The sequence below is a fragment of the Gorilla gorilla genome, chromosome 15 (genome assembly GCF_029281585.2).
Source record: "Gorilla gorilla gorilla isolate KB3781 chromosome 15, NHGRI_mGorGor1-v2.1_pri, whole genome shotgun sequence".
NCBI classification, from domain to species: Eukaryota; Metazoa; Chordata; class Mammalia; order Primates; family Hominidae; genus Gorilla; species Gorilla gorilla.
Genome location: NC_073239.2, coordinates 38,350,145 through 38,422,233, shown reverse-complemented (window position 1 = coordinate 38,422,233; position 72,089 = coordinate 38,350,145).

The following is a 72,089-nucleotide window of genomic DNA, read 5'->3' as shown; positions in this document are numbered from 1 at the left end:
CTCTGTTAGTTGAGGACACACATCACAAAGAAGTTTCTGAGAATGATTCTGTCTAGATTTTATATGAAGATATTCCCGTTTCCAATGAAATCTTTAGAGGTATTCAAATATCCATTTACAGATTCTACAAAAAGCATGTTCTCAAACTACTGTATCAAAAGAAAGGTTTTACGCTGTTAGTTGAGGACACACATCACGAAGAAGTTTCTGATAATGCTTCTCTCTAGATTTTATATGAAGATATTCCCGTTTCCAGTGAAATCTTCACAGTTATCCAAATATCCAGTTGCAGATTCTACAAAAAAGTGTGTTTCCAAACTACTGAATCAATAGAAACATTCAACTCTGTTAGTTGAAGACACACATCACAATTAAGTTTCTGAGAATCCTTTTGTCTCCTTTTTATGGGAAGATGTTTCCATTTTCACAATAGCCCCGAAATGGCTCGGAATGTCCACTTCCAGATACTGAAGAAAGATTGTTTCAAACCTGGTCTATGAAAGGGAATCTTCAGCTCTGTTTCTTGATGCACATATCACAAAGCAGTTCCTGACAGTGCTTCTGTCTAGATATTCGATGAACATATTCCCGTTTCCAATGAAATCGATTGAGCTATCCAAATGTCCACTTACAGATTCTACAAAAAGAGTGTTTCCAAGCTGTTCTATCAAAAGAAAGGTAGAACTCTGTTAGTTGAGGACACACATCACAAAGAGGGTTCTGAGAATGCTTCTGTCTAGTTTTTTTATGTAGATATTCCCATTTCCAACGAAATCTTCACAGTTATCCTAATATCCACTTGCAGATTCTACAAAAACAGTGTTTCCAATCTGCTCTATCAAAAGAAAGGTTGAAATCCGTTAGTTGAGGACACACATCAGAAAGAAGTTTCTGAGAATGCTTCTATCTAGATTTTATATGAAGATATTCCCATTTCCAAAGAAATCTTCACATTTATCCAAATATCCACTTGCAGATTCTACAAAAAGAGTGTTTCCAAACTGCTGTATCAGAAGAAATGTTCAACCCTGTTAGTTGAGGACACACATCCCAAATATGTTTCTGAGAATCCTTCAGTCTCGTTTTTATGGGAAGGTATTTCCGTTTTCACCATAGGCGTGAATGCGCTCAAAATGTCCACATCCAGATGCTACCGAAAAACTGTATCAAACCTGGTTTATGAAAAGGAATGTTCAGTTCTGTGACTTGAATGCAGATATCACAAAGTAGTTTCTGACAGTGCTTCTGTCCAGAATTTTTGATGAAGATATTCCCGTTTCCAACGAAATCGTCAGAGTTATCCAAATATCCTCTTACAGATTCTAAAAAAAGAGTGTTTCCAAACTGCTCTATCAAAAGAAAGGTTGAACTCTGTTAGTTAAGGACACACATCAGAAAGAAGTTTCTGAGAATGCTTCTGTCTAGATTTCATATGAAGATATTCCCGTTTCCAATGAAATCTTCCCAGTTATCAAAATATCCTCCTTCAGATTCTACAAGAAGAGTGTTTCCAAACTGCTGTATCAAAGGAAAGGTTGAACTCTGTTAGTTGAGGACACACATCACAAAGAAGTTTCTGAGAATGATTCTGTCTAGATTTTATATGAAGATATTCCCGTTTCCAATGAAATCTTTAGAGGTATTCAAATATCCATTTACAGATTCTACAAAAAGCGTGTTCTCAAACTACTGTATCAAAAGAAAGGTTTTACGCTGTTAGTTGAGGACACACATCACGAAGAAGTTTCTGATAATGCTTCTCTCTAGATTTTATATGAAGATATTCCCGTTTCCAGTGAAATCTTCACAGTTATCCAAATATCCAGTTGCAGATTCTACAAAAAAGTGTGTTTCCAAACTACTGAATCAATAGAAACATTCAACTCTGTTAGTTGAAGACACACATCACAATTAAGTTTCTGAGAATCCTTTTGTCTCCTTTTTGTGGGAAGATGTTTCCATTTTCACAATAGCCCCGAAATGGCTCGGAATGTCCACTTCCAGATACTGAAGAAAGATTGTTTCAAACCTGGTCTATGAAAGGGAATGTTCAGCTCTGTTTCTTGAATGCACATATCACAAAGCAGTTCCTGACAGTGCTTCTGTCTAGATATTCGATGAACATATTCCCGTTTCCAATGAAATCGATTGAGCTATCCAAATGTCCACTTACAGATTCTACAAAAAGAGTGTTTCCAAGCTGTTCTATCAAAAGAAAGGTAGAACTCTGTTAGTTGAGGACACACATCACAAAGAGGGTTCTGAGAATGCTTCTGTCTAGTTTTTTTATGTAGATATTCCCATTTCCAACGAAATCTTCACAGTTATCCTAATATCCACTTGCAGATTCTACAAAAACAGTGTTTCCAATCTGCTCTATCAAAAGAAAGGTTGAAATCCGTTAGTTGAGGACACACATCAGAAAGAAGTTTCTGAGAATGCTTCTATCTAGATTTTATATGAAGATATTCCCATTTCCAAAGAAATCTTCACAGTTATCCAAATATCCACTTGCAGATTCTACAAAAAGAGTGTTTCCAAACTGCTGTATCAGAAGAAATGTTCAACCCTGTTAGTTGAGGACACACATCCCAAATATGTTTCTGAGAATCCTTCAGTCTCGTTTTTATGGGAAGGTATTTCCGTTTTCACCATAGGCGTGAATGCGCTCAAAATGTCCACATCCAGATGCTACCGAAAAACTGTATCAAACCTGGTTTATGAAAAGGAATGTTCAGTTCTGTGACTTGAATGCAGATATCACAAAGTAGTTTCTGACAGTGCTTCTGTCCAGAATTTTTGATGAAGATATTCCCGTTTCCAACGAAATCGCCAGAGTTATCCAAATATCCTCTTACAGATTCTAAAAAAAGAGTGTTTCCAAACTGCTCTATCAAAAGAAAGGTTGAACTCTGTTAGTTAAGGACACACATCAGAAAGAAGTTTCTGAGAATGCTTCTGTCTAGATTTCATATGAAGATATTCCCGTTTCCAATGAAATCTTCCCAGTTATCAAAATATCCTCCTTCAGATTCTACAAGAAGAGTGTTTCCAAACTGCTGTATCAAAGGAAAGGTTGAACTCTGTTAGTTGAGGACACACATCACAAAGAAGTTTCTGAGAATGATTCTGTCTAGATTTTATATGAAGATATTCCCGTTTCCAATGAAATCTTTAGAGGTATTCAAATATCCATTTACAGATTCTACAAAAAGCGTGTTCTCAAACTACTGTATCAAAAGAAAGGTTTTACGCTGTTAGTTGAGGACACACATCACGAAGAAGTTTCTGATAATGCTTCTCTCTAGATTTTATATGAAGATATTCCCGTTTCCAGTGAAATCTTCACAGTTATCCAAATATCCAGTTGCAGATTCTACAAAAAAGTGTGTTTCCAAACTACTGAATAAATAGAAACATTCAACTCTGTTAGTTGAAGACACACATCACAATTAAGTTTCTGAGAATCCTTTTGTCTCCTTTTTATGGGAAGATGTTTCCATTTTCACAATAGCCCCGAAATGGCTCGGAATGTCCACTTCCAGATACTGAAGAAAGATTGTTTCAAACCTGGTCTATGAAAGGGAATGTTCAGCTCTGTTTCTTGAATGCACATATCACAAAGCAGTTCCTGACAGTGCTTCTGTCTAGATATTCGATGAACATATTCCCGTTTCCAATGAAATCGATTGAGCTATCCAAATGTCCACTTACAGATTCTACAAAAAGAGTGTTTCCAAGCTGTTCTATCAAAAGAAAGGTAGAACTCTGTTAGTTGAGGACACACATCACAAAGAGGGTTCTGAGAATGCTTCTGTCTAGTTTTTTTATGTAGACATTCCCATTTCCAACGAAATCTTCACAGTTATCCTAATATCCACTTGCAGATTCTACAAAAACAGTGTTTCCAATCTGCTCTATCAAAAGAAAGGTTGAAATCCGTTAGTTGAGGACACACATCAGAAAGAAGTTTCTGAGAATGCTTCTATCTAGATTTTATATGAAGATATTCCCATTTCCAAAGAAATCTTCACAGTTATCCAAATATCCACTTGCAGATTCTACAAAAAGAGTGTTTCCAAACTGCTGTATCAGAAGAAATGTTCAACCCTGTTAGTTGAGGACACACATCCCAAATATGTTTCTGAGAATCCTTCAGTCTCGTTTTTATGGGAAGGTATTTCCGTTTTCACCATAGGCGTGAATGCGCTCAAAATGTCCACATCCAGATGCTACCGAAAAACTGTATCAAACATGGTTTATGAAAAGGAATGTTCAGCTCTGTGACTTGAATGCAGATATCACAAAGTAGTTTCCGACAGTGCTTCTGTCCAGAATTTTTGATGAAGATATTCCCGTTTCCAACGAAATCGTCAGAGTTATCCAAATATCCTCTTACAGATTCTAAAAAAAGAGTGTTTCCAAACTGCTCTATCAAAAGAAAGGTTGAACTCTGTTAGTTAAGGACACACATCAGAAAGAAGTTTCTGAGAATGCTTCTGTCTAGATTTCATATGAAGATATTCCCGTTTCCAATGAAATCTTTCCAGGTATCAAAATATCCTCCTTCAGATTCTACAAGAAGAGTGTTTCCAAACTGCTGTATCAAAGGAAAGGTTGAATTCTGTTAGTTGAGGACACACATCACAAAGAAGTTTCTGAGAATGATTCTGTCTAGATTTTATATGAAGATATTCCCGTTTCGAATGAAATCTTTAGAGGTATTCAAATATCCATTTACAGATTCTACAAAAAGCGTGTTCTCAAACTACTGTATCCAAAGAAAGGTTTTACGCTGTTAGTTGAGGACACACATCACGAAGAAGTTTCTGATAATGCTTCTCTCTAGATTTTATAAGAAGATATTCCCGTTTCCTGTGAAATCTTCACAGTTATCCAAATATCCAGTTGCAGATTCTACAAAAAAGTGTGTTTCCAAACTACTGTATCAATAGAAACATTCTACTCTGTTTGTTGAAGACACACATCACAATTAAGTTTCTGAGAATCCTTTTGTCTCCTTTTTATGGGAAGATGTTTCCATTTTCACAATAGCCCCGAAATGGCTCGGAATGTCCACTTCCAGATACTGAAGAAAGATTGTTTCAAACCTGGTCTATGAAAGGGAATCTTCAGCTCTGTTTCTTGAATGCACATATCACAAAGCAGTTCCTGACAGTGCTTCTGTCTAGATATTCGATGAACATATTCCCGTTTCCAATGAAATCGATTGAGCTATCCAAATGTCCACTTACAGATTCTACAAAAAGAGTGTTTCCAAGCTGTTCTATCAAAAGAAAGGTAGAACTCTGTTAGTTGAGGACACACATCACAAAGAGGGTTCTGAGAATGCTTCTGTCTAGTTTTTTTATGTAGACATTCCCATTTCCAACGAAATCTTCACAGTTATCCTAATATCCACTTGCAGATTCTACAAAAACAGTGTTTCCAATCTGCTCTATCAAAAGAAAGGTTGAAATCCGTTAGTTGAGGACACACATCAGAAAGAAGTTTCTGAGAATGCTTCTATCTAGATTTTATATGAAGATATTCCCATTTCCAAAGAAATCTTCACAGTTATCCAAATATCCACTTGCAGATTCTACAAAAAGAGTGTTTCCAAACTGCTGTATCAGAAGAAATGTTCAACCCTGTTAGTTGAGGACACACATCCCAAATATGTTTCTGAGAATCCTTCAGTCTCGTTTTTATGGGAAGGTATTTCCGTTTTCACCATAGGCGTGAATGCGCTCAAAATGTCCACATCCAGATGCTACCGAAAAACTGTATCAAACATGGTTTATGAAAAGGAATGTTCAGCTCTGTGACTTGAATGCAGATATCACAAAGTAGTTTCCGACAGTGCTTCTGTCCAGAATTTTTGATGAAGATATTCCCGTTTCCAACGAAATCGTCAGAGTTATCCAAATATCCTCTTACAGATTCTAAAAAAAGAGTGTTTCCAAACTGCTCTATCAAAAGAAAGGTTGAACTCTGTTAGTTAAGGACACACATCAGAAAGAAGTTTCTGAGAATGCTTCTGTCTAGATTTCATATGAAGATATTCCCGTTTCCAATGAAATCTTTCCAGGTATCAAAATATCCTCCTTCAGATTCTACAAGAAGAGTGTTTCCAAACTGCTGTATCAAAGGAAAGGTTGAATTCTGTTAGTTGAGGACACACATCACAAAGAAGTTTCTGAGAATGATTCTGTCTAGATTTTATATGAAGATATTCCCGTTTCGAATGAAATCTTTAGAGGTATTCAAATATCCATTTACAGATTCTACAAAAAGCGTGTTCTCAAACTACTGTATCCAAAGAAAGGTTTTACGCTGTTAGTTGAGGACACACATCACGAAGAAGTTTCTGATAATGCTTCTCTCTAGATTTTATAAGAAGATATTCCCGTTTCCTGTGAAATCTTCACAGTTATCCAAATATCCAGTTGCAGATTCTACAAAAAAGTGTGTTTCCAAACTACTGTATCAATAGAAACATTCTACTCTGTTTGTTGAAGACACACATCACAATTAAGTTTCTGAGAATCCTTTTGTCTCCTTTTTATGGGAAGATGTTTCCATTTTCACAATAGCCCCGAAATGGCTCGGAATGTCCACTTCCAGATACTGAAGAAAGATTGTTTCAAACCTGGTCTATGAAAGGGAATCTTCAGCTCTGTTTCTTGAATGCACATATCACAAAGCAGTTCCTGACAGTGCTTCTGTCTAGATATTCGATGAACATATTCCCGTTTCCAATGAAATCGATTGAGCTATCCAAATGTCCACTTACAGATTCTACAAAAAGAGTGTTTCCAAGCTGTTCTATCAAAAGAAAGGTAGAACTCTGTTAGTTGAGGACACACATCACAAAGAGGGTTCTGAGAATGCTTCTGTCTAGTTTTTTTATGTAGATATTCCCATTTCCAACGAAATCTTCACAGTTATCCAAATATCCACTTGCAGATTCTACAAACACAGTGTTTCCAATCTGCTCTATCAAAAGAAAAGTTGAAATCCGTTAGTTGAGGACACACATCAGAAAGAAGTTTCTGAGAATGCTTCTATCTAGATTTTATATGAAGATATTCCCATTTCCAAAGAAATCTTCACAGTTATCCAAATATCCACTTGCAGATTCTACAAAAAGAGTGTTTCCAAACTGCTGTATCAGAAGAAATGTTCAACCCTGTTAGTTGAGGACACACATCCCAAATATGTTTCTGAGAATCCTTCAGTCTCGTTTTTATGGGAAGGTATTTCCGTTTTCACCATAGGCGTGAATGCGCTCAAAATGTCCACATCCAGATGCTACCGAAAAACTGTATCAAACCTGGTTTATGAAAAGGAATGTTCAGCTCTGTGACTTGAATGCAGATATCACAAAGTAGTTTCTGACAGTGCTTCTGTCCAGAATTTTTGATGAAGATATTCCCGTTTCCAACGAAATCGTCAGAGTTATCCAAATATCCTCTTACAGATTCTAAAAAAAGAGTGTTTCCAAACTGCTCGATCAAAAGAAAGGTTGAACTCTGTTAGTTAAGGACACACATCAGAAAGAAGTTTCTGAGAATGCTTCTGTCTAGATTTCATATGAAGATATTCCCGTTTCCAATGAAATCTTCCCAGTTATCAAAATATCCTCCTTCAGATTCTACAAGAAGAGTGTTTCCAAACTGCTGTATCAAAGGAAAGGTTGAACTCTGTTAGTTGAGGACACACATCACAAAGAAGTTTCTGAGAATGATTCTGTCTAGATTTTATATGAAGATATTCCCGTTTCCAATGAAATCTTTAGAGGTATTCAAATATCCATTTACAGATTCTACAAAAAGCGTGTTCTCAAACTACTGTATCAAAAGAAAGGTTTTACGCTGTTAGTTGAGGACACACATCACGAAGAAGTTTCTGATAATGCTTCTCTCTAGATTTTATATGAAGATATTCCCGTTTCCAGTGAAATCTTCACAGTTATCCAAATATCCAGTTGCAGATTCTACAAAAAAGTGTGTTTCCAAACTACTGTATCAATAGAAACATTCAACTCTGTTAGTTGAAGACACACATCACAATTAAGTTTCTGAGAATCCTTTTGTCTCCTTTTTATGGGAAGATGTTTCCATTTTCACAATAGCCCCGAAATGGCTCGGAATGTCCACTTCCAGATACTGAAGAAAGATTGTTTCAAACCTGGTCTATGAAAGGGAATGTTCAGCTCTGTTTCCTGAATGCACATATCACAAAGCAGGTCCTGACAGTGCTTCTGTCTAGATATTCGATGAACATATTCCCGTTTCCAGTGAAATCGATTGAGCTATCCAAATGTCCACTTACAGATTCTACAAAAAGAGTGTTTCCAAGCTGTTCTATCAAAAGAAATGTTGAACTCTGTTAGTTGAGGACACACATCACAAAGAGGGTTCTGAGAATGCTTCTGTCTAGTTTTTTTATGTAGATATTCCCATTTCCAACGAAATCTTCACAGTTATCCAAATATCCACTTGCAGATTCTACAAAAACAGTGTTTCCAATCTGCTCTATCAAAAGAAAGGTTGAAATCCGTTAGTTGAGGACACACATCAGAAAGAAGTTTCTGAGAATGCTTCTATCTAGATTTTATATGAAGATATTCCCATTTCCAAAGAAATCTTCACAGTTATCCAAATATCCACTTGCAGATTCTACAAAAAGAGTGTTTCCAAACTGCTGTATCAGAAGAAATGTTCAACCCTGTTAGTTGAGGACACACATCCCAAATATGTTTCTGAGAATCCTTCAGTCTCGTTTTTATGGGAAGGTATTTCCGTTTTCACCATAGGCGTGAATGCGCTCAAAATGTCCACGTCCAGATGCTACCGAAAAACTGTATCAAACCTGGTTTATGAAAAGGAATGTTCAGCTCTGTGACTTGAATGCAGATATCACAAAGTAGTTTCTGACAGTGCTTCTGTCCAGAATTTTTGACGAAGATATTCCCGTTTCCAACGAAATCGTCAGAGTTATCCAAATATCCTCTTACAGATTCTAAAAAAAGAGTGTTTCCAAACTGCTCTATCAAAAGAAAGGTTGAACTCTGTTAGTTAAGGACACACATCAGAAAGAAGTTTCTGAGAATGCTTCTGTCTAGATTTCATATGAAGATATTCCCGTTTCCAATGAAATCTTCCCAGTTATCAAAATATCCTCCTTCAGATTCTACAAGAAGAGTGTTTTCAAACTGCTGTATCAAAGGAAAGGTTGAACTCTGTTAGTTGAGGACACACATCACAAAGAAGTTTCTGAGAATGATTCTGTCTAGATTTTATATGAAGATATTCCCGTTTCCAATGAAATCTTTAGAGGTATTCAAATATCCATTTACAGATTCTACAAAAAGCGTGTTCTCAAACTACTGTATCAAAAGAAAGGTTTTACGCTGTTAGTTGAGGACACACATCACGAAGAAGTTTCTGATAATGCTTCTCTCTAGATTTTATATGAAGATATTCCCGTTTCCAGTGAAATCTTCACAGTTATCCAAATATCCAGTTGCAGATTCTACAAAAAAGTGTGTTTCCAAACTACTGTATCAATAGAAACATTCAACTCTGTTAGTTGAAGACACACATCACAATTAAGTTTCTGAGAATCCTTTTGTCTCCTTTTTATGGGAAGATGTTTCCATTTTCAAAATAGCCCCGAAATGGCTCGGAATGTCCACTTCCAGATACTGAAGAAAGATTGTTTCAAACCTGGTCTATGAAAGGGAATGTTCAGCTCTGTTTCCTGAATGCACATATCACAAAGCAGTTCCTGACAGTGCTTCTGTCAAGATATTCGATGAACATATTCCCGTTTCCAATGAAATCGATTGAGCTATCCAAATGTCCACTTACAGATTCTACAAAAAGAGTGTTTCCAAGCTGTTCTATCAAAAGAAAGGTAGAACTCTGTTAGTTGAGGACACACATCACAAAGAGGGTTCTGAGAATGCTTCTGTCTAGTTTTTTTATGTAGATATTCCCATTTCCAACGAAATCTTCACAGTTATCCAAATATCCACTTGCAGATTCTACAAAAACAGTGTTTCCAATCTGCTCTATCAAAAGAAAGGTTGAAATCCGTTAGTTGAGGACACACATCAGAAAGAAGTTTCTGAGAATGCTTCTATCTAGATTTTATATGAAGATATTCCCATTTCCAAAGAAATCTTCACAGTTATCCAAATATCCACTTGCAGATTCTACAAAAAGAGTGTTTCCAAACTGCTGTATCAGAAGAAATGTTCAACCCTGTCAGTTGAGGACACACATCCCAAATATGTTTCTGAGAATCCTTCAGTCTCGTTTTTATGGGAAGGTATTTCCGTTTTCACCATAGGCGTGAATGCGCTCGAAATGTCCACATCCAGATGCTACCGAAAAACTGTATCAAACCTGGTTTATGAAAAGGAATGTTCAGCTCTGTGACTTGAATGCAGATATCACAAAGTAGTTTCTGACAGTGCTTCTGTCCAGAATTTTTGATGAAGATATTCCCGTTTCCAACGAAATCGTCAGAGTTATCCAAATATCCTCTTACAGATTCTAAAAAAAGAGTGTTTCCAAACCGCTCTATCAAAAGAAAGGTTGAACTCTGTTAGTTAAGGACACACATCAGAAAGAAGTTTCTGAGAATGCTTCTGTCTAGATTTCATATGAAGATATTCCCGTTTCCAATGAAATCTTCCCAGTTATCAAAATATCCTCCTTCAGATTCTACAAGAAGAGTGTTTCCAAACTGCTGTATCAAAGGAAAGGTTGAACTCTGTTAGTTGAGGACACACATCACAAAGAAGTTTCTGAGAATGATTCTGTCTAGATTTTATATGAAGATATTCCCGTTTCCAATGAAATCTTTAGAGGTATTCAAATATCCATTTACAGATTCTACAAAAAGCGTGTTCTCAAACTACTGTATCAAAAGAAAGGTTTTACGCTGTTAGTTGAGGACACACATCACGAAGAAGTTTCTGATAATGCTTCTCTCTAGATTTTATATGAAGATATTCCCGTTTCCAGTGAAATCTTCACAGTTATCCAAATATCCAGTTGCAGATTCTACAAAAAAGTGTGTTTCCAAACTACTGTATCAATAGAAACATTCAACTCTGTTAGTTGAAGACACACATCACAATTAAGTTTCTGAGAATCCTTTTGTCTCCTTTTTATGGGAAGATGTTTCCATTTTCACAATAGCCCCGAAATGGCTCGGAATGTCCACTTCCAGATACTGAAGAAAGATTGTTTCAAACCTGGTCTATGAAAGGGAATGTTCAGCTCTGTTTCCTGAATGCACATATCACAAAGCAGTTCCTGACAGTGCTTCTGTCTAGATATTCGATGAACATATTCCCGTTTCCAATGAAATCGATTGAGCTATCCAAATGTCCACTTACAGATTCTACAAAAAGAGTGTTTCCAAGCTGTTCTATCAAAAGAAAGGTAGAACTCTGTTAGTTGAGGACACACATCACAAAGAGTGTTCTGAGAATGCTTCTGTCTAGTTTTTTTATGTAGATATTCCCATTTCCAACGAAATCTTCACAGTTATCCAAATATCCACTTGCAGATTCTACAAAAACAGTGTTTCCAATCTGCTCTATCAAAAGAAAGGTTGAAATCCGTTAGTTGAGGACACACATCAGAAAGAAGTTTCTGAGAATGCTTCTATCTAGATTTTATATGAAGATATTCCCATTTCCAAAGAAATCTTCACAGTTATCCAAATATCCACTTGCAGATTCTACAAAAAGAGTGTTTCCAAACTGCTGTATCAGAAGAAATGTTCAACCCTGTCAGTTGAGGACACACATCCCAAATATGTTTCTGAGAATCCTTCAGTCTCGTTTTTATGGGAAGGTATTTCCGTTTTCACCATAGGCGTGAATGCGCTCAAAATGTCCACATCCAGATGCTACCGAAAAACTGTATCAAACCTGGTTTATGAAAAGGAATGTTCAGCTCTGTGACTTGAATGCAGATATCACAAAGTAGTTTCTGACAGTGCTTCTGTCCAGAATTTTTGATGAAGATATTCCCGTTTCCAACGAAATCGTCAGAGTTATCCAAATATCCTCTTACAGATTCTAAAAAAAGAGTGTTTCCAAACCGCTCTATCAAAAGAAAGGATGAACTCTGTTAGTTAAGGACACACATCAGAAAGAAGTTTCTGAGAATGCTTCTGTCTAGATTTCATATGAAGATATTCCCGTTTCCAATGAAATCTTCCCAGTTATCAAAATATCCTCCTTCAGATTCTACAAGAAGAGTGTTTCCAAACTTCTGTATCAAAGGAAAGGTTGAACTCTGTTAGTTGAGGACACACATCACAAAGAAGTTTCTGAGAATGATTCTGTCTAGATTTTATATGAAGATATTCCCGTTTCCAATGAAATCTTTAGAGGTATTCAAATATCCATTTACAGATTCTACAAAAAGCGTGTTCTCAAACTACTGTATCAAAAGAAAGGTTTTACGCTGTTAGTTGAGGACACACATCACGAAGAAGTTTCTGATAATGCTTCTCTCTAGATTTTATATGAAGATATTCCCGTTTCCAGTGAAATCTTCACAGTTATCCAAATATCCAGTTGCAGATTCTACAAAAAAGTGTGTTTCCAAACTACTGTATCAATAGAAACATTCAACTCTGTTAGTTGAAGACACACATCACAATTAAGTTTCTGAGAATCCTTTTGTCTCCTTTTTATGGGAAGATGTTTCCATTTTCACAATAGCCCCGAAATGGCTCGGAATGTCCACTTCCAGATACTGAAGAAAGATTGTTTCAAACCTGGTCTATGAAAGGGAATGTTCAGCTCTGTTTCCTGAATGCACATATCACAAAGCAGTTCCTGACAGTGCTACTGTCTAGATTTTCGATGAACATATTCCCGTTTCCAGTGAAATCGATTGAGCTATCCAAATGTCCACTTTCAGATTCTACAAAAAGAGTGTTTCCAAGCTGTTCTATCAAAAGAAAGGTTGAACTCTGTTAGTTGAGGACACACATCACAAAGAGGGTTCTGAGAATGCTTCTGTCTAGTTTTTTTATGTAGATATTCCCATTTCCAACGAAATCTTCACAGTTATCCAAATATCCACTTGCAGATTCTACAAAAACAGTGTTTCCAATCTGCTCTATCAAAAGAAAGGTTGAAATCCGTTAGTTGAGGACACACATCAGAAAGAAGTTTCTGAGAATGCTTCTATCTAGATTTTATATGAAGATATTCCCATTTCCAAAGAAATCTTCACAGTTATCCAAATATCCACTTGCAGATTCTACAAAAAGAGTGTTTCCAAACTGCTGTATCAGAAGAAATGTTCAACCCTGTCAGTTGAGGACACACATCCCAAATATGTTTCTGAGAATCCTTCAGTCTCGTTTTTATGGGAAGGTATTTCCGTTTTCACCATAGGCGTGAATGCGCTCAAAATGTCCACATCCAGATGCTACCGAAAAACTGTATCAAACCTGGTTTATGAAAAGGAATGTTCAGCTCTGTGACTTGAATGCAGATATCACAAAGTAGTTTCTGACAGTGCTTCTGTCCAGAATTTTTGATGAAGATATTCCCGTTTCCAACGAAATCGTCAGAGTTATCCAAATATCCTCTTACAGATTCTAAAAAAAGAGTGTTTCCAAACTGCTCGATCAAAAGAAAGGTTGAACTCTGTTAGTTAAGGACACACATCAGAAAGAAGTTTCTGAGAATGCTTCTGTCTAGATTTCATATGAAGATATTCCCGTTTCCAATGAAATCTTCCCAGTTATCAAAATATCCTCCTTCAGATTCTACAAGAAGTGTGTTTCCAAACTGCTGTATCAAAGGAAAGGTTGAACTCTGTTAGTTGAGGACTCACATCACAAAGAAGTTTCTGAGAATGATTCTGTCTAGATTTCATATGAAGATATTCCCGTTTCCAATGAAATCTTTAGAGGTATTCAAATATCCATTTACAGATTCTACAAAAAGCGTGTTCTCAAACTACTGTATCAAAAGAAAGGTTTTACGCTGTTAGTTGAGGACACACATCACGAAGAAGTTTCTGATAATGCTTCTCTCTAGATTTTATATGAAGATATTCCCGTTTCCAGTGAAATCTTCACAGTTATCCAAATATCCAGTTGCAGATTCTACAAAAAAGTGTGTTTCCAAACTACTGTATCAATAGAAACATTCAACTCTGTTAGTTGAAGACACACATCACAATTAAGTTTCTGAGAATCCTTTTGTCTCCTTTTTATGGGAAGATGTTTCCATTTTCACAATAGCCCCGAAATGGCTCGGAATGTCCACTTCCAGATACTGAAGAAAGATTGTTTCAAACCTGGTCTATGAAAGGGAATGTTCAGCTCTGTTTCTTGAATGCACATATCACAAAGCAGTTCCTGACAGTGCTACTGTCTAGATTTTCGATGAACATATTCCCGTTTCCAGTGAAATCGATTGAGCTATCCAAATGTCCACTTTCAGATTCTACAAAAAGAGTGTTTCCAAGCTGTTCTATCAAAAGAAAGGTTGAACTCTGTTAGTTGAGGACACACATCACAAAGAGGGTTCTGAGAATGCTTCTGTCTAGTTTTTTTATGTAGATATTCCCATTTCCAACGAAATCTTCACAGTTATCCAAATATCCACTTGCAGATTCTACAAAAACAGTGTTTCCAATCTGCTCTATCAAAAGAAAGGTTGAAATCCGTTAGTTGAGGACACACATCAGAAAGAAGTTTCTGAGAATGCTTCTATCTAGATTTTATATGAAGATATTCCCATTTCCAAAGAAATCTTCACAGTTATCCAAATATCCACTTGCAGATTCTACAAAAAGAGTGTTTCCAAACTGCTGTATCAGAAGAAATGTTCAACCCTGTTAGTTGAGGACACACATCCCAAATATGTTTCTGAGAATCCTTCAGTCTCGTTTTTATGGGAAGGTATTTCCGTTTTCACCATAGGCGTGAATGCGCTCAAAATGTCCACATCCAGATGCTACCGAAAAACTGTATCAAACCTGGTTTATGAAAAGGAATGTTCAGCTCTGTGACTTGAATGCAGATATCACAAAGTAGTTTCTGACAGTGCTTCTGTCCAGAATTTTTGATGAAGATATTCCCGTTTCCAACGAAATCGTCAGAGTTATCCAAATATCCTCTTACAGATTCTAAAAAAAGAGTGTTTCCAAACTGCTCGATCAAAAGAAAGGTTGAACTCTGTTAGTTAAGGACACACATCAGAAAGAAGTTTCTGAGAATGCTTCTGTCTAGATTTCATATGAAGATATTCCCGTTTCCAATGAAATCTTCGCAGTTATCAAAATATCCTCCTTCAGATTCTACAAGAAGTGTGTTTCCAAACTGCTGTATCAAAGGAAAGGTTGAACTCTGTTAGTTGAGGACTCACATCACAAAGAAGTTTCTGAGAATGATTCTGTCTAGATTTCATATGAAGATATTCCCGTTTCCAATGAAATCTTTAGAGGTATTCAAATATCCATTTACAGATTCTACAAAAAGCGTGTTCTCAAACTACTGTATCAAAAGAAAGGTTTTACGCTGTTAGTTGAGGACACACATCACGAAGAAGTTTCTGATAATGCTTCTCTCTAGATTTTATATGAAGATATTCCCGTTTCCAGTGAAATCTTCACAGTTATCCAAATATCCAGTTGCAGATTCTACAAAAAAGTGTGTTTCCAAACTACTGTATCAATAGAAACATTCAACTCTGTTAGTTGAAGACACACATCACAATTAAGTTGCTGAGAATCCTTTTGTCTCCTTTTTATGGGAAGATGTTTCCATTTTCACAATAGCCCCGAAATGGCTCGGAATGTCCACTTCCAGATACTGAAGAAAGATTGTTTCAAACCTGGTCTATGAAAGGGAATGTTCAGCTCTGTTTCTTGAATGCACATATCACAAAGCAGTTCCTGACAGTGCTACTGTCTAGATTTTCGATGAACATATTCCCGTTTCCAGTGAAATCGATTGAGCTATCCAAATGTCCACTTTCAGATTCTACAAAAAGAGTGTTTCCAAGCTGTTCTATCAAAAGAAAGGTTGAACTCTGTTAGTTGAGGACACAGATCACAAAGAGGGTTCTGAGAATGCTTCTGTCTAGTTTTTTTATGTAGATATTCCCATTTCCAACGAAATCTTCACAGTTATCCAAATATCCACTTGCAGATTCTACAAAAACAGTGTTTCCAATCTGCTCTATCAAAAGAAAGGTTGAAATCCGTTAGTTGAGGACACACATCAGAAAGAAGTTTCTGAGAATGCTTCTATCTAGATTTTATATGAAGATATTCCCATTTCCAAAGAAATCTTCACAGTTATCCAAATATCCACTTGCAGATGCTACAAAAAGGGTGTTTCCAAACTGCTGTATCAGAAGAAATGTTCAACCCTGTCAGTTGAGGACACACATCCCAAATATGTTTCTGAGAATCCTTCAGTCTCGTTTTTATGGGAAGGTATTTCCGTTTTCACCATAGGCGTGAATGCGCTCAAAATGTCCACATCCAGATGCTACCGAAAAACTGTATCAAACCTGGTTTAAGAAAAGGAATGTTCAGCTCTGTGACTTGAATGCAGATATCACAAAGTAGTTTCTGACAGTGCTTCTGTCCAGAATTTTTGATGAAGATATTCCCGTTTCCAACGAAATCGTCAGAGTTATCCAAATATCCTCTTACAGATTCTAAAAAAAGAGTGTTTCCAAACTGCTCTATCAAAAGAAAGGTTGAACTCTGTTAGTTAAGGACACACATCAGAAAGAAGTTTCTGAGAATGCTTCTGTCTAGATTTCATATGAAGATATTCCCGTTTCCAATGAAATCTTCCCAGTTATCAAAATATCCTCCTTCAGATTCTACAAGAAGTGTGTTTCCAAACTGCTGTATCAAAGGAAAGGTTGAACTCTGTTAGTTGAGGACTCACATCACAAAGAAGTTTCTGAGAATGATTCTGTCTAGATTTTATATGAAGATATTCCCGTTTCCAATGAAATCTTTAGAGGTATTCAAATATCCATTTACAGATTCTACAAAAAGCGTGTTCTCAAACTACTGTATCAAAAGAAAGGTTTTACGCTGTTAGTTGAGGACACACATCACGAAGAAGTTTCTGATAATGCTTCTCTCTAGATTTTATATGAAGATATTCCCGTTTCCAGTGAAATCTTCACAGTTATCCAAATATCCAGTTGCAGATTCTACAAAAAAGTGTGTTTCCAAACTACTGTATCAATAGAAACATTCAACTCTGTTAGTTGAAGACACACATCACAATTAAGTTTCTGAGAATCCTTTTGTCTCCTTTTTATGGGAAGATGTTTCCATTTTCACAATAGCCCCGAAATGGCTCGGAATGTCCACTTCCAGATACTGAAGAAAGATTGTTTCAAACCTGGTCTATGAAAGGGAATGTTCAGCTCTGTTTCTTGAATGCACATATCACAAAGCAGTTCCTGACAGTGCTACTGTCTAGATTTTCGATGAACATATTCCCGTTTCCAGTGAAATCGATTGAGCTATCCAAATGTCCACTTACAGATTCTACAAAAAGAGTGTTTCCAAGCTGTTCTATCAAAAGAAAGGTTGAACTCTGTTAGTTGAGGACACACATCACAAAGAGGGTTCTGAGAATGCTTCTGTCTAGTTTTTTTTATGTAGATATTCCCATTTCCAACGAAATCTTCACAGTTATCCAAATATCCACTTGCAGATTCTACAAAAACAGTGTTTCCAATCTGCTCTATCAAAAGAAAGGTTGAAATCCGTTAGTTGAGGACACACATCAGAAAGAAGTTTCTGAGAATGCTTCTATCTAGATTTTATATGAAGATATTCCCATTTCCAAAGAAATCTTCACAGTTATCCAAATATCCACTTGCAGATTCTACAAAAAGAGTGTTTCCAAACTGCTGTATCAGAAGAAATGTTCAACCCTATTAGTTGAGGACACACATCCCAAATATGTTTCTGAGAATCCTTCAGTCTCGTTTTTATGGGAAGGTATTTCCGTTTTCACCATAGGCGTGAATGCGCTCAAAATGTCCACATCCAGATGCTACCGAAAACTGTATCAAACCTGGTTTATGAAAAGGAATGTTCAGCTCTGTGACTTGAATGCAGATATCACAAAGTAGTTTCTGATAGTGCTTCTGTCCAGAATTTTTGATGAAGATATTCCCGTTTCCAACAAAATCGTCAGAGTTATCCAAATATCCTCTTACAGATTCTAAAAAAAGAGTGTTTCCAAACTGCTCTATCAAAAGAAAGGTTGAACTCTGTTAGTTAAGGACACACATCAGAAAGAAGTTTCTGAGAATGCTTCTGTCTAGATTTCATATGAAGATATTCCCGTTTCCAATGAAATCTTCCCAGTTATCAAAATATCCTCCTTCAGATTCTACAAGAAGAGTGTTTCCAAACTGCTGTATCAAAGGAAAGGTTGAACTCTGTTAGTTGAGGACACACATCACAAAGAAGTTTCTGAGAATGATTCTGTCTAGATTTTATATGAAGATATTCCCGTTTCCAATGAAATCTTTAGAGGTATTCAAATATCCATTTACAGATTCTACAAAAAGCGTGTTCTCAAACTACTGTATCAAAAGAAAGGTTTTACGCTGTTAGTTGAGGACACACATCACGAAGAAGTTTCTGATAATGCTTCTCTCTAGATTTTATATGAAGATATTCCCGTTTCCAGTGAAATCTTCACAGTTATCCAAATATCCAGTTGCAGATTCTACAAAAAAGTGTGTTTCCAAACTACTGTATCAATAGAAACATTCAACTCTGTTAGTTGAAGACACACATCACAATTAAGTTTCTGAGAATCCTTTTGTCTCCTTTTTATGGGAAGATGTTTCCATTTTCACAATAGCCCCGAAATGGCTCGGAATGTCCACTTCCAGATACTGAAGAAAGATTGTTTCAAACCTGGTCTATGAAAGGGAATGTTCAGCTCTGTTTCTTGAATGCACATATCACAAAGCAGTTCCTGACAGTGCTACTGTCTAGATTTTCGATGAACATATTCCCGTTTCCAGTGAAATCGATTGAGCTATCCAAATGTCCACTTTCAGATTCTAGAAAAAGAGTGTTTCCAAGCTGTTCTATCAAAAGAAAGGTTGAACTCTGTTAGTTGAGGACACACATCACAAAGAGGGTTCTGAGAATGCTTCTGTCTAGTTTTTTTATGTAGATATTCCCATTTCCAACGAAATCTTCACAGTTATCCAAATATCCACTTGCAGATTCTACAAAAACAGTGTTTCCAATCTGCTCTATCAAAAGAAAGGTTGAAATCCGTTAGTTGAGGACACACATCAGAAAGAAGTTTCTGAGAATGCTTCTATCTAGATTTTATATGAAGATATTCCCATTTCCAAAGAAATCTTCACAGTTATCCAAATATCCACTTGCAGATGATACAAAAAGAGTGTTTCCAAACTGCTGTATCAGAAGAAATGTTCAACCCTGTCAGTTGAGGACACACATCCCAAATATGTTTCTGAGAATCCTTCAGTCTCGTTTTTATGGGAAGGTATTTCCGTTTTCACCATAGGCGTGAATGCGCTCAAAATGTCCACGTCCAGATGCTACCGAAAAACTGTATCAAATCTGGTTTATGAAAAGGAATGTTCAGCTCTGTGACTTGAATGCAGATATCACAAAGTAGTTTCTGACAGTGCTTCTGTCCAGAATTTTTGATGAAGATATTCCCGTTTCCAACGAAATCGTCAGAGTTATCCAAATATCCTCTTACAGATTCTAAAAAAAGAGTGTTTCCAAACTGCTCTATCAAAAGAAAGGTTGAACTCTGTTAGTTAAGGACACACATCAGAAAGAAGTTTCTGAGAATGCTTCTGTCTAGATTTCATATGAAGATATTCCCGTTTCCAATGAAATCTTCCCAGTTATCAAAATATCCTCCTTCAGATTCTACAAGAAGTGTGTTTCCAAACTGCTGTATCAAAGGAAAGGTTGAACTCTGTTAGTTGAGGACTCACATCACAAAGAAGTTTCTGAGAATGATTCTGTCTAGATTTTATATGAAGATATTCCCGTTTCCAATGAAATCTTTAGAGGTATTCAAATATCCATTTACAGATTCTACAAAAAGCGTGTTCTCAAACTACTGTATCAAAAGAAAGGTTTTACGCTGTTAGTTGAGGACACACATCACGAAGAAGTTTCTGATAATGCTTCTCTCTAGATTTTATATGAAGATATTCCCGTTTCCAGTGAAATCTTCACAGTTATCCAAATATCCAGTTGCAGATTCTACAAAAAAGTGTGTTTCCAAACTACTGTATCAATAGAAACATTCAACTCTGTTAGTTGAAGACACACATCACAATTAAGTTTCTGAGAATCCTTTTGTCTCCTTTTTGTGGGAAGATGTTTCCATTTTCACAATAGCCCCGAAATGGCTCGGAATGTCCACTTCCAGATACTGAAGAAAGATTGTTTCAAACCTGGTCTATGAAAGGGAATGTTCAGCTCTGTTTCTTGAATGCACATATCACAAAGCAGTTCCTGACAGTGCTTCTGTCTAGATTTTCGATGAACATATTCCCGTTTCCAGTGAAATCGACAGAGCTATCCAAATGTCCACTTACAGATTCTACAAAAAGAGTGTTTCCAAGCTGTTCTATCAAAAGAAAGGTTGAACTCTGTTAGTTGAGGACACACATCACAAAGAGGGTTCTGAGAATGCTTCTGTCTAGTTTTTTTATGTAGATATTCCCATTTCCAACGAAATCTTCACAGTTATCCAAATATCCACTTGCAGATTCTACAAAAACAGTGTTTCCAATCTGCTCTATCAAAAGAAAGGTTGAAATCCGTTAGTTGAGGACACACATCAGAAAGAAGTTTCTGAGAATGCTTCTATCTAGATTTTATATGAAGATATTCCCATTTCCAAAGAAATCTTCACAGTTATCCAAATATCCACTTGCAGATTCTACAAAAAGAGTGTTTCCAAACTGCTGTATCAGAAGAAATGTTCAACCCTGTCAGTTGAGGACACACATCCCAAATATGTTTCTGAGAATCCTTCAGTCTCGTTTTTATGGGAAGGTATTTCCGTTTTCACCATAGGCGTGAATGCGCTCAAAATGTCCACATCCAGATGCTACCGAAAAACTGTATCAAACCTGGTTTATGAAAAGGAATGTTCAGCTCTGTGACTTGAATGCAGATATCACAAAGTAGTTTCTGACAGTGCTTCTGTCTAGAATTTTTGATGAAGATATTCCCGTTTCCAACGAAATCGTCAGAGTTATCCAAATATCCTCTTACAGATTCTAAAAAAAGAGTGTTTCCAAACTGCTCTATCAAAAGAAAGGTTGAACTCTGTTAGTTAAGGACACACATCAGAAAGAAGTTTCTGAGAATGCTTCTGTCTAGATTTCATATGAAGATATTCCCGTTTCCAATGAAATCTTCCCAGTTATCAAAATATCCTCCTTCAGATTCTACAAGAAGAGTGTTTCCAAACTGCTGTATCAAAGGAAAGGTTGAACTCTGTTAGTTGAGGACACACATCACAAAGAAGTTTCTGAGAATGATTCTGTCTAGATTTTATATGAAGATATTCCCGTTTCCAATGAAATCTTTAGAGGTATTCAAATATCCATTTACAGATTCTACAAAAAGCGTGTTCTCAAACTACTGTATCAAAAGAAAGGTTTTACGCTGTTAGTTGAGGACACACATCACGAAGAAGTTTCTGATAATGCTTCTCTCTAGATTTTATATGAAGATATTCCCGTTTCCAGTGAAATCTTCACAGTTATCCAAATATCCAGTTGCAGATTCTACAAAAAAGTGTGTTTCCAAACTACTGTATCAATAGAAACATTCAACTCTGTTAGTTGAAGACACACATCACAATTAAGTTTCTGAGAATCCTTTTGTCTCCTTTTTGTGGGAAGATGTTTCCATTTTCACAATAGCCCCGAAATGGCTCGGAATGTCCACTTCCAGATACTGAAGAAAGATTGTTTCAAACCTGGTCTATGAAAGGGAATGTTCAGCTCTGTTTCTTGAATGCACATATCACAAAGCAGTTCCTGACAGTGCTTCTGTCTAGATTTTCGATGAACATATTCCCGTTTCCAGTGAAATCGACTGAGCTATCCAAATGTCCACTTACAGATTCTACAAAAAGAGTGTTTCCAAGCTGTTCTATCAAAAGAAAGGTTGAACTCTGTTAGTTGAGGACACACATCACAAAGAGGGTTCTGAGAATGCTTCTGTCTAGTTTTTTTATGTAGATATTCCCATTTCCAACGAAATCTTCACAGTTATCCAAATATCCACTTGCAGATTCTACAAAAACAGTGTTTCCAATCTGCTCTATCAAAAGAAAGGTTGAAATCCGTTAGTTGAGGACACACATCAGAAAGAAGTTTCTGAGAATGCTTCTATCTAGATTTTATATGAAGATATTCCCATTTCCAAAGAAATCTTCACAGTTATCCAAATATCCACTTGCAGATTCTACAAAAAGAGTGTTTCCAAACTGCTGTATCAGAAGAAATGTTCAACCCTGTCAGTTGAGGACACACATCCCAAATATGTTTCTGAGAATCCTTCAGTCTCGTTTTTATGGGAAGGTATTTCCGTTTTCACCATAGGCGTGAATGCGCTCAAAATGTCCACATCCAGATGCTACCGAAAAACTGTATCAAACCTGGTTTATGAAAAGGAATGTTCAGCTCTGTGACTTGAATGCAGATATCACAAAGTAGTTTCTGACAGTGCTTCTGTCTAGAATTTTTGATGAAGATATTCCCGTTTCCAACGAAATCGTCAGAGTTATCCAAATATCCTCTTACAGATTCTAAAAAAAGAGTGTTTCCAAACTGCTCTATCAAAAGAAAGGTTGAACTCTGTTAGTTAAGGACACACATCAGAAAGAAGTTTCTGAGAATGCTTCTGTCTAGATTTCATATGAAGATATTCCCGTTTCCAATGAAATCTTCCCAGTTATCAAAATATCCTCCTTCAGATTCTACAAGAAGAGTGTTTCCAAACTGCTGTATCAAAGGAAAGGTTGAACTCTGTTAGTTGAGGACACACATCACAAAGAAGTTTCTGAGAATGATTCTGTCTAGATTTTATATGAAGATATTCCCGTTTCCAATGAAATCTTTAGAGGTATTCAAATATCCATTTACAGATTCTACAAAAAGCGTGTTCTCAAACTATTGTATCAAAAGAAAGGTTTTACGCTGTTAGTTGAGGACACACATCACGAAGAAGTTTCTGATAATGCTTCTCTCTAGATTTTATATGAAGATATTCCCGTTTCCAGTGAAATCTTCACAGTTATCCAAATATCCAGTTGCAGATTCTACAAAAAAGTGTGTTTCCAAACTACTGTATCAATAGAAACATTCAACTCTGTTAGTTGAAGACACACATCACAATTAAGTTTCTGAGAATCCTTTTGTCTCCTTTTTGTTGGAAGATGTTTCCATTTTCACAATAGCCCCGAAATGGCTCGGAATGTCCACTTCCAGATACTGAAGAAAGATTGTTTCAAACCTGGTCTATGAAAGGGAATGTTCAGCTCTGTTTCTTGAATGCACATATCACAAAGCAGTTCCTGACAGTTCTTCTGTCTAGATATTCGATGAACATATTCCCGTTTCCAGTGAAATCGATTGAGCTATCCAAATGTCCACTTACAGATTCTACAAAAAGAGTGTTTCCAAGCTGTTCTATCAAAAGAAAGGTTGAACTCTGTTAGTTGAGGACACACATCACAAAGAGGGTTCTGAGAATGCTTCTGTCTAGTTTTTTTATGTAGATATTCCCATTTCCAACGAAATCTTCACAGTTATCCAAATATCCACTTGCAGATTCTACAAAAACAGTGTTTCCAATCTGCTCTATCAAAAGAAAGGTTGAAATCCGTTAGTTGAGGACACACATCAGAAAGAAGTTTCTGAGAATGCTTCTATCTAGATTTTATATGAAGATATTCCCATTTCCAAAGAAATCTTCACAGTTATCCAAATATCCACTTGCAGATTCTGCAAAAAGAGTGTTTCCAAACTGCTGTATCAGAAGAAATGTTCAACCCTGTTAGTTGAGGACACACATCCCAAATATGTTTCTGAGAATCCTTCAGTCTCGTTTTTATGGGAAGGTATTTCCGTTTTCACCATAGGCGTGAATGCGCTCAAAATGTCCACATCCAGATGCTACCGAAAAACTGTATCAAACCTGGTTTATGAAAAGGAATGTTCAGCTCTGTGACTTGAATGCAGATATCACAAAGTAGTTTCTGACAGTGCTTCTGTCTAGAATTTTTGATGAAGATATTCCCGTTTCCAACGAAATCGTCAGAGTTATCCAAATATCCTCTTACAGATTCTAAAAAAAGAGTGTTTCCAAACTGCTCTATCAAAAGAAAGGTTGAACTCTGTTAGTTAAGGACACACATCAGAAAGAAGTTTCTGAGAATGCTTCTGTCTAGATTTCATATGAAGATATTCCCATTTCCAATGAAATCTTCCCAGTTATCAAAATATCCTCCTTCAGATTCTACAAGAAGAGTGTTTCCAAACTGCTGTATCAAAGGAAAGGTTGAACTCTGTTAGTTGAGGACACACATCACAAAGAAGTTTCTGAGAATGATTCTGTCTAGATTTTATATGAAGATATTCCCGTTTCCAATGAAATCTTTAGAGGTATTCAAATATCCATTTACAGATTCTACAAAAAGCGTGTTCTCAAACTACTGTATCAAAAGAAAGGTTTTACGCTGTTAGTTGAGGACACACATCACGAAGAAGTTTCTGATAATGCTTCTCTCTAGATTTTATATGAAGATATTCCCGTTTCCAGTGAAATCTTCACAGTTATCCAAATATCCAGTTGCAGATTCTACCAAAAAGTGTGTTTCCAAACTACTGTATCAATAGAAACATTCAACTCTGTTAGTTGAAGACACACATCACAATTAAGTTTCTGAGAATCCTTTTGTCTCCTTTTTATGGGAAGATGTTTCCATTTTCACAATAGCCCCGAAATGGCTCGGAATGTCCACTTCCAGATACTGACGAAAGATTGTTTCAAACCTGGTCTATGAAAGGGAATGTTCAGCTCTGTTTCTTGAATGCACATATCACAAAGCAGTTCCTGTCAGTGCTTCTGTCTAGATTTTCGATGAACATATTCCCGTTTCCAATGAAATCGATTGAGCTATCCAAATGTCCACTTACAGATTCTACAAAAAGAGTGTTTCCAAGCTGTTCTATCAAAAGAAAGGTTGAACTCTGTCAGTTGAGGACACACATCACAAAGAGGGTTCTGAGAATGCTTCTGTCTAGTTTTTTTATGTAGATATTCCCATTTCCAACGAAATCTTCACAGTTATCCAAATATCCACTTGCAGATCCTACAAAAACAGTGTTTCCAATCTGCTCTATCAAAAGAAAGGTTGAAATCCGTTAGTTGAGGACACACATCAGAAAGAAGTTTCTGAGAATGCTTCTATCTAGATTTTATATGAAGATATTCCCATTTCCAAAGAAATCGTCACAGTTATCCAAATATCCACTTGCAGATTCTACAAAAAGAGTGTTTCCAAACTGCTGTATCAGAAGAAATGTTCAACCCTGTTAGTTGAGGACACACATTCCAAATATGTTTCTGAGAATCCTTCAGTCTCGTTTTTATGGGAAGGTATTTCCGTTTTCACCATAGGCGTGAATGCGCTCAAAATGTCCACATCCAGATGCTACCGAAAAACTGTATCAAACCTGGTTTATGAAAAGGAATGTTCAGCTCTGTGACTTGAATGCAGATATCACAAAGTAGTTTCTGACAGTGCTTCTGTCTAGAATTTTTGATGAAGATATTCCCGTTTCCAACGAAATCGTCAGAGTTATCCAAATATCCTCTTACTGATTCTAAAAAAAGAGTGTTTCCAAACTGCTCTATCAAAAGATAGGTTGAACTCTGTTAGTTAAGGACACACATCAGAAAGAAGTTTCTGAGAATGCTTCTGTCTAGATTTCATATGAAGATATTCCCGTTTCCAATGAAATCTTCCCAGTTATCAAAATATCCTCCTTCAGATTCTACAAGAAGAGTGTTTCCAAACTGCTGTATCAAAGGAAAGGTTGAACTCTGTTAGTTGAGGACACACATCACAAAGAAGTTTCTGAGAATGATTCTGTCTAGATTTTATATGAAGATATTCCCGTTTCCAATGAAATCTTTAGAGGTATTCAAATATCCATTTACAGATTCTACAAAAAGCGTGTTCTCAAACTACTGTATCAAAAGAAAGGTTTTACGCTGTTAGTTGAGGACACACATCACGAAGAAGTTTCTGATAATGCTTCTCTCTAGATTTTATATGAAGATATTCCCGTTTCCAGTGAAATCTTCACAGTTATCCAAATATCCAGTTGCAGATTCTACCAAAAAGTGTGTTTCCAAACTACTGTATCAATAGAAACATTCAACTCTGTTAGTTGAAGACACACATCACAATTAAGTTTCTGAGAATCCTTTTGTCTCCTTTTTGTTGGAAGATGTTTCCATTTTCACAATAGCCCCGAAATGGCTCGGAATGTCCACTTCCAGATACTGAAGAAAGATTGTTTCAAACCTGGTCTATGAAAGGGAATGTTCAGCTCTGTTTCTTGAATGCACATATCACAAAGCAGTTCCTGACAGTTCTTCTGTCTAGATATTCGATGAACATATTCCCGTTTCCAGTGAAATCGATTGAGCTATCCAAATGTCCACTTACAGATTCTACAAAAAGAGTGTTTCCAAGCTGTTCTATCAAAAGAAAGGTTGAACTCTGTTAGTTGAGGACACACATCACAAAGAGGGTTCTGAGAATGCTTCTGTCTAGTTTTTTTATGTAGATATTCCCATTTCCAACGAAATCTTCACAGTTATCCAAATATCCACTTGCAGATTCTACAAAAACAGTGTTTCCAATCTGCTCTATCAAAAGAAAGGTTGAAATCCGTTAGTTGAGGACACACATCAGAAAGAAGTTTCTGAGAATGCTTCTATCTAGATTTTATATGAAGATATTCCCATTTCCAAAGAAATCTTCACAGTTATCCAAATATCCACTTGCAGATTCTGCAAAAAGAGTGTTTCCAAACTGCTGTATCAGAAGAAATGTTCAACCCTGTTAGTTGAGGACACACATCCCAAATATGTTTCTGAGAATCCTTCAGTCTCGTTTTTATGGGAAGGTATTTCCGTTTTCACCATAGGCGTGAATGCGCTCAAAATGTCCACATCCAGATGCTACCGAAAAACTGTATCAAACCTGGTTTATGAAAAGGAATGTTCAGCTCTGTGACTTGAATGCAGATATCACAAAGTAGTTTCTGACAGTGCTTCTGTCTAGAATTTTTGATGAAGATATTCCCGTTTCCAACGAAATCGTCAGAGTTATCCAAATATCCTCTTACAGATTCTAAAAAAAGAGTGTTTCCAAACTGCTCTATCAAAAGAAAGGTTGAACTCTGTTAGTTAAGGACACACATCAGAAAGAAGTTTCTGAGAATGCTTCTGTCTAGATTTCATATGAAGATATTCCCATTTCCAATGAAATCTTCCCAGTTATCAAAATATCCTCCTTCAGATTCTACAAGAAGAGTGTTTCCAAACTGCTGTATCAAAGGAAAGGTTGAACTCTGTTAGTTGAGGACACACATCACAAAGAAGTTTCTGAGAATGATTCTGTCTAGATTTTATATGAAGATATTCCCGTTTCCAATGAAATCTTTAGAGGTATTCAAATATCCATTTACAGATTCTACAAAAAGCGTGTTCTCAAACTACTGTATCAAAAGAAAGGTTTTACGCTGTTAGTTGAGGACACACATCACGAAGAAGTTTCTGATAATGCTTCTCTCTAGATTTTATATGAAGATATTCCCGTTTCCAGTGAAATCTTCACAGTTATCCAAATATCCAGTTGCAGATTCTACCAAAAAGTGTGTTTCCAAACTACTGTATCAATAGAAACATTCAACTCTGTTAGTTGAAGACACACATCACAATTAAGTTTCTGAGAATCCTTTTGTCTCCTTTTTATGGGAAGATGTTTCCATTTTCACAATAGCCCCGAAATGGCTCGGAATGTCCACTTCCAGATACTGACGAAAGATTGTTTCAAACCTGGTCTATGAAAGGGAATGTTCAGCTCTGTTTCTTGAATGCACATATCACAAAGCAGTTCCTGTCAGTGCTTCTGTCTAGATTTTCGATGAACATATTCCCGTTTCCAATGAAATCGATTGAGCTATCCAAATGTCCACTTACAGATTCTACAAAAAGAGTGTTTCCAAGCTGTTCTATCAAAAGAAAGGTTGAACTCTGTCAGTTGAGGACACACATCACAAAGAGGGTTCTGAGAATGCTTCTGTCTAGTTTTTTTATGTAGATATTCCCATTTCCAACGAAATCTTCACAGTTATCCAAATATCCACTTGCAGATCCTACAAAAACAGTGTTTCCAATCTGCTCTATCAAAAGAAAGGTTGAAATCCGTTAGTTGAGGACACACATCAGAAAGAAGTTTCTGAGAATGCTTCTATCTAGATTTTATATGAAGATATTCCCATTTCCAAAGAAATCGTCACAGTTATCCAAATATCCACTTGCAGATTCTACAAAAAGAGTGTTTCCAAACTGCTGTATCAGAAGAAATGTTCAACCCTGTTAGTTGAGGACACACATTCCAAATATGTTTCTGAGAATCCTTCAGTCTCGTTTTTATGGGAAGGTATTTCCGTTTTCACCATAGGCGTGAATGCGCTCAAAATGTCCACATCCAGATGCTACCGAAAAACTGTATCAAACCTGGTTTATGAAAAGGAATGTTCAGCTCTGTGACTTGAATGCAGATATCACAAAGTAGTTTCTGACAGTGCTTCTGTCTAGAATTTTTGATGAAGATATTCCCGTTTCCAACGAAATCGTCAGAGTTATCCAAATATCCTCTTACTGATTCTAAAAAAAGAGTGTTTCCAAACTGCTCTATCAAAAGAAAGGTTGAACTCTGTTAGTTAAGGACACACATCAGAAAGAAGTTTCTGAGAATGCTTCTGTCTAGATTTCATATGAAGATATTCCCGTTTCCAATGAAATCTTCCCAGTTATCAAAATATCCTCCTTCAGATTCTACAAGAAGAGTGTTTCCAAACTGCTGTATCAAAGGAAAGGTTGAACTCTGTTAGTTGAGGACACACATCACAAAGAAGTTTCTGAGAATGATTCTGTCTAGATTTTATATGAAGATATTCCCGTTTCCAATGAAATCTTTAGAGGTATTCAAATATCCATTTACAGATTCTACAAAAAGCGTGTTCTCAAACTACTGTATCAAAAGAAAGGTTTTACGCTGTTAGTTGAGGACACACATCACGAAGAAGTTTCTGATAATGCTTCTCTCTAGATTTTATATGAAGATATTCCCGTTTCCAGTGAAATCTTCACAGTTATCCAAATATCCAGTTGCAGATTCTACCAAAAAGTGTGTTTCCAAACTACTGTATCAATAGAAACATTCAACTCTGTTAGTTGAAGACACACATCACAATTAAGTTTCTGAGAATCCTTTTGTCTCCTTTTTATGGGAAGATGTTTCCATTTTCACAATAGCCCCGAAATGGCTCGGAATGTCCACTTCCAGATACTGACGAAAGATTGTTTCAAACCTGGTCTATGAAAGGGAATGTTCAGCTCTGTTTCTTGAATGCACATATCACAAAGCAGTTCCTGTCAGTACTTCTGTCTAGATTTTCGATGAACATATTCCCGTTTCCAATGAAATCGATTGAGCTATCCAAATGTCCACTTACAGATTCTACAAAAAGAGTGTTTCCAAGCTGTTCTATCAAAAGAAAGGTTGAACTTTGTCAGTTGAGGACACACATCACAAAGAGGGTTCTGAGAATGCTTCTGTCTAGTTTTTTTATGTAGATATTCCCATTTCCAACGAAATCTTCACAGTTATCCAAATATCCACTTGCAGATCCTACAAAAACAGTGTTTCCAATCTGCTCTATCAAAAGAAAGGTTGAAATCCGTTAGTTGAGGACACACATCAGAAAGAAGTTTCTGAGAATGCTTCTATCTAGATTTTATATGAAGATATTCCCATTTCCAAAGAAATCTTCACAGTTATCCAAATATCCACTTGCAGATTCTACAAAAAGAGTGTTTCCAAACTGCTCTATCAGAAGAAATGTTCAACCCTGTTTGTTGAGGACACACATCCCAAATATGTTTCTGAGAATCCTTCAGTCTCGTTTTTATGGGAAGGTATTTCCGTTTTCACCATAGGCGTGAATGCGCTCAAAATGTCCACATCCAGATGCTACCGAAAAACTGTATCAAACCTGGTTTATGAAAAGGAATGTTCAGCTCTGTGACTTGAATGCAGATATCACAAAGTAGTTTCTGACAGTGCTTCTGTCTAGAATTTTTGATGAAGATATTCCCGTTTCCAACGAAATCGTCAGAGTTATCCAAATATCCTCTTACAGATTCTAAAAAAAGAGTGTTTCCAAACTGCTCTATCAAAAGAAAGGTTGAACTCTGTTAGTTAAGGACACACATCAGAAAGAAGTTTCTGAGAATGCTTCTGTCTAGATTTCATATGAAGATATTCCCGTTTCCAATGAAATCTTCCCAGTTATCAAAATATCCTCCTTCAGATTCTACAAGAAGAGTGTTTCCAAACTGCTGTATCAAGGGAAAGGTTGAACTCTGTTAGTTGAGGACACACATCACAAAGAAGTTTCTGAGAATGATTCTGTCTAGATTTTATATGAAGATATTCCCGTTTCCAATGAAATCTTTAGAGGTATTCAAATATCCATTTACAGATTCTACAAAAAGCGTGTTCTCAAACTACTGTATCAAAAGAAAGGTTTTACGCTGTTAGTTGAGGACACACATCACGAAGAAGTTTCTGATAATGCTTCTCTCTAGATTTTATATGAAGATATTCCCGTTTCCAGTGAAATCTTCACAGTTATCCAAATATCCAGTTGCAGATTCTACCAAAAAGTGTGTTTCCAAACTACTGTATCAATAGAAACATTCAACTCTGTTAGTTGAAGACACACATCACAATTAAGTTTCTGAGAATCCTTTTGTCTCCTTTTTATGGGAAGATGTTTCCATTTTCACAATAGCCCCGAAATGGCTCGGAATGTCCACTTCCAGATACTGAAGAAAGATTGTTTCAAACCTGGTCTATGAAAGGGAATGTTCAGCTCTGTTTCTTGAATGCACATATCACAAAGCAGTTCCTGTCAGTGCTTCTGTCTAGATTTTCGATGAACATATTCCCGTTTCCAATGAAATCGATTGAGCTATCCAAATGTCCACTTACAGATTCTACAAAAAGAGTGTTTCCAAGCTGTTCTATCAAAAGAAAGGTTGAACTCTGTCAGTTGAGGACACACATCACAAAGAGGGTTCTGAGAATGCTTCTGTCTAGTTTTTTTATGTAGATATTCCCATTTCCAACGAAATCTTCACAGTTATCCAAATATCCACTTGCAGATCCTACAAAAACAGTGTTTCCAATCTGCTCTATCAAAAGAAAGGTTGAAATCCGTTAGTTGAGGACACACATCAGAAAGAAGTTTCTGAGAATGCTTCTATCTAGATTTTATATGAAGATATTCCCATTTCCAAAGAAATCGTCACAGTTATCCAAATATCCACTTGCAGATTCTACAAAAAGAGTGTTTCCAAACTGCTGTATCAGAAGAAATGTTCAACCCTGTTAGTTGAGGACACACATTCCAAATATGTTTCTGAGAATCCTTCAGTCTCGTTTTTATGGGAAGGTATTTCCGTTTTCACCATAGGCGTGAATGCGCTCAAAATGTCCACATCCAGATGCTACCGAAAAACTGTATCAAACCTGGTTTATGAAAAGGAATGTTCAGCTCTGTGACTTGAATGCAGATATCACAAAGTAGTTTCTGACAGTGCTTCTGTCTAGAATTTTTGATGAAGATATTCCCGTTTCCAACGAAATCGTCAGAGTTATCCAAATATCCTCTTACTGATTCTAAAAAAAGAGTGTTTCCAAACTGCTCTATCAAAAGAAAGGTTGAACTCTGTTAGTTAAGGACACACATCAGAAAGAAGTTTCTGAGAATGCTTCTGTCTAGATTTCATATGAAGATATTCCCGTTTCCAATGAAATCTTCCCAGTTATCAAAATATCCTCCTTCAGATTCTACAAGAAGAGTGTTTCCAAACTGCTGTATCAAAGGAAAGGTTGAACTCTGTTAGTTGAGGACACACATCACAAAGAAGTTTCTGAGAATGATTCTGTCTAGATTTTATATGAAGATATTCCCGTTTCCAATGAAATCTTTAGAGGTATTCAAATATCCATTTACAGATTCTACAAAAAGCGTGTTCTCAAACTACTGTATCAAAAGAAAGGTTTTACGCTGTTAGTTGAGGACGCACATCATGAAGAAGTTTCTGATAATGCTTCTCTCTAGATTTTATATGAAGATATTCCCGTTTCCAGTGAAATCTTCACAGTTATCCAAATATCCAGTTGCAGATTCTACCAAAAAGTGTGTTTCCAAACTACTGTATCAATAGAAACATTCAACTCTGTTAGTTGAAGACACACATCACAATTAAGTTTCTGAGAATCCTTTTGTCTCCTTTTTATGGGAAGATGTTTCCATTTTCACAATAGCCCTGAAATGGCTCGGAATGTCCACTTCCAGATACTGAAGAAAGATTGTTTCAAACCTGGTCTATGAAAGGGAATGTTCAGCTCTGTTTCTTGAATGCACATATCACAAAGCAGTTCCTGACAGTGCTTCTGTCTAGATTTTCGATGAACATATTCCCGTTTCCAATGAAATCGATTGAGCTATCCAAATGTCCACTTACAGATTCTACAAAAAGAGTGTTTGCAAGCTGTTCTATCAAAAGAAAGGTTGAACTCTGTTAGTTGAGGACACACATCACAAAGAGCGTTCTGAGAATGCTTCTGTCTAGTTTTTTTATGTAGATATTCCCATTTCCAACGAAATCTTCACAGTTATCCAAATATCCACTTGCAGATTCTACAAAAACAGTGTCTCCAATCTGCTCTATCAAAAGAAAGGTTGAAATCCGTTAGTTGAGGACACACATCAGAAAGAAGTTTCTGAGAATGCTTCTATCTAGATTTTATATGAAGATATTCCCATTTCCAAAGAAATCTTCACAGTTATCCAAATATCCACTTGCAGATTCTACAAAAAGAGTGTTTCCAAACTGCTCTATCAGAAGAAATGTTCAACCCTGTTAGTTGAGGACACACATCCCAAATATGTTTCTGAGAATCCTTCAGTCTCGTTTTTATGGGAAGGTATTTCCGTTTTCACCATAGGCGTGAATGCGCTCAAAATGTCCACATCCAGATGCTACCGAAAAACTGTATCAAACCTGGTTTATGAAAAGGAATGTTCAGCTCTGTGACTTGAATGCAGATATCACAAAGTAGTTTCTGACAGTGCTTCTGTCTAGAATTTTTGATGAAGATATTCCCGTTTCCAACGAAATCGTCAGAGTTATCCAAATATCCTCTTACAGATTCTAAAAAAAGAGTGTTTCCAAACTGCTCTATCAAAAGAAAGGTTGAACTCTGTTAGTTAAGGACACACATCAGAAAGAAGTTTCTGAGAATGCTTCTGTCTAGATTTCATATGAAGATATTCCCGTTTCCAATGAAATCTTCCCAGTTATCAAAATATCCTCCTTCAGATTCTACAAGAAGAGTGTTTCCAAACTGCTGTATCAAAGGAAAGGTTGAACTCTGTTAGTTGAGGACACACATCACAAAGAAGTTTCTGAGAATGATTCTGTCTAGATTTTATATGAAGATATTCCCGTTTCCAATGAAATCTTTAGAGGTATTCAAATATCCATTTACAGATTCTACAAAAAGCGTGTTCTCAAACTACTGTATCAAAAGAAAGGTTTTACGCTGTTAGTTGAGGACACACATCACGAAGAAGTTTCTGATAATGCTTCTCTCTAGATTTTATATGAAGATATTCCCGTTTCCAGTGAAATCTTCACAGTTATCCAAATATCCAGTTGCAGATTCTACAAAAAAGTGTGTTTCCAAACTACTGTATCAATAGAAACATTCAACTCTGTTAGTTGAAGACACACATCACAATTAAGTTTCTGAGAATCCTTTTGTCTCCTTTTTATGGGAAGATGTTTCCATTTTCACAATAGCCCTGAAATGGCTCGGAATGTCCACTTCCAGATACTGAAGAAAGATTGTTTCAAACCTGGTCTATGAAAGGGAATGTTCAGCTCTGTTTCTTGAATGCACATATCACAAAGCAGTTCCTGACAGTGCTTCTGTCTAGATTTTCGATGAACATATTCCCGTTTCCAATGAAATCGATTGAGCTATCCAAATGTCCACTTACAGATTCTACAAAAAGAGTGTTTGCAAGCTGTTCTATCAAAAGAAAGGTTGAACTCTGTTAGTTGAGGACACACATCACAAAGAGCGTTCTGAGAATGCTTCTGTCTAGTTTTTTTATGTAGATATTCCCATTTCCAACGAAATCTTCACAGTTATCCAAATATCCACTTGCAGATTCTACAAAAACAGTGTTTCCAATCTGCTCTATCAAAAGAAAGGTTGAAATCCGTTAGTTGAGGACACACATCAGAAAGAAGTTTCTGAGAATGCTTCTATCTAGATTTTATATGAAGATATTCCCATTTCCAAAGAAATCTTCACAGTTATCCAAATATCCACTTGCAGATTCTACAAAAAGAGTGTTTCCAAACTGCTCTATCAGAAGAAATGTTCAACCCTGTTAGTTGAGGACACACATCCCAAATATGTTTCTGAGAATCCTTCAGTCTCGTTTTTATGGGAAGGTATTTCTGTTTTCACCATAGGCGTGAATGCGCTCAAAATGTCCACATCCAGATGCTACCGAAAAACTGTATCAAACCTGGTTTATGAAAAGGAATGTTCAGCTCTGTGACTTGAATGCAGATATCACAAAGTAGTTTCTGACAGTGCTTCTGTCTAGAATTTTTGATGAAGATATTCCCGTTTCCAACGAAATCGTCAGAGTTATCCAAATATCCTCTTACAGATTCTAAAAAAAGAGTGTTTCCAAACTGCTCTATCAAAAGAAAGGTTGAACTCTGTTAGTTAAGGACACACATCAGAAAGAAGTTTCTGAGAATGCTTCTGTCTAGATTTCATATGAAGGTATTCCCGTTTCCAATGAAATCTTCCCAGTTATCAAAATATCCTCCTTCAGATTCTACAAGAAGAGTGTTTCCAAACTGCTGTATCAAAGGAAAGGTTGAACTCTGTTAGTTGAGGACACACATCACAAAGAAGTTTCTGAGAATGATTCTGTCTAGATTTTATATGAAGATATTCCCGTTTCCAATGAAATCTTTAGAGGTATTCAAATATCCATTTACAGATTCTACAAAAAGCGTGTTCTCAAACTACTGTATCAAAAGAAAGGTTTTACGCTGTTAGTTGAGGACACACATCACGAAGAAGTTTCTGATAATGCTTCTCTCTAGATTTTATATGAAGATATTCCCGTTTCCAGTGAAATCTTCACAGTTATCCAAATATCCAGTTGCAGATTCTACCAAAAAGTGTGTTTCCAAACTACTGTATCAATAGAAACATTCAACTCTGTTAGTTGAAGACACACATCACAATTAAGTTTCTGAGAATCCTTTTGTCTCCTTTTTATGGGAAGATGTTTCCATTTTCACAATAGCCCTGAAATGGCTCGGAATGTCCACTTCCAGATACTGAAGAAAGATTGTTTCAAACCTGGTCTATGAAAGGGAATGTTCAGCTCTGTTTCTTGAATGCACATATCACAAAGCAGTTCCTGACAGTGCTTCTGTCTAGATTTTCGATGAACATATTCCCGTTTCCAATGAAATCGATTGAGCTATCCAAATGTCCACTTACAGATTCTACAAAAAGAGTGTTTGCAAGCTGTTCTATCAAAAGAAAGGTTGAACTCTGTTAGTTGAGGACACACATCACAAAGAGCGTTCTGAGAATGCTTCTGTCTAGTTTTTTTATGTAGATATTCCCATTTCCAACGAAATCTTCACAGTTATCCAAATATCCACTTGCAGATTCTAGAAAAACAGTGTTTCCAATCTGCTCTATCAAAAGAAAGGTTGAAATCCGTTAGTTGAGGACACACATCAGAAAGAAGTTTCTGAGAATGCTTCTATCTAGATTTTATATGAAGATATTCCCATTTCCAAAGAAATCTTCACAGTTATCCAAATATCCACTTGCAGATTCTACAAAAAGAGTGTTTCCAAACTGCTCTATCAGAAGAAATGTTCAACCCTGTTAGTTGAGGACACACATCCCAAATATGTTTCTGAGAATCCTTCAGTCTCGTTTTTATGGGAAGGTATTTCCGTTTTCACCATAGGCGTGAATGCGCTCAAAATGTCCACATCCAGATGCTACCGAAAAACTGTATCAAACCTGGTTTATGAAAAGGAATGTTCAGCTCTGTGACTTGAATGCAGATATCACAAAGTAGTTTCTGACAGTGCTTCTGTCTAGAATTTTTGATGAAGATATTCCCGTTTCCAACGAAATCGTCAGAGTTATCCAAATATCCTCTTACAGATTCTAAAAAAAGAGTGTTTCCAAACTGCTCTATCAAGAGAAAGGTTGAACTCTGTTAGTTAAGGACACACATCAGAAAGAAGTTTCTGAGAATGCTTCTGTCTAGATTTCATATGAAGATATTCCCGTTTCCAATGAAATCTTCCCAGTTATCAAAATATCCTCCTTCAGATTCTACAAGAAGAGTGTTTCCAAACTGCTGTATCAAAGGAAAGGTTGAACTCTGTTAGTTGAGGACACACATCACAAAGAAGTTTCTGAGAATGATTCTGTCTAGATTTTATATGAAGATATTCCCGTTTCCAATGAAATCTTTAGAGGTATTCAAATATCCATTTACAGATTCTACAAAAAGCGTGTTCTCAAACTACTGTATCAAAAGAAAGGTTTTACGCTGTTAGTTGAGGACACACATCACGAAGAAGTTTCTGATAATGCTTCTCTCTAGATTTTATATGAAGATATTCCCGTTTCCAGTGAAATCTTCACAGTTATCCAAATATCCAGTTGCAGATTCTACCAAAAAGTGTGTTTCCAAACTACTGTATCAATAGAAACATTCAACTCTGTTAGTTGAAGACACACATCACAATCAAGTTTCTGAGAATCCTTTTGTCTCCTTTTTATGGGAAGATGTTTCCATTTTCACAATAGCCCTGAAATGGCTCGGAATGTCCACTTCCAGATACTGAAGAAAGATTGTTTCAAACCTGGTCTATGAAAGGGAATGTTCAGCTCTGTTTCTTGAATGCACATATCACAAAGCAGTTCCTGACAGTGCTTCTGTCTAGATTTTCGATGAACATATTCCCGTTTCCAATGAAATCGATTGAGCTATCCAAATGTCCACTTACAGATTCTACAAAAAGAGTGTTTGCAAGCTGTTCTATCAAAAGAAAGGTTGAACTCTGTCAGTTGAGGACACACATCACAAAGAGGGTTCTGAGAATGCTTCTGTCTAGTTTTTTTATGTAGATATTCCCATTTCCAACGAAATCTTCACAGTTATCCAAATATCCACTTGCAGATCCTACAAAAACAGTGTTTCCAATCTGCTCTATCAAAAGAAAGGTTGAAATCCGTTAGTTGAGGACACACATCAGAAAGAAGTTTCTGAGAATGCTTCTATCTAGATTTTATATGAAGATATTCCCATTTCCAAAGAAATCTTCACAGTTATCCAAATATCCACTTGCAGATTCTACAAAAAGAGTGTTTCCAAACTGCTCTATCAGAAGAAATGTTCAACCCTGTTAGTTGAGGACACACATCCCAAATATGTTTCTGAGAATCCTTCAGTCTCGTTTTTATGGGAAGGTATTTCCGTTTTCACCATAGGCGTGAATGCGCTCAAAATGTCCACATCCAGATGCTACCGAAAAACTGTATCAAACCTGGTTTATGAAAAGGAATGTTCAGCTCTGTGACTTGAATGCAGATATCACAAAGTAGTTTCTGACAGTGCTTCTGTCTAGAATTTTTGATGAAGATATTCCCGTTTCCAACGAAATCGTCAGAGTTATCCAAATATCCTCTTACAGATTCTAAAAAAAGAGTGTTTCCAAACTGCTCTATCAAAAGAAAGGTTGAACTCTGTTAGCTAAGGACACACATCAGAAAGAAGTTTCTGAGAATGCTTCTGTCTAGATTTCATATGAAGATATTCCCGTTTCCAATGAAATCTTCCCAGTTATCAAAATATCCTCCTTCAGATTCTACAAGAAGAGTGTTTCCAAACTGCTGTATCAAAGGAAAGGTTGAACTCTGTTAGTTGAGGACACACATCACAAAGAAGTTTCTGAGAATGATTCTGTCTAGATTTTATATGAAGATATTCCTGTTTCCAATGAAATCGATAGAGCCATCCCAATATCCACTTACAGATTCTGCAAAAAGTGTGTTTCCAAACTGCTCTATCAAAAGAAATGTTGAACTCTGTTAGTTGAGGACACACATCACAAAGAAGTTTCTTAGAATGCTTCTGTCTAGATTTTATATGAAGATATTCCCGTTTTCAAAGAAATCTTCACAGTTCTCCAAATATCCACTTGCAGATTCTACAAAAAGAGTGTTACCAAACTGCTGTATGAAAAGAAACGTTGAACTCTGTTAGTTGAGGACACTCATCACAAAGAAGTTTCTGAGAATGCTTCTGTCTCGATATTATATGAAGTTATTCAAGTTTCCAATGAAATCGTTAGAGGTACCCAAATATCCAATTACAGATACTACAAAAAGAGTTTTTCCAAACTGCTCTATCAAAAGAAAGTTTGAACTCTGTTAGTTGAGGACACACATCACAGAGCAGTTTCTGAGAATGCTTCTGTCTAGATTTTATATGAAGATATTCAAGTTTCCAACGATATCGTTAGATCTATCCAAATATCCACTTAGAGATTCTACAAAAAGAGTGTTTCCAGACTGCTCTATCAAAAGAAAGGTTGAACTCTGTTAATTGAGGACACACGTCACAAAGAAGTTTCTGAGAATACTTCTGTCTAGATTTTATATGAAGATATTACCGTTTCAAATGAAATCTTCACAGTTATCGAAATATCCACTTGCAGATTCTCCAGAAAGGTTGTTTCCAGAGTGCTCTATCAAAAGAAAGGTTGAACTCTGTTAGTTGAGGACACACATCACAAAGAAGTTTCTGAGAATGCTTCTGTCTAGATTTTATATGAAGATATTCCCGTTTCAAATGAAATCTTCACAGTTATCCAAATATCCACTTGCAGATTCTCCAAAAAGAGTGTTTCCAAACTGCTGTATCAATGGAAAGCTTCAACTCTGTTAGTTGAGGACACACATCCCAATTAAGTTTCTGAGAATCTTTCTGTTTCGTTTTTATGGGAGGATATTTTCGTATTCACCGTAGGCCTGAATTCGCACGAAATGTCCACTTCCAGATACTACAGAAAGAGTGTTTCAAACCTGATCTATGAAAAGGAATTTCCAGCTCTGTGACTTGAATGCAGATATCACAAAGTAGTTTCTGAAAGTGCTTCTGTCCAGATATTCGATGAAGATATTCCCGTTTCCAATGAAATCGTTAGAGCTATCGAAATATCCATTTACAGATTCTACAAAAAAGTGTTTCCAAACTGCTCTTTCAAAAGAAAGGTTGAACTCTGTTAGTTGAGGACACATATCACAAAGAAGTTTCTGAGAATGCTTCTGTCTAGATTTTATATGAAGATATTCCCGTTTACAACGAACTCTTCACAGTAATCCAAATACCCACTTGCAGATTCTACAAAAAGAGTCCTACCAAACTGCTGTATCAAAAGAAAGTTTGTACCCTGTTAGTGGAGGCCACACATCACAAAGAAGTTTTCGAGAATACTTCTGTCTAGATTTTACATGAAGATATTCCCGTTTCCTAAGAAATCGTTAGAGCTATCCAAATATCCACTTGCCGATTCTAGAGAAAGATTTTTTCCAAACTGCTGTATCAAAGGAAAGTTTGAACTCCGTTAGTTGAGGACACACATCACACAGAAGTTTCTGAGAATGATTCTGTCTAGATTTTATATGAAGATATTCCCGTTTCCAAAGAAATCTTCACAGTTATCCAAATATCCACTTGCACATTCTTCAAAAAGAGTGTTTCCAAACTTCTGTGTCAAAGGAAAGTTTCAAATCTGTTAGTTGAGTACCCACATCCCACCTAAGTTTCTGAGAATCTTTCTGTCTCGTTTTTATGGGAAGATAATTTCGTTTTCAGCATTGGCTTGAATTGGCTCGAAATGTCCACTTCCACATACTACAGAAAGAGTGTTTCTAACCTGGTCTATCAAAGTGAATGTTCAGTTCTGTGACTTGAATGCAGATATCACAAAGTAGTTTCTGACAGTGCTTCTGTCTAGATTTTAGATGAAGATATTCCCGTTTCCAACGAAATCGATAGAGCTTTCCAAATATTCACTTGCAGATACTATGAAAAGAGTGTTTCCAAACTGCTCTATCAAAAGAAAGGTTGAACTCTGTTAGTTGAGGACATACATCACAAAGAGGTTTCTGAGAATGCTTCTGTCTAGATTTTATATGAAGATATTCCCGTTTTCAAAGAAATCTTCACAGTTATCCAAATATCCACTTGCAGATTCTACAAAAAGTGTGTTTCCAAACTGCTCTATCAGAAGAAAGGTTGAACTCTGTTAGTTGAGGACACACATCACACAGAAGTTTCTGAGAATGATTCTGTCTAGATTTTATATGAAGATATTCCCGTTTCCAACGAAATCTTTAGAGGTATTCAAATATCCACATACAGATTCTACAAAAAGCGTGCTTCCAAACTCCTCTATCAAAAGAAAGGTTGTACTCTGTTAGTTGAGGACACACATCACGAAGATGTTTCTGAGAATACTTCTCTCTAGATTTTATATGAAGATATTCCCGTTTCAAATGAAATCTTCACAGTTATCCAAATATCCACTTGCAGATTCTCCAAAAAGAGTGTTTCCAAACTGCTGTATCAATGGAAAGCTTCAACTCTGTTAGTTGAGGACACACATCCCAATTAAGTTTCTGAGAATCTTTCTGTTTCGTTTTTATGGGAGGATATTTTCGTATTCACCGTAGGCCTGAATTCGCACGAAATGTCCACTTCCAGATACTACAGAAAGAGTGTTTCAAACCTGATCTATGAAAAGGAATTTCCAGCTCTGTGACTTGAATGCAGATATCACAAAGTAGTTTCTGAAAGTGCTTCTGTCCAGATATTCGATGAAGATATTCCCGTTTCCAATGAAATCGTTAGAGCTATCGAAATATCCATTTACAGATTCTACAAAAAAGTGTTTCCAAACTGCTCTTTCAAAAGAAAGGTTGAACTCTGTTAGTTGAGGACACATATCACAAAGAAGTTTCTGAGAATGCTTCTGTCTAGATTTTATATGAAGATATTCCCGTTTACAACGAACTCTTCACAGTAATCCAAATACCCACTTGCAGATTCTACAAAAAGAGTGCTACCAAACTGCTGTATCAAAAGAAAGTTTGTACCCTGTTAGTGGAGGCCACACATCACAAAGAAGTTTTCGAGAATACTTCTGTCTAGATTTTACATGAAGATATTCCCGTTTCCTAAGAAATCGTTAGAGCTATCCAAATATCCACTTGCCGATTCTAGAAAAAGATTTTTTCCAAACTGCTGTATCAAAGGAAAGTTTGAACTCCGTTAGTTGAGGACACACATAACACAGAAGTTTCTGAGAATGATTCTGTCTAGATTTTATATGAAGATATTCCCGTTTCCAAAGAAATCTTCACAGTTATCCAAATATCCACTTGCAGATTCTACAAAAAGAGTGTTTCCAAACTTCTGTGTCAAAGGAAAGTTTCAACTCTGTTAGTTGAGTACCCACATCCCACCTAAGTTTCTGAGAATCTTTCTGTCTCGTTTTTATGGGAAGATAATTTCGTTTTCAGCATTGGCTTGAATTGGCTCGAAATGTCCACTTCCACATACTACAGAAAGAGTGTTTCTAACCTGGTCTATCAAAGTGAATGTTCAGTTCTGTGACTTGAATGCAGATATCACAAAGTAGTTTCTGACAGTGCTTCTGTCTAGATTTTAGATGAAGATATTCCCGTTTCCAACGAAATCGATAGAGCTTTCCAAATATTCACTTGCAGATACTATGAAAAGAGTGTTTCCAAACTGCTCTATCAAAAGAAAGGTTGAACTCTGTTAGTTGAGGACATACATCACAAAGAGGTTTCTGAGAATGCTTCTGTCTAGATTTTATATAAAGATATTCCCGTTTTCAAAGAAATCTTCACAGTTATCCAAATATCCACTTGCAGATTCTACAAAAAGTGTGTTTCCAAACTGCTCTATCAGAAGAAAGGTTGAACTCTGTTAGTTGAGGACACACATCACACAGAAGTTTCTGAGAATGATTCTGTCTAGATTTTATATGAAGATATTCCCGTTTCCAACGAAATCTTTAGAGGTATTCAAATATCCACATACAGATTCTACAAAAAGCGTGCTTCCAAACTCCTCTATCAAAAGAAAGGTTGTACTCTGTTAGTTGAGGACACACATCACGAAGATGTTTCTGAGAATACTTCTCTCTAGATTTTATATGAAGATATTCCCGTTTCCAATGAAATCTTCACAGTTATCCAAATATCCACTTGCAGATTCTACAAAAAGTGTGTTTCCAAACTACTGTATCAATAGAAACGTTCGACTCTGTTAGTTGAAGACACACATCCCAATTAAGTTTCTGAGAATCCTTCTGTCTCGTTTTTATGGGAATATATTTCCGTTTTCACCATAGACCTGAAATGGCTCGAAAGGTCCACTTCCAGATACTAAACAAAGAGTGTTGAAAACCTGGTCTATGAAAGGGAATGTTCAGCTCTGTGACTTGAATGCAGATATCACAAAGTAGTTTCTGACAGTGCTTCTGTCTAGATTTTAGATGAATATATTGCCGTTTCCAACGAAAACTTTAGAGCTATCCAAATATCCACTTACAGATTCTACAAAAAGAGTGTTTCCAAACTGCTGTATCAAAAGAAAGGTTGAACTCTGTCTGTTGAGGACACACGTCGCAAAGAAATTTCTGAGAATGCTTCTGTCTAGATTTTATTTGAAGATATTCCCGTTTCCAACGAAATCTTCACAGTTATCCTAATATCCACTTGCAGATTCTACAAAAAGAGTGTTTCCAAACTGCTCTATCAAAAGAAAGGTTGAGCTCTGTTAGTTGAGGACACACATCACAAAGAAGTTTCTGAGAATGCTTCTGTCTAGATTTTATATGAAGATATTCCCGTTTCCTACGAAATCTATAGAGGTATTCAAATATCCACATACAGATTCTACAAAAAGCGTGCTTCCAAACTGCTCTATCAAAAGAAAGGTTGTACTCTGTTAGTTGAGGACACACATCACAAAGAAGTTTCTGAGAATGCTTCTGTCTAGATTTTATATGAAGGTTTTCCCGTTACCCATGAAATCTTCGCATTTATCCCAATATCCACTTGCAGATTCTACGAAAAGTGTGTTTCCAAACTGCTCTATCTAAAGAAATGTTGAACTCTGTTTGTTGAGGACACACATCACAAAGAAGTTTCTGAGAATGCTTCCTTCTACATTTTATATTAATATATTCCCTTTTCCAACGAAATCTTCACAGTTATCCAAATATCCACTTGCAGATTCAACAAAAAGATTTTTTCCAAACTACTGTATCAATAGAAATGTTCAACACTGTTAGTTGAGGACACATGTCCAGATTAAGTTTCTGAGAATCCTTCGTGTTGTTTTTGTGGGAAGATATTCCCGTTTTAACCTTAGGCCTGAAATCGATCGTAATGTCCACTTCCAGATACTACAGAAAGAGTGTTTCAAACCTGGCCTACGAAAGTGAATGTTCAGCTCTGTGACTTCTTTGCAGATATCACAAAGTAGTTTCTGACAGTGCTTCTGTCTAGATTTGAGAGGAAGATATTCCCGTTTCCAAAGAAATCGATAGAGCTCTCCAAATATCCACTTACAGATTCTACAAAAAGAGTGTTTCCAAGCTGCTGTATCAAAAAAAAGGTTGAACTCTGTTAGTTGAGGACAAACATCACAAGGAAGTTTCTGAGAATGCTTCTCTCTAGATTTATATGAAGATATTCCCTTTTCCAAAGAAATCTTCACAGTTACCCAAATATCCACTTGAAGATTCTACAAAAAGAGTGTTTCCAAACTGCTCTATCAAAAGAACAGTTGAATCCAGTTTGTTGAGGACACACATCAAAAAGAAGTTTCTGAGAATGCTTCTGTCTACATTTTATATTAAGATATTCCCTTTTCCAAAGAAATCTTCACAGTTATCCAAATATCCAGTTGCAGATTGTACAAAAAGTGTGTATCTAAACTTCTGTGTCAAATGAAATGTTCAACTCTGTTAGTTGAGGACTCACATCCCTAATAAGTTTCTGAGAATCCTTCTGTCTCTTTTTTATTGGAAGATATTTCCGTTTTCACCCTAGGCCAGAATGCACTCAAAATCTCCACTTCCAGATACTACAGAAAGTGTGTTTCAAACCTGGCCTATGAAAGGGAATGTTCAGCTCTGTGACTTGAATGCAGATGTCGAAATGTACCTTCTGACAGTGCTTCTGTCTAGATTTTAGATGAAGATATTCCCGTTTCCAACGAAATCGATAGAGCTATCCAAATATCCACTTACAGATTCTACAAAAAGAGTGTTTCCAAACTGCTCTATCAAAAGAAAGGTTGATCTCTGTTAGTTGGGGACACACATCAGAAATAAGTTTCTGAGAATGCTTCTGTCTAGATTTTATATGAAGATATTCCCGTTTCCAATGAAATCGATAGAGCTATCCCAATATCCACTTACAGATTCTGCAAAAAGAGTGTTTCCAAACTGCTCTATCATAAGACAAGTTGAACTCTGTTAGTTGAGGACACCCATCACAAAGAAGTTTCTGAGAATGCTTCTGTCTAGATTTTATTTGAAGATATTCCCGTTTTGAAAGAAATCTTCACAGTTCCCCAAATATCCACTTACAGATTCTACAAAAACAGTGTTTCCAAACTGCAGTATCAATAGAAACGTTGAACTGTGTTAGTTGAGGACACTCATCACAAAGAAGTTTGACAATGCTTCTGTCTAGATATTATATGAAGTTATTCAGGTTTCCAATGAAATCATAGAGGTACCCAAATATCCACTTACAGATACTACAAAAAGAGTTTTTCCAAACTGCTCTATCAAAAGAAAGTTGGAACTCTGTTAGTTGAGGACACACATCACAGAGTAGATTCTGAGAATGCTTCTGTCTAGATTTTATATGAAGATATTCCCGTTTACAAGGAAATCTTCACATTTATCCCAATATCCACATGCAGATTCTACAAAAAGTGTGTTTCCAAACTGCACTATCTAAAGAAATGTTGAACTCTGTTTGTTGAGGACACACATCACAAAGGAGTTTCTGAGAATGCTTCTGTCTAGATTTTATATGAAGATATTCCCGTTTCCAAAGAAATCTTCACAGTTATCCAAATATCCCCTTGCAGATTCTACAAAAAGAGTGTTTCCAAACTGCTGTATCAAAAGAAATGTTCAACTCCGTTAGCTGAGGTCACTCATCCCAAATAAGTTTCTGAGAATCCTTCTGTCTCGTTTTTATGGGAAGATATTTCCGTTTTCACCATAGGCCTGAATGCGCTCGAAATGTCCACGTCCAGATACTACAGAAATAGTGCTTCAAACCTGGTCTATGAAAGGGAATGTTCAGCTCCGTGACTTGAATGCAGATATCACAATGTAGTTTCTGACAGAGCTTCTGTCTAGATTTCAGATGAAGATATTCCCGTTTCCAACGAAATCGTTAGAGCTATCCAAATATCCACTTACAGATCCTACAAAAAGAGTGTTTCCAAGCTGCTCTATCAAAAGAAAGGTTGAACTCTCTTAGTTTAGGACACACATCAGAAAGAAGTTTCAGAGAATGCTTCTGTATAGATTTTAAATGAAGATATTCCGTTTCCAGCGAAATCTTCACAGTTACCCAAATATCCTCTTTCAGATTCTACAAGAAGAGTGTTTCCAAACTGCTGTATCAAAAGAAAGGTTGAACTCTGTTAGTTGAGGACACACCTCAGAAAGAAGTTTCTGAGAATGCTTCTGTCTAGATTTTATTTGAAGATATTCCCGTTTCCAACGAAATCTTCCCAGTTATCCTAATATCCACTTGCAGATTCTACAAAAAGAGTGTTTCCAAACTGCTCTATGAAAAGAAAGGTTGAGCTCTGTTAGTTGAGGACACACATCACAAAGAAGTTTCTGAGAATGCTTCTGTCTAGATTTTATATGAAGATATTCCCGTTTCCAACGAAATCTATAGAGGTATTCAATTATCCACATAGAGATTCTACAAAAAGCGTGCTTCCAAACTGCTCTATCAAAAGAAAGGTTGTACTCTGTTAGTTGAGGACACACATCATGAAGAAGTTTCTGAGAATGCTTCTGTCTAGATTTTATATGAAGGTTTTCCCGTTACCAATGAAATCTTCACATTTATCCCAATATCTACTTGCAGATTCTACCAAAAGCGGGTTTCCAAACTGCTCTATCTAAAGAAATGTTGAACTCTGTTTGTTGAGGACACACATCACAAAGGAGTTTCTGAGAATGCTTCTGTCTAGATTTTATATGAAGATATTCCCGTTTCCAAAGCAATCTTCACAGTTATCCAAATATCCCCTTGCAGATTCTACAAAAAGAGTGTTTCCAAACTGCTGTATCAAAAGAAATGTTCAACTCCGTTAGCTGAGGTCACTCATCCCAAATAAGTTTCTGAGAATCCTTCTGTCTCGTTTTTATGGGAAGATATTTCCGTTTTCACCATAGGCCTGAATGCGCTCGAAATGTCCACTTCCAGATACTACAGAAATTGTGCTTCAAACCTGGTCTATGAAAGGGAATGTTCAGCTCCGTGACTTGAATGCAGATATCACAATGTAGTTTCTGACAGAGCTTCTGTCTAGATTTCAGATGAAGATATTCCCGTTTCCAACGAAATCGTTAGAGCTATCCAAATATCCACTTACAGATCCTACAAAAAGAGTGTTTCCAAACTGCTCTATCAAAAGAAAGGTTGAACTCTCTTAGTTGAGGACACACATCAGAAAGAAGTTTCAGAGAATGCTTCTGTCTAGATTTTAAATGAAGATATTCCGTTTCCAACGAAATCTTCACAGTTATCCAAATATCCTCTTTCAGATTCTACAAGAAGAGTGTTTCCAAACTGCTGTATCAAAAGAAAGGTTGAACTCTGTTAGTTGAGGACACACCTCAGAAAGAAGATTCTGAGAATGCTTCTGTCTAGATTTTATTTGAAGATATTCCCGTTTCCAACGAAATCTTCCCAGTTATCCTAATATCCACTTGCAGATTCTACAAAAAGAGTGTTTCCAAACTGCTATATCAAAAGAAAGGTTGAACTCTGTTAGTTGAGGACACACATCACAAAGAAGTTTCTGAGAATGCTTCTGTCTAGATTTTAAATGAAGATATTCCGTTTCCAACGAAATCTTCACAGTTATCCAAATATCCTCTTTCAGATTCTACAAGAAGAGTGTTTCCAAACTGCTGTATCAAAAGAAAGGTTGAACTCTGTTAGTTGAGGACACACATCACAAAGAAGTTTCTGAGAATGCTTCTGTCTAGATTTTATTTGAAGATATTCCCGTTTCCAACGAAATCTTCCCAGTTATCCTAATATCCACTTGCAGATTCTACAAAAAGAGTGTTTCCAAACTGCTCTATCAAAAGAAAGGTTGTACTCTGTTAGTTGAGGACACACATCATGAAGAAGTTTCTGAGAATGCTTCTGTCTAGATTTTATATGAAGGTTTTCCCGTTACCAATGAAATCTTCACATTTATCCCAATATCTACTTGCAGATTCTACCAAAAGTGGATTTCCAAACTGCTCAATCTAAAGAAATGTTGAACTCCGTTTGTTGAGGACACACATCACAAAAGAGTTTCTGAGAATGCTTCTGTCTAGATTTTATATGAAGATATTCCCGTTTCCAAAGAAATCTTCACTGTTATCCAAATATCCCCTTGCAGATTCTACAAAAAGAGTGTTTCCAAACAGCTGTATCAAAAGAAATGTTCAACTCCGTTAGCTGAGGTCACTCATCCCAAATAAGTTTCTGAGAATCCTTCTGTCTCGTTTTTATGGGAAGATATTTCCGTTTTCACCATAGGCCTGAATGCGCTCGAAATGTCCACTTCCAGATACTACAGAAATTGTGCTTCAAACATGGTCTATGAAAGGGAATGTTCAGCTCCGTGACTTGAATGCAGATATCACAATGAAGTTTCTGACAGAGCTTCTGTCTAGATTTCAGATGAAGATATTCCCGTTTCCAACGAAATCGTTAGAGCTATCCAAATATCCACTTACAGATCCTACAAAAAGAGTGTTTCCAAACTGCTCTATCAAAAGAAAGGTTGAACTCTCTTAGTTGAGGACACACATCAGAAAGAAGTTTCAGAGAATGCTTCTGTATAGATTTTAAATGAAGATATTCCGTTTCCAAAGAAATCTTCACAGTTATCCAAATATCCTCTTTCAGATTCTACAAGAAGAGTGTTTCCAAACTGCTGTATCAAAAGAAAGGTTGAACTCTGTTAGTTGAGGACACGCCTCAGAAAGAAGTTTCTGAGAATGCTTCTGTCTAGATTTTATTTGAAGATATTCCCGTTTCCAACGAAATCTTCCCAGTTATCCTAATATCCACTTGCAGATTCTACAAAAAGAGTGATTCCAAACTGCTCTATCAAAAGAAAGGTTGAACTCTGTTAGTTGAGGACACCCATCACAAAGAAGATTCTGTGAATGCTTCTGTCTAGATTTTATATGAAGATATTTCGTTTCCAACGAAATCTTCGCAGTTATCCAAATATCCTCTTTCAGATTCTACAAGAAGAGTGTTTCCAATCTGCTGTATCAAAAGAAAGGTTGAACTCGGTTAGTTGAGGACACACATCCCAAAGAAGTTTCTGAGAATGCTTCTGTCTAGATTTTATATGAAGATATTCCTGTTTCCAACGAAATCTATAGAGGTATCCAAATATCCACTTACAGATTTTGCAAAAAGAGTGTTTCCAAACTGCCCTATCAAAAGAAAGGCTGAAATCTGTTAATTGAGGACACTCATCACAAAGTAGTTTCTGAGAATGCTTCTGTCTAGATTTTATATTAAGATATTCCCGTTTCCAACGAAATCTTCACAGTTATCCCAATGTGCATTGCAGATTCTAAAGAAAGTGTTTTTCCAAACAGCTCGGCCAAAAGAAAGGTTGACCTCTGTTAGTTGAGGACACACATCACAAAGAAGTTTCTGGGAATGATTCTGTCTGGATTTTATATGAAGATATTCCCGTTTCCTGGGAAATCTTCACAGTTATCCAATTATCCACTTGCAGATTCTACAAAAAGAGTGTATCCAAACTACTGTATCAAAAGGAATGTTCAAATCTGTCAGGTGAGGACAAACATCCCAAATAAGTTTCTGAGAATAATTCTGTGTCATTTTTATGGGAAGATATTTCCGTTTTCACCATAGGACTGTATGCGCTCAAAATGTCCACTTCCAGATACTACAGGAAGAGTGTTTCAAACCTGGCCTATGAATGGGAATGTTCAGCTCTGTGACTTGAATTCAGATATCACAGAGCAGTTTCTGACAGTGCTTCTGTCTAGATTTTAGATGAAGATATTCCCGTTTCCAATGAAATCGAAAGCGCTATCCAAATACCCACTTACAGATTCTGCAAAAAGAGTGTTTCCAAATTGCTCTCTCAAAACAAAGGTTGAGCTCCGATAGTTGAGGACACGCATCACAAAGAAGTTTCTGATAATGATTCTGTCTAGATTTTATATGAAGATATTCCCGTTTGCAACAAAATCTTTAGATGTATTCAAATATCCATTTACAGATTCTACAAAAACCGTGTTCCCAAACTGGTGTATCAAAAGAAAGCTTTTACGCTGTTAATTGAGGACACACATCATGAAGAAGTTTCTGAGAATGCTTCTCTCTAGATTTTATATGAAGATATTCCCGTTTCCAATGAAATCGATAGAGCTATCCAAATGTCCACTTACAGATTCTACAAAAAGAGTGTTTCCAAACTGTTCTATCAAAAGAAAGGTTGAACTCCGTTAGTTGATGACACACATCACAAAGAGGGTTCTGAGAATGCTTCTGTCTTGAATTTTTATGTAGATATTCCCGTTTCCAACGAAATCCTCACAGTTATCCAAATATCCACTTGCAGATTCTACAAAAAGAGTGTTTCCAATCTGCTCTATCAAAAGAAACGTTGAACTCTGTTAGTTGAGGACATACATCACAAAGTGGTTTCTGAGAATGCTTCTGTCTAGATTTTATATGAAGATATTCCCGTTTCCAAAGAAATCTTCACAGTTATCCAAATACCCACTTGCAGATTCTACAAAAAGAGTGTTTCCAAGCTGCTGTAGCAGAAGAAATGTTCAACCCTGTTAGTTGAGGACGCACATGTCAATAAGTTTCTAAGAATCCTTCTGTCTCGTTTTAATGGGAAGATATTTCCGTTTTCACCATATTCCTGAAAGCGCTCGAAATGTCCACTTCCAGATACTACAGAAAGAGTGTATCAAACGTGCTCTATGAAAGGGAATGTTCAGCTCTGTGAGTTGAATGCAGACATCACAAAGTAGTTTCTGACAGTGCTTCTGTCTAGATTTTATATGAAGATATTCCCGTTTCCTACGAAATCTTCACAGTTATCCAAATATCCACTAGCCGATTCTTCAAAAAGAGGGTTTCCAAACTGCTCTATCACAAGAAAGGATGAACTCTGTTAGTTGAGGACACTCATCACAAAGATGTTTCTGAGAATGCTTCTGTCTAGATTTTATATTAAGATATTCCAGTTTCCAACGAAATCTTCACAGTTATCCAAATATCCACTTGCAGATTCTACAAAAAGAGAGCTTCCAAACTGCTCCATCAAAAGAAATGTTGAACTCCGTTAGTTGAGGACACACATCACAAAGAAGTTTCTGAGAATGCTTCTGTGTAGATTTTATATGAAGATATTCCCATTTTCAATGAAATCTTCACCGTTATCCAAATATCCATTTGCAGATTCTACAAAAAGAGTGTTTCCAAGGTGCTGTATCTAAAGAAATGTTCATCTCTCTTAGTTGAGGACACACATCCCAGTGAAGTTTCTGAGAATCCTTCTGTCTCGTTTTTGTGGGAAGATATTTCCTTTTTCACCATAGGGCTGAATGCGCCCGAAATGTCCACTTCCAGATACTACCGAAAGAGTGTTTCAAACCTGGTCTACCAAAGGGAATGTTCAGCTCTGTGACTTGAATGCAGATATCACAAAGTAGTTTCTGACAGTGCTTCTCTCTAGATTTTAGATGAAGATATAACCGTTTCCAATGAAATGGACAGAGCTATCCGAATATCCACTTGCAGATTCTACAAAAAGAGTGTTTCCAAACTGCTGTATCAAAAGAAAGTTTGAACGCTGTTAGATGAGGGCACACATCCCAATTAAGTTTCTGAGAATCCTTCTGTCTGATTTTTTTGGGAAGATAATTCCGTTTTCACCATAGCCCTGAAAGCGCTCGAAATGTCAACTTCCAGATACTACAGTAAGAGTGTATCAAACGTGGTCTATGCAAGGGAATGTTCAGCTCTGTGACTTGAATGTAGATATCACAAAGTAGTTTCTGAGAGTGCTTCTGTCTAGATTTTAGAGGAAGATATTCCCGTTTCCCACGAAATACTTAGAAGTGTCCAAATATTCACTTACAGATTCTACAAAAAGAGTGTTTCCAAACTGCTGTATCAAAAGAAAGGTTGAACTCTGTTAGTTGAGGACACTCATCACAAAGAAGCTTCTGAGAATGCTTCTCTGTAGATTTAGTATGAAGATATTCCCGTTTCCTACGAAATCTTCACAGTTATCCAAATATCCACAAGCCAATTCTACAAAAAGAGGGATTCCAAACTGCTGTATCAGAGGAAAGGTTGAATTCTGTTAGTTCAGGATACTCATCACAAAGAAGTTTCAGAGAATGCTTCTGTCTAGATTTTATATGAAGATATTCCCGTTTCTAACGAAATCGTTAGAGGTATCCAAATATCCAGTTACAGACTCTACAGAAAGAGAGTATCCAAACTGCTGTATCAAAAGAATGGTTGAACTGTGTTAGCTGAGGACACACATCACAAGGAAGTTTCTGAGAGTGCTTCTGACTAGATTTTATATGAAGATATTCCCATTTCCAATGAAATCTTCACATTTATCCAAATATTCACTTGCAGATTCTACGAAAAGAGTGTTTCCAAACTGCTCTATCAGAAGAAAGGTTGAACTCTGTTAGCTTAAAACACTCATCACAAAGAAGTTTCTGAGAATGCTTCTGTCTAGATTTTATAAGAAGGTATTCCCTTTTCCACTGAAATCTTCACAGTTATCCAAATATCCACTTACAGATTCTACAAAAAGAGTGTTTCCAAACAGCTCTATCTAAAGAAAGGTTGAACTCTCTTAGTTGAGGACACACATCACAAAGAAGTTTCTGAGAATGCTTCTGTCTAGATTTTATATGAAGATATTCCCGTTTACAACGAAATCTTAACATTTATCAAATTATCCACTTGCAGATTATACAAAAAGAGTGTTTCCAAACTGCTGCATCAAAGAAAGGTTTTAGTCTGTTAGTTGAGGACACACATCACAAAGAAGTTTCTGAGAATGCTTCTGTCTAGATTTTATATGAAGATATTCCTCTTTCCAACGAAATCATTAGAGCTGTTCAAATATCCACTTACAGATTCTACAAAAAGAGTGATTCCAAACTGCTCTGTCAAAAGAATAGCTTAACTCTGTTAGATGAGGGCACACATCACAAAGAAGTTTTAGAGAATGCTTCTTTCTGTATTTTATATGAAGATATTCCCGTTTCCAAGGAAATCTCACTTATCCAAATATCCACTTGCAGATTCTTCAAATAGAGTGTTTCCAAACTGCTGTATCAAAAGAAGGGTTGATCTCTGTTAGTTGAGGACTCACATCACAAAGAAGTTTCTGAGAATGCTTCTGTCTAGATTTTATATGAAGATATTCCCGTTTCCAAAGAAATCTTCACAGTTATCCAAATATCCACTTGCAATTTGTACAACAACAGTGTTTCCAAACTGCTGGAACAAAATAAATGTTGAATTCTGTTAGATGAGGACACACATTCCAAATAAGTTTCTGAGAATCCTTCTATCTCGTTTTTGTGGGAAGACATTTCCTTTTACACAACAGGCCTGAAAGCGCCCGAAATGTCCACTTCCAGATACTACAGACAGAGTGTTTCAAATCTGCTCTATGGAAGGGAATGTTCAGCTCTGTGACTTAAATGCAGATATCACAATGTAGTTTCTGACAGTGCTTCTGTCCAGATTTTATATGAAGTTATTCCCGTTTCCAATGAAATCGTTTGAGCTATCAAATTATCCACTTGCAGATTCTTCAAAAAGAATGTTTCCAAACTGCTCTATCAAAAGAAATGTTGAACTCTGTTAGGAGAGGACACACATCACAAAGAGGGTTCTGAGAATGCTTTTGTCTAGATTTCATATGAAGATATTCCCGTTTCCAACAAAATCTTCACAGTTATCCAAACATCCACTTGCAGATTCTACAAAAAGAGTGTTTCCCAACTGCTGAATGAAAAGAAAAGTTCAACTCTGTTAGTTGAGGACACACATTCCAAATAAATTTCTGAGAATAATTTTGTGTCATTTTTATGGGAAGATATTTCTGTTTTCACCATAGTCCTGAATGCGCTCAAAATGTCCACTTCCAGATACTACAGAAGGAGGGTTTCAAACCTGGTCTATGAAAGGGAATGTTCAGCTCTGTGACTTGAATGCAGATATAACAAAGTAGTTTCTGACAGCGCTTCTGTCTGGATTTTAGATGAAGATATTCCCGTTTCCAACGAAATCATTAGAGCTATCCAAATATCCACATACAGATTCTACAAAAAGAGTGTTTCCAAACTGCTATATCAAAAGAAAGGTTGAACTCTGTTAGGAGAGGACACACATCACAAAGAGGGTTCTGAGAATGCTTCTGTCTAAATTTTTTATGAAGATATTCCCGTTTCCAACGAAATCTTCACAGTTATCAAAATATCCACTTGCAGATTCTACAAAAAGAGTGTTTCCAATCTGCTCTATCAAAAGAAAGGTTGAACTCTGTTAGTTGAGGACACACAGCACAAAGAAGATTCTGAGAATGCTTCTGTGTAGATTTAACATGAAGATATACCCGTTTCCCATGAAATCTTCGCATTTATCCAAATATCCACTTGCAGATTCTACAAAAAGAGTGTTTCCAAAGTGCTGTATCAAAAGAAAAGTTTCAACTCTGTTAGTTGAGGAAAGACATCCCAATTAAGTTCCTGAGAATCCTTCTGTCTCGTTTTTAAGGGAAGATATTTCCGTTTTCACCATAGGCCTGAATTCGCTCGAAATGTCCACTTCCAGATACTACAGAAAGAGTGTTTCAAACCTGCTCTATGAAAGCGCATGTTCAGCGCTGTGACTTGAATGCGAATTTCACAAAGTAGTTTCTGACAGTGCTTCTGTCTAGAATTTATATGAAGATATTCCCGTTTCCAGCGAAATCTTCACAGTTATCCAAATATCCACTTACAGATCCTACAAAAAGGGTGATTCCAAACTGCTCTATCAAAAGAAAGGTTGAACTCTGTTAGTTGAGGACACACATCACAAAGAAGTTTCTGAGAATGCTTTTGTCTAGATTTTATATGAAGATATTCCTGTTTCCAATGATATCGTTAGAGCTGTCCAAATATCCACTTACAGATTCTACAAAAAGAGTGATTCCAAACTGCTCTGTCAAAAGAAAAGTTTAACTCTCTTAGATGAGGACACACATCACAAAGAAGTTTCTGAGAATGCTTCTGTCTAGATTTTATATGATGATATTCCCGTTTCCAAGGAAATCTTCACAGTTATCCAAATATCCACTTGCAGATTCTACAAAAAGAGTGTTTCCAAACTGCTCTATCAAAAGAAATGTTGAAATCTGTGAGCTGAGGACACACATCCCAAATAAGTTTATGAGAATGCTTCTGTCTCGTTTTTATGGAAAGATATTTCCTTTTTCATCATAGGCCTGAAAGCGGTCAAAATGTCCTCTTCCAGACACTACAGAAAAAATGTTTCAAACCTGCTCTATGGAAGGGAATGTTCAGGTCTGTGACTTGAATGCAGATATCACAAAGTAGTTTCTGACAGTGCTTCTGTCTGGATTTTAACTGAAGATATTCCAGTTTCCAATGAAATCTTCACATTTATGCAAATATCCACTTGCAGATTCTACAAAAAGAATGTTTCCAAACTGCTCTATCAAAAGAAAGGTTGAACTCTGTTAGCTGAGGACACACATCACAAAGAAGTTACAGAGAATGCTTCTGTCTAGATTTTACATGAAGATATTCCCGTCTCCAACGAAATCTTCACAGTTATCCAAATATCGACATGCAGATTCTACAAAAAGAGTTTTTCCAAACTGCTGTATCAAAAGAAAGGTTGAACTCGGTTAATTGAGGACACACATCCTAAATAAGTTTCTGAGAATGCCTCCGTCTCGTTTTCATGGGAAGATATTTCCAGTTTTACCATTGTCTTGAAAGCGCTCAAAATGTCCACTTCCAGATACTACAGAAAGAGTGTTTCAAACCTGCTCTATGAAAGCGAATGTTCAGCTCTGTGACTAGAATGCAAATTTCACAAAGTAGTTTCTGAGAGTGCTTCTGTCTAGATTTTAGTTGAAGATATTCCCGTTTCCAGTGAAATCTTTACAGCTATCCAAATATCCACTTGCAGATTCTACAAAAAGGGTGTTTCCAAAGTGCTGTATCAAAAGAAAAGTTTCAACTCTGTTAGTTGAGGAAAGACATCCCAATTAAGTTCCTGAGAATCCTTCTGTCTCGTTTTTAAGGGAAGATATTTCCGTTTTCACCATAGGCCTGAATTCGCTCGAAATGTCCACTTCCAGATACTACAGAAAGAGTGTTTCAAACCTGCTCTATGAAAGCGCATGTTCAGCGCTGTGACTTGGATGCGAATTTCACAAAGTAGTTTCTGACAGTGCTTCTGTCTAGAATTTATATGAAGATATTCCCGTTTCCAGCGAAATCTTCACAGTTATCCAAATATCCACTTACAGATCCTACAAAAAGGGTGATTCCAAACTGCTCTATCAAAAGAAAGGTTGAACTCTGTTAGTTGAGGACACACATCACAAAGAAGTTTCTGAGAATGCTTTTGTCTAGATTTTATATGAAGATATTCCTGTTTCCAATGATATCGTTAGAGCTGTCCAAATATCCACTTACAGATTCTACAAAAAGAGTGATTCCAAACTGCTCTGTCAAAAGAAAAGTTTAACTCTCTTAGATGAGGACACACATCACAAAGAAGTTTCTGAGAATGCTTCTGTCTAGATTTTATATGATGATATTCCCGTTTCCAAGGAAATCTTCACAGTTATCCAAATATCCACTTGCAGATTCTACAAAAAGAGTGTTTCCAAACTGCTCTATCAAAAGAAATGTTGAAATCTGTGAGCTGAGGACACACATCCCAAATAAGTTTATGAGAATGCTTCTGTCTCGTTTTTATGGAAAGATATTTCCTTTTTCATCATAGGCCTGAAAGCGGTCAAAATGTCCTCTTCCAGACACTACAGAAAAAATGTTTCAAACCTGCTCTATGGAAGGGAATGTTCAGGTCTGTGACTTGAATGCAGATATCACAAAGTAGTTTCTGACAGTGCTTCTGTCTGGATTTTAACTGAAGATATTCCAGTTTCCAATGAAATCTTCACATTTATGCAAATATCCACTTGCAGATTCTACAAAAAGAATGTTTCCAAACTGCTCTATCAAAAGAAAGGTTGAACTCTGTTAGCTGAGGACACACATCACAAAGAAGTTACAGAGAATGCTTCTGTCTAGATTTTACATGAAGATATTCCCGTCTCCAACGAAATCTTCACAGTTATCCAAATATCGACATGCAGATTCTACAAAAAGAGTTTTTCCAAACTGCTGTATCAAAAGAAAGGTTGAACTCGGTTAATTGAGGACACACATCCTAAATAAGTTTCTGAGAATGCCTCCGTCTCGTTTTCATGGGAAGATATTTCCAGTTTTACCATTGTCTTGAAAGCGCTCAAAATGTCCACTTCCAGATACTACAGAAAGAGTGTTTCAAACCTGCTCTATGAAAGCGAATGTTCAGCTCTGTGACTAGAATGCAAATTTCACAAAGTAGTTTCTGAGAGTGCTTCTGTCTAGATTTTAGTTGAAGATATTCCCGTTTCCAGTGAAATCTTTACAGCTATCCAAATATCCACTTGCAGATTCTACAAAAAGGGTGTTTCCAAACTGCTCTATCAAAAGAAATGTTGAACTCTGTTAGGAGAGGACACACATCACAAAGAGGGTTCTGAGAATGCTTTTGTCTAGATTTCATATGAAGATATTCCCGTTTCCAACAAAATCTTCACAGTTATCCAAACATCCACTTGCAGATTCTACAAAAAGAGTGTTTCCCAACTGCTGAATGAAAAGAAAAGTTCAACTCTGTTAGTTGAGGACACACATTCCAAATAAATTTCTGAGAATAATTTTGTGTCATTTTTATGGGAAGATATTTCTGTTTTCACCATAGTCCTGAATGCGCTCAAAATGTCCACTTCCAGATACTACAGAAGGAGGGTTTCAAACCTGGTCTATGAAAGGGAATGTTCAGCTCTGTGACTTGAATGCAGATATAACAAAGTAGTTTCTGACAGCGCTTCTGTCTGGATTTTAGATGAAGATATTCCCGTTTCCAACGAAATCATTAGAGCTATCCAAATATCCACATACAGATTCTACAAAAAGAGTGTTTCCAAACTGCTATATCAAAAGAAAGGTTGAACTCTGTTAGGAGAGGACACACATCACAAAGAGGGTTCTGAGAATGCTTCTGTCTAAATTTTTTATGAAGATATTCCCGTTTCCAACGAAATCTTCACAGTTATCAAAATATCCACTTGCAGATTCTACAAAAAGAGTGTTTCCAATCTGCTCTATCAAAAGAAAGGTTGAACTCTGTTAGTTGAGGACACACAGCACAAAGAAGATTCTGAGAATGCTTCTGTGTAGATTTAACATGAAGATATACCCGTTTCCCATGAAATCTTCGCATTTATCCAAATATCCACTTGCAGATTCTACAAAAAGAGTGTTTCCAAAGTGCTGTATCAAAAGAAAAGTTTCAACTCTGTTAGTTGAGGAAAGACATCCCAATTAAGTTCCTGAGAATCCTTCTGTCTCGTTTTTAAGGGAAGATATTTCCGTTTTCACCATAGGCCTGAATTCGCTCGAAATGTCCACTTCCAGATACTACAGAAAGAGTGTTTCAAACCTGCTCTATGAAAGCGCATGTTCAGCGCTGTGACTTGAATGCGAATTTCACAAAGTAGTTTCTGACAGTGCTTCTGTCTAGAATTTATATGAAGATATTCCCGTTTCCAGCGAAATCTTCACAGTTATCCAAATATCCACTTACAGATCCTACAAAAAGGGTGATTCCAAACTGCTCTATCAAAAGAAAGGTTGAACTCTGTTAGTTGAGGACACACATCACAAAGAAGTTTCTGAGAATGCTTTTGTCTAGATTTTATATGAAGATATTCCTGTTTCCAATGATATCGTTAGAGCTGTCCAAATATCCACTTACAGATTCTACAAAAAGAGTGATTCCAAACTGCTCTGTCAAAAGAAAAGTTTAACTCTCTTAGATGAGGACACACATCACAAAGAAGTTTCTGAGAATGCTTCTGTCTAGATTTTATATGATGATATTCCCGTTTCCAAGGAAATCTTCACAGTTATCCAAATATCCACTTGCAGATTCTACAAAAAGAGTGTTTCCAAACTGCTCTATCAAAAGAAATGTTGAAATCTGTGAGCTGAGGACACACATCCCAAATAAGTTTATGAGAATGCTTCTGTCTCGTTTTTATGGAAAGATATTTCCTTTTTCATCATAGGCCTGAAAGCGGTCAAAATGTCCTCTTCCAGACACTACAGAAAAAATGTTTCAAACCTGCTCTATGGAAGGGAATGTTCAGGTCTGTGACTTGAATGCAGATATCACAAAGTAGTTTCTGACAGTGCTTCTGTCTGGATTTTAACTGAAGATATTCCAGTTTCCAATGAAATCTTCACATTTATGCAAATATCCACTTGCAGATTCTACAAAAAGAATGTTTCCAAACTGCTCTATCAAAAGAAAGGTTGAACTCTGTTAGCTGAGGACACACATCACAAAGAAGTTACAGAGAATGCTTCTGTCTAGATTTTACATGAAGATATTCCCGTCTCCAACGAAATCTTCACAGTTATCCAAATATCGACATGCAGATTCTACAAAAAGAGTTTTTCCAAACTGCTGTATCAAAAGAAAGGTTGAACTCGGTTAATTGAGGACACACATCCTAAATAAGTTTCTGAGAATGCCTCCGTCTCGTTTTCATGGGAAGATATTTCCAGTTTTACCATTGTCTTGAAAGCGCTCAAAATGTCCACTTCCAGATACTACAGAAAGAGTGTTTCAAACCTGCTCTATGAAAGCGAATGTTCAGCTCTGTGACTAGAATGCAAATTTCACAAAGTAGTTTCTGAGAGTGCTTCTGTCTAGATTTTAGTTGAAGATATTCCCGTTTCCAGTGAAATCTTTACAGCTATCCAAATATCCACTTGCAGATTCTACAAAAAGGGTGTTTCCAAAGTGCTGTATCAAAAGAAAAGTTTCAACTCTGTTAGTTGAGGAAAGACATCCCAATTAAGTTCCTGAGAATCCTTCTGTCTCGTTTTTAAGGGAAGATATTTCCGTTTTCACCATAGGCCTGAATTCGCTCGAAATGTCCACTTCCAGATACTACAGAAAGAGTGTTTCAAACCTGCTCTATGAAAGCGCATGTTCAGCGCTGTGACTTGGATGCGAATTTCACAAAGTAGTTTCTGACAGTGCTTCTGTCTAGAATTTATATGAAGATATTCCCGTTTCCAGCGAAATCTTCACAGTTATCCAAATATCCACTTACAGATCCTACAAAAAGGGTGATTCCAAACTGCTCTATCAAAAGAAAGGTTGAACTCTGTTAGTTGAGGACACACATCACAAAGAAGTTTCTGAGAATGCTTTTGTCTAGATTTTATATGAAGATATTCCTGTTTCCAATGATATCGTTAGAGCTGTCCAAATATCCACTTACAGATTCTACAAAAAGAGTGATTCCAAACTGCTCTGTCAAAAGAAAAGTTTAACTCTCTTAGATGAGGACACACATCACAAAGAAGTTTCTGAGAATGCTTCTGTCTAGATTTTATATGATGATATTCCCGTTTCCAAGGAAATCTTCACAGTTATCCAAATATCCACTTGCAGATTCTACAAAAAGAGTGTTTCCAAACTGCTCTATCAAAAGAAATGTTGAAATCTGTGAGCTGAGGACACACATCCCAAATAAGTTTATGAGAATGCTTCTGTCTCGTTTTTATGGAAAGATATTTCCTTTTTCATCATAGGCCTGAAAGCGGTCAAAATGTCCTCTTCCAGACACTACAGAAAAAATGTTTCAAACCTGCTCTATGGAAGGGAATGTTCAGGTCTGTGACTTGAATGCAGATATCACAAAGTAGCTTCTGACAGTGCTTCTGTCTGGATTTTAACTGAAGATATTCCAGTTTCCAATGAAATCTTCACATTTATGCAAATATCCACTTGCAGATTCTACAAAAAGAATGTTTCCAAACTGCTCTATCAAAAGAAAGGTTGAACTCTGTTAGCTGAGGACACACATCACAAAGAAGTTACAGAGAATGCTTCTGTCTAGATTTTACATGAAGATATTCCCGTCTCCAACGAAATCTTCACAGTTATCCAAATATCGACATGCAGATTCTACAAAAAGAGTTTTTCCAAACTGCTGTATCAAAAGAAAGGTTGAACTCGGTTAATTGAGGACACACATCCTAAATAAGTTTCTGAGAATGCCTCCGTCTCGTTTTCATGGGAAGATATTTCCAGTTTTACCATTGTCTTGAAAGCGCTCAAAATGTCCACTTCCAGATACTACAGAAAGAGTGTTTCAAACCTGCTCTATGAAAGCGAATGTTCAGCTCTGTGACTAGAATGCAAATTTCACAAAGTAGTTTCTGAGAGTGCTTCTGTCTAGATTTTAGTTGAAGATATTCCCGTTTCCAGTGAAATCTTTACAGCTATCCAAATATCCACTTGCAGATTCTACAAAAAGGGTGTTTCCAAACTGCTCTATCAAAAGAAGGGTTGAAGTCTGTTAGTTGAGGACACACATCACAAAGAAGTTTCTGAGAATGCTTCTGTCTAGATTTTTTATGAAGTTATTCCCGTTTCCAACAAAAACCTCACAGTTATCCAAATATCCACTTGCTGATCCTACAATAAGTGTGTTTCCAAACTGCTCTATCAAAAGAAAGGTTGACCTCTCTTAGTTGAGGACACACATCCCAAATAAGTTTCTGAGAATGATTCTGTCTCTTTTTTATGGGAAGATATTTCCTTTTTCACCATAGACCTGAAAGGGTTCGAAATGTCCACTTCCAGACACTACAGAAAAAATGTTTCAAACCTGCTCTATGAAAGGGAATGTTCAGCTTTGTGACTTGAATGCAGATATCACAAAGTAGTTTCTGACAGTGCTTCTGTCTAGAATTTATATGATGATATTCCCGTTTCCAATAAAATCTTCATGTTTTTCCAAATATACACTTTCAGATTGTTCAAAAAGGGTGTTTCCCAACTGCTGTTTCAAAAGAAATGTTTAACTCTGTTAGTTGAGGACACACATCACAAAGAAGTTTCAGAGAATGCTTCTGTCTTGGTTTTATATGAAGATATTCCCGTTTTCAACGAAATCTTCATAGTTATCCAAATATCCACTTGCACATTCTACAAAAAGTGTGTTTCCAAACTGCTCTATCAAAAGAAAGGTTGAACTCTGTTAGTTGAGGACACACATCCCAAATCAGTTTCTGAGAATCCTTCTGTCTAGATTTTATATGAAGATATTCCCGTTTCCAATGAAATCTACACAGTTATCCAAATATCAACTTGCAGATTCTACAAAAAGAGGGTTTCCAAACTCCTCTATCAAAAGAAAGGTTGAACTCCATTAGTTGAGGACACACATTCCAAATAAGTTTCTGAGAATCTTCTGTCTCGTTTTTATGGGAAGATATTTCCTTTTTCACCATAGGCTTGGAAGCGCATGAAATATCCACCTGCAGACACTACAGAAAAAATGTTTTAAACCTGCTCTATGAAAGGGAATGTTCAGCTCGGTGACGTTATTGCAGATATCACAAAGTAGTTTCAGACAGTGCTTCTGTCCAGATTATATAGGAAGATATTCCTGTTTCCAAGGAAATCTTCACAGTTATCAAATACCCACTTGCAGATTCAACAAAAAGTGCGTTTCCAAACTGCTCTATCAAAAGAAAGGTTCAACTCTGTAAGTTGAGGACACATATTCCAAATAAGTTTCTGAGAATGCTTACATCTCGTTTTTATGGGAAGATATTTCCTTTTTAACCATAGGCCTGAAAGCGCTCGAAATGTCCACTTCCAGAAACTACAGAAAGAGTGTTTCCAAACTGCTCTGTCAAAAGAAAGGTTGAACTCTGTTAAATGAGGACGCACATCACAAAGAAGTTTCTGAGAATGGTTCTGTTTAGATTTTATATGAAGATATTGCGGTTTCCAACGAAATCATTAGAGCTATCAAAATATCGACTAAAAAATTCTACAAAAAGAGTATTTCCAAACTGCTCTGTCAAAAGAAATGATTACCTCTGTTAGATGAGGACACACATCACAGAGAAGTTTTAGATAATGCTTCTGTCTGGATGTTATATTAAGATTTTCCCGTTTCAAATGAAATCTTCACAGTTATCCAGGTATCCACTTGCAGATTCTACAAAAAGAGTGTTTCCAGACTGCTGTATCAAAACAAAGGTTGAAGTCTGTTAGTTGAGGGCACACATCACAAAGAAGTTTCTGAGAATGCTTCTGTCTAGATTTTGTATGAAGATATTCCCGGTTCCAATGAAATCGTTAGAGCTATGGAAATATCCACTTACAGATCCTTCAAAAAGAGTGTTTCCAAACTGCTCTATCAAGCGAAAGGTTGAATTCTGTTAGTTGAGGGCACACATAACAAAGAAGGTTCTGAGAATGCTTCCGTCTAGATTTTATATGAAGATATTCCCGTTTCCAACGAAATCTTCACAGTCATCCAAATATCCACTTGCAGATTCTACAAAAAGCTTGTTTCCAAACTTCTGTATCAAAAGAAAGGTTCATCTCTGTAAGTTGAGGACACACATCCCTAATAAGTTTCTGAGAATGCTTCTGTCTCATTTTTATGGGAGGATATTTCCCTTTTCACCATAAGCCTGAAAGCACTCGAAATGTCCGCTTGCAGATGGTACAGAAAGAAAGTTCCAAGCCTGCTTTAAGAAAGGGAATGTTCAGCTCTGTAAGTTAACTGCAGATATCACAAAGTAGCTTCTGACTGTGCTTCTGTCAAGATTTTATATGAATATATTCCCGTTTCCAACGAAGACTTTAGAGCTATCCAAATATCCACTAACAGATTCTAAAAAAAGGGTGTTTCCACCATGCTCTATCAAAAGAAAGGTTGAACTCTGTTAGTTGAGGACACACATCACAAAGACGTTTCTGAGAATGCGTCTGTCTAGATTTTTTGTGAAGACATTCAAGTTTCCAATGAAATCTTCACATTTATCCAAATATCCACTTGCAGATTCTACAAAAAGAGTGTTTACAAACTGCTCTATCAAAAGAAATGTTCAACTCTGTTAGTTAAGGACACACATCCCAAATAAGTTTCTGAGAATGCTTCTGTCTCGTTTTTAGGGGAAGATATTTCATTTTTCACCGTTGTCCTGAAAGCGCTCGAAATGTCCTCTTCCAGATACTACAGAAAGAGTGTTTCAAACCTGCTCTATGAAAGCGAATGTTCAGCTCTGTGAGTTGAATGCAGATATCACAAATTAGTTTCTGAGAGTGCTTCTGTCTGGATTTTAGATGGAGATATTCCCGTTTCCAATGAAATCTTTGGAGCTTTCCAAATATCCACTTACAGATTCTACAAAAAGTGTGTTTCAAAACTGCTGTAACAAAAGAAAGGTTGAACTCTGTTAGTTGAGGACATTCATCACAAAGAAGTTTCTGAGAATGCTTCCGTCTAGATTTTATATGAAGATAATCCCGTTTCCAACGAAATCGTTAGTGCTATCCCAGTATCTACACTCTTTGTGTACTATCTGCAAGTGGACATTTCGAGCACTTTCAGTCCTATCGTGAAAAGTGAAATATCTTCCCATAAAAAAGAGACAGAAGCATAATCAGAAACTTATTTGGGAATTGTGTCCTAAACAAACAGAGTTCAAATTTTGTTTTGATAGAGCAGTTTGGAAATACTCTTTTTGTAGAATCTGCAAGTGGATATGTGGATAAGTGTGAAGATTTCGTTGGAAACGGGAGTATCTTCATATGAAATCCAGACAGAAACATTCTCTGAAACTTCTTTGTGATATGTGTCCTCAACTAACAAAGTTCAACATTTATTTGATAGAGCAGTTTGGAAACACTCTTTTTGAAGGATCTGTAAGTGGATATTTGGATAACTGTGAAGATTTCTTTGGAAACGGGAATATCTTCATATAAAATCTAGACAGAAGCATTCTCCTAAACTTCTCTGTGATGTGTGTCCTCAACTAACAGAGTTCCACCTTTCTTTTGATACAGCAGTTTGCAAACACCCTTTTTGTAGAATCTGCAAGTGGATATTTGGATAACTGTAAAGATGTCGTTGGAAACGGGGATATCTTCATATAAAATGCAGACAGAAGCATTCTCAGAAACCTGTCTGTGAGGTGTGTCCTCAACTAACAGAGTTCAACCTTTCTTTTGTTACAGCAATTTGGAAACACCCTTTTTGCAGAATCTTATATTGGATATTTGGATAACTGTGAAGATTTCATTGGAGACGGGAATATCTTCATATAAAATCTAGACAGAAGCATTCTCAGAAACTTCTTTGTGATGTGTGTCCTCAACTAACAAAGTTCATCCTTTCTTTTGATAGAGCAGTTTGGAAACACTCTTTTTGTAGGATCTGTAAGTGGATATTTGGATAACTGTGAAGATTTTGTTGGAAACGGGAATATCTTCATATAAAATATAGACAGAAGCATTCTCAGAAACTTCTTTGTGATGTGTGTCCTTAAAGAACAGAGTTCAGCCTTTCTTTTGACACACGAGGTTGGAAACACTCTTTTTGTAGAATGTGCCAGTGGATATTTGGATAACCGTGAAGATTTCGTTGGAAACGATAATATCTTCATATAAAATCTAGACAGAAGCATTCTCAGAATCTTCTTTGTGATGTCTGTCCTCAACTACAGAGTTCAAACTGTATTTTGATACAGCAATTTGGAACACTCTTTTTGTAGAATCTGCAAGTGGATATTTGGCTAACTGTGAAGATTTCGTTGGAAATGGGAATATCTTCATATAAAATCCAGACAGAAGCATTCTCTGAAACTTCTTTGCGATGTGTGTCCTGAACTAACAGAATTCAACCTCTCTATGGACAGAGCAGTTTGGAAACACTCTTTTTGTAGAATCTGTCAGTGGATATTTGGATGGCTCTAACAGTTTCATTGGAAACGGGAATAACTTCATATAAAATCTTGACAGAAGCATTCTTAGAATCTTCTTTGTGATGTGTGTCCTCAAATAGCAGAGTTCAACATTTCTTTTCATAGAGCAGTTTGGAAACACTCTTTTTGTAGAATCTGTAAGTGGATATTTGGATAGCTCTAAAGATTTCATTGGCAACAGTAATATCTTCATCTAAAATCCAGACAGAAGCACTGTCAGAGACTACTTTGTGATATCTGCACTCAAGTCACAGAGCTGAACATTTCCTTTCATAGACCAGGTTTGAAACACTCTTTCTGAAGTTGTAGGAAGTGGACATTTCGAGAGCTTTCAGGCCTATGGTGAAAAAGGAAATATCTTCCCATAAAAACGAGACAGAAGGATTCTCAGAAACTTATTAGGGACGTGTGCCCTCAACTAACAGAGTTGAACGTTTCTTTTGATACAGCAACTTGGAAATATTCCTTTTGATGAATCTGCAAGTAGATATTTGGATAATTGTGAAGATTTGGTTGGAAACTGGAATATCTTCAAATAAAATCTAGACAGATGCATTCTCAGAAACTTCTTTGTGGTGTGTGTCCTCAACTAACAGAGTTCAACCTTTCTTTTGATAGAGCAGTTTGTAAAAACTCTTTTTGCAGGATCGGTAAGTGCATATATGGATAACCGTGAAGATTTCGTTGGAAATGGGAATACCTTCATCTAAAATCTAGACAGAAGCACTGTCAGAAACTACTTTGAGATATCTGCATTCAAGTCACAGAGCTGAACATTCCCTTTCATAGACCAGGTTTGAAACACTCTTTCTGTAGCTGTAGGAAGTGGATATTTTGAGAGCTTTCAGGCCTATGGTGAAAAAGGAAATATCTTCCCATAAAAACGAGAGAGAAGGATTCTCAGAAACTTATTAGGGATGTGTGTCCTCAGCTAACAGAGTTGAACGTTTCTTTTGGTACAGCAATTTTGAAATACTCCTTTTGAAGAATCTGCAAGTGGATATTTGGATAATTGTGAAGATTTGGTTGGAAACGGGAATATCTTCATATAAAATCTAGACAGAAGCATCGGAGAAACTTCTTTGTGATGTGTGTCCTAAACTAACAGAATCAGCCTTTCTTTTGATAGAGCAGTTTTGAAACACTCTTTTTGTAGTATCTGTAAGTGGATATTGGGATAGCTCTAATGATTTCGTTGGAAACGGGAATACCTTCATCTAAAATCTAGACAGAAGCACTCTCAGAAACTACTTTGTGATATCTGCATTCAACTCACAGAGCTGAACATTCCCCTTTTTAGAGCAGCTTTGGAACACTCTTTCTGTACTGTCTGCAAGTGGACATTTGGAGCGCTTTCAGGCCTATGGTGAAAAGTTAGATAACTTCCCATAAAAAAGAGACAGAAGCATTCTCAGAAACTTATTTGGGAAGTGTGTCCTCAAACAACAGAATTGAACCTTTCTTTTGATACAGCAGTTTGGAAATACTCTTTTTGTAGAATCTGCAAGTGGATATTTGGATAAATGTGAAGATTTCGTAGGAAACGGGAGTGTCTTGACATAAAATCCAGACAGAAGCATTCTCTGAAACTTCTTTGTGATGTGTGTCCTCAACTAACAAAGTTCAACCTTTCTATTGATAGAGCAGTTTGGAAACACTCTTTTTGTAGGATCTGTAAGTGGATATTTGGATAACTGTGAAGATTTCATTGGACACTGGAATACCTTCATATATAATCTACACAGAAGCATTCTCAGAAACTTCTTTGTGATGTGCGTCCCTAACGAACAGAGTTCAAGCTTTCTTTTGACACAGCAGTTTGGAAACACTCTTCTTGTAGAATGTGCCAGTGGTTATTTGGATAACTGTGAAGATTTCATTGGAAACGGTAATATCTTCATATAAAATCTAGACAGAAGCATTCTCAGAAAATTCTTTGTGATGTCTGTCCTCAACTAACAGAGTTCAAACTTTGTTTTGATACAGCAATTTGGAAACACTCTTTTTGTAGAATCTGCAAGTGGATATTGGGCTAACTGTGAAGATTTCGTTGGAAACGGGAATATCTTCATATAAAATCCAGACAGAAGCATTCTCTGAAACTTCTTTGCGATGTGTGTCCTCAACTACCAGAGTTCAACCTTTCTATAGACAGAGCAGTTTGGAAACACTCTTTTTGTAGAATGTGTTAGTGGATATGTGGATAGCTCTAACGGTTTCATTGGAAACGGGAATAACTTCATATAAAATCTAGACAGAAGCATTCTCAGAATCTTCTTTGTGATGTGTGTCCTCAACTAACAGAGTTCAACCTTTCTTTGGGCAGAGCTGGTTGGAAACACTCCTTTGGTAGTATCTGTAAGTGGATATTTGGATAGCTCTAAAGATTTCGTTGGCAACAGGAATATCTTCACCTAAAATCTTGACAGTAGCACTGTCAGAGACTACTTTGTGATATCTGCATTCAAGTCACAGAGCTGAACATTCACTTTCATAGAGCAGGATTTAAAAACTCTCTGTCGTATCTGGAAGTGGACATATAGAACACTTTCATGCCTATGGTGAAAAAGGAAATAACTTCCCATAAAAACGAGACAGAAGCATTCTCAGAAACTTATTTTGGATGCGTGGCCTCAACTAACAGAGTTGATCCTTTCTTTTGAAAGAGCAGTTTGGAAACACTCTTTTTGTAGCTTCTGCAAGTGGATATTTGGATATCTGTGAAGATTTCATTGGAAACAGGAATATCTTCCTATAAAATCTGGACAGAAGCATTCTCAGAAACTTCTTTGAGATGTGTGTCCTCAACTAACAGAGTTCAACCTTTCTTTTGATAGAGCAGTTTGTAAAAACTCTTTTTGTATTATCTGTAAGTGCATATATGGATAACCGTGAAGATTTTGTTGGAAACGGGAATATCTTCATCTAAAATCTAGACAGAAGCACTGTCAGAAACTACTTTGTGATATCCGCCTGCAACTCATAGAGCTGAACATTCCCTTTCTTTGAGAAGGTTTGGAACACTCTTTCTGTAGTATCTGCAAGTGGACATTTCGAGCGCTTACAGGCTTATGGTGAAAAGGGAAATACCTTCCCATAAAAATGAGACAGAAGCATTCTCTGCAACTTCTTTTTGATGTGTGTCCTCAACTAACAGAGTTCAACCTTTCTTTTGATAGAGCAGTTTGGAAACACTCTTTTTGTAGGATCTGTAAGTGGATGTTTTGATAGCTGTAACGATTTCATTGGAAACGGGAATACCTTCAACTAAAATCTAGACAGAAGCACTGTCAGAAACTACGTTGTGATATCTGCATTAAAGTCACAGAGCTGAACATTAACTTTCATAGACCAGGTTTGAAACACTCTTTCTGTAGTAGTAGGAAGTGGACATTTCGAGAGCTTTCAGGCCTATGGTGAAAAAGGAAATATCTTCCCATAAAAACGAGACAGAAGGATTCTCAGAAACTTATTAGGGATGCGTGTCCTCAACTAACAGAGTTGAACGTTTCTTTTGATACAGCAATTTTGAAATACTCCTTTTGAAGAATGTGCAAGTGGATATTTGGATAATTGTGAAGATTTGGTTGGAAACGGGAATACCTTCATATAAAATCTAGACAGAAGCATCTCAGAAACTTCTTTGTGATGTCTGTCCTCAACTAACAGAGTTCAACCTTTCTTTTGATAGAGCAGTTTTAAAACACTCTTTTTGTATTATCTGTAAGTGGATATTGGGATAGCTCTAATGATTTCATTGGAAACGGGAATATCTTCATCTAAAATCTACACAGAAGCACTCTCAGAAACTACTTTGTGATATCTGCATTCAACTCACAGAGCTGAACATTCCCCTTCTTAGAGCAGCTTTGGAACACTCTTTCTATACTATCTGCAAGTGGACATTTCGAGCGTTTTTAGGCCTATGGTGAAAAGTTAGATATCTTCCCATAAAAGCGAGACAGAAGCATTCTCAGAAACTTATTTGGGATGTGTGTCCTCAAACAACAGAATTGAACCTTTCTTTTGATACAGCAGTTTGGAAATACTCTTTTTGTAGAATCTGCATATGGATATTTGGATAAATGTGAAGATTACGTTGGAAACGGGAGTGTCTTGACATAAAATCCAGACAGAAGCATTCTCTGAAACTTCTTTTTAATGTGGGTCCTCAACTAACAAAGTTCAGCCTTTCTATTCACAGAGCAGTTTGGAAACACTCTTTTTGTAGGATCTGTAAGTGGATATTTGGATAAATGTGAAGATTTCATTGGAAACGGGAATACCATCATATATAATCTACACAGAAGCATTCACTGAAACTTCTTTGTTATGTGCGTCCCTAATGAACAGAGTTCAAGCTTTCTTTTGACACAGCAGTTAGGAAACACTCTTCTTGTAGAATGTGCCAGTGGATATTTGGATAACTGTGAAGATTTCGTTGGAAACGGTAATATCTTCATATAAAATCTAGACAGAAGCATTCTCAGAAACTTCTTTGTGATGTCTATCCTCAACTAACAGAGTTCAAACTTCCCTTTGATACAGCAATTTGGAAACACTCTTTTTGTAGAATCTGCAAGTGGATATTGAGCTAACTCTGAAGATTTCGTTGGAAACGGGAATATCTTCATGTAAAATCCAGACAGAAGCATTCTCTGAAACTTCTTTGAGATGTGTATCCTCAACTAACAGAGTTCAACCTGTCTATAGACAGAGCAGTTTGGAAACACTCTTCTTGTAGAATGTGTAAGTGGATATGTGGTTAGCTCTAAGGGTTTCATTGGAAACGGGAATAACTTCATATAAAATCTAGACAGAAGCATTCTCAGAATCTTCTTTGTGATGTGTGTCCTCAACTAACGGAGTTCAACCTTTCTTTGGGCAGAGCTGGTTGGAAACACTCCTTTTGTAGTATCTGTAAGTGGATATTTGGATAGCTCTAAAGATTTCGTTGGCAACAGGAATATCTTCACCTAAAATCGTGACAGTAGCACTGTCAGATACTACTTTGTGATATCTGCATTCAAGTCACAGAGCTGAACATTCGCTTTCATAGAGCAGGTTTTAAAAACTCTTTCTGTCGTATCTGGAAGTGGACATATAGAACACTTTCAGGCCTATGGTTAAAAAGGAAATAACTTCCCATAAAAACGAGACAGAAGCATTCTCACAAACTTATTTCGGATGTGTGGCCTCAACTAACAGAGTTGATCTTTTCTTTTGAAAGAGCAGTTTGGAAACACTCTTTTTGTAGGATCTGCAATTGGATATTTGGATAACTGTGAAGATTTCGTTGGAAACAGGAATATCTTCCTAGAAAATCTAGACAGAAGCATTCTCAGAAACTTCTTTGAGATGTGTGTCCTCAACTAACAGAGTTCAAACTTTCTTTTGATAGAGCAGTTTGTAAAAACTCTTTTTGTATTATCTGTAAGTGCATATATGGATAACCGTGAAGATTTCATTGGAAACGGGAATATCTTCATATAAAATCTAGACAGAAGCATTTTCAGAAACTTTTTTGTGAGGTGTGTCCTCAACTAACAGAGTTCAACCTTTCTTTTGTTACAGCAATTTGGCAACACCCTTTTTATAGAATCTTCAAGTGGATATTTGGATAACTGTGAAGATTTCGTTGGAAACGGGAATTATTTCATATAAAATCCAGACAGAAGCATTCTCAGAAACTTCTTTGTGATGTGTGTCCTCAACTAACAGAGTTCAACCTTTGTTTTTCTAGAGCAGATTGTGAACACTCTTTTTGTAGAATCTGCAACTGGATATTTGGATAAATGTGAAGATTTCCTTGGAAACCGAATGTCTTCACAAAAAATCTAGACAGAACCATTCTCAGAACCTTCTTTGTGATGTGTGTCCTGTAAT